The sequence below is a fragment of the Convolutriloba macropyga genome, chromosome 6 (assembly GCF_964194025.1).
Source record: "Convolutriloba macropyga chromosome 6, txConMacr16.3, whole genome shotgun sequence".
NCBI classification, from domain to species: domain Eukaryota; kingdom Metazoa; phylum Xenacoelomorpha; order Acoela; family Convolutidae; genus Convolutriloba; species Convolutriloba macropyga.
This window is the reverse complement of record NC_134473.1, coordinates 67,469,120-67,541,208: the sequence shown is the minus strand read 5'-3', so window position 1 is coordinate 67,541,208 and position 72,089 is coordinate 67,469,120. Positions and strand designations below refer to the sequence as shown.

Here is a 72,089-nt window from a genome sequence, read left to right as displayed (position 1 = left end):
TAAAGATGGTGCTAGTTAAAATTGCAGAATAAAAAAATAGACCATATTCACCAAATTGCTCTTGAAAAAAGCAGTCTGAAATGTGTGATATATTAAGGAAAAAAAGGGCAGCTGAGAACAAATCACTGGAGCATAATGTTTAACATCTGCGTTTCAGCGGAGACCACAATTATTATTATATATTTTTAAGTTCTTTCGATATTTATCCAGCGATGACATGAAACTGCCTTTACCACTGTTCCGAACTGCTGAGCAGCGAAAATTTATGCTTTACTAGTTTGAGTTATGATTGAGTTTTATCTTATTACCTTATCTTCTATGAGACAACGTTAAAAGCGAGGAGAATGTTTTGCTTCTGCATAAAATTGGTATTTGTCCAAAATTGGTAGTTGCCTTTTGTTTTTTATAGATGGACAGACCAAGCTGTTGAAACCGAATATACCCAAAATTTTTGTTAAGTTTGAAATCTGCGAACATACCGACAACACCGAAGAAAAAATTGAGGGCTTCCGTTGAGGGCAAGCCAAACATACTGACGATTTTACTAAGTTTAAAATACCCATTTTTGGGGTAAAAGATCACCCATAGCCAAGTGTTTGTTAAATTGGAATTTCCTGGGAAGCATGAAACTGCCAAGAAAACGCGTCTAAAAATGAAAAATCTTCATTGTTCCGACCCCCACTTTAGTGGGGAGGCAGGAACTATATACTCAAAATTTGGCCGATCGATATATTCATCGTAGAGAGTTGTGAGTGGTATCATTAGAAAGCCAGTCGAGCGTAAATTAAGGAATTAAAAAGATATTTTATTTTTTATTTTTTCGTTTTTTATAGGGAGTTATCGAGGTTTAAAGTTTTGTGAATAATTTCAGTATTCTTGACCAAATTTTTGTCAACTGTCAACTTGTTTTTGTTAACTGTACTGCTTTTTGTTAACTGTACTGCTTTTCTCTTCTATTTCCTCTCTAAAGATAAAAGAGGGTTGCTGATTTGTTTGATCTGAGTTTTTTGGCTAGAGTTTATGCTAAATTTTTCAAAAATCAGACTTTTTTGGAGAAAAATAGGACCACATTTGCTTTTTTTAGCCCACTTGCTTTAAATTTACTGGAAATAGACACCTTAAAACTGCGGTCGAAATCTTATTATGCTCAGAAACGAGCTAGTTCTAATCCCGTTTGCTTTATGAGTCTTCGTATTATAATTTTTCAAGTTTTTTTTGCAAATTTAAACTCGATAATTACAAAATAAAGCATTATTTATTTTTCGACAAACTGAAAATTTTGTTTAAAAATTGATCTATTTTGCAATCAGTTGAACAATTGAATGTTTTTTTAGACGCGCAGCAACATCTGGGTTGATCTTGATCGCACCGTGGATCCTCGCGATAAAAAAATTTTTAGATTTAAATGGGGCGCGATCTTTTTTCAAAGCATTTCCGCTATGTAATTGTTTTATGTAACTTACTGCCCAGAAACTCAAATCAGGGGTCAATTATTTGACAGATACTATTTGCAAAAAAGATGTCCAACGAAATTATAATATGGTTTAAGAGTTAAGCTCATGGTTTTTATGGCTTTGACCAATTGTTTTCGTAAAAATTTTATAGACTTTTTGAGTTTTGCTTGCACTTGTTATACTTTTTGTAGCCCAACGACTTAGTGTCCCCAATCAAAGACACAGTTAAATTTTTAGTAGGTATTGATGAATTTAGACAATTCATTCAGTTGTTACCTAATGTCTCTTGTGACTTTGAATATATTTGATTTAATAAAATATCGGTGAATTTTTGAACTTTTCCACTATTTTACCTTATTTCTCTCAACTTCGGGCGGAGCCTCATTAATAACAGTCAAAAACCAATTCCGTGGGAGTAAAACATTATTGTTGAAAACGGTCTTATATTCAACTTATGTTTTTCTTGTTTTGATACCACGCGTTTTCAAATAGCTTTTTTTTTCATTTTCATTTTTGAGCATAATTGCATTTTTTATGAATCTAATTCGTTTCCTTCTCGAATTATCACATTGTTGGCAAATCAAATTGAAAGAAAGCATAGTAGAAAAATTGAACAGCGTTGGAGAGATAAGTATCTGTATATATTAATTGTTTTTGTTGAATAGTTTATGCTTTCCGGGCTGAGACCGAGTTATCTCGCAAAATTCTGTGGATTTTTTGTTGTTTTTCCTATGTTTGTCTTTCTTTTTCTTGTTGTCCGCCATATACCTGATAATGACAAGTCTCAATTGTTTACCCAGGGCGTATAACCCCACCTAGAAAAAGATTTCAGTTCATAGCTGTTTGTTTTAATCACTTTCAAACTAAATTTTTTAAAACAGTTTTTTCAACTGTCTCATTTTGCTTTCATTTTAGTCATCATGTAACTCAAAATCACTGATTATAAGTCTCAATTCATGATTTATTCAATTTTATTGCGCTTTTTTATACGTTGTGACTGATTGCTTCGAACCACTTATTTTCAAAAAGAAGTTTTCGAGATTTACATACTGTTCAAATTTCGGGTTTCTTTTTGTTGTCGTGTCTACGTTGTATTTTTATAGGGAAGGCTCGTTGAGGTTAGGATGAGGAGAAAAAAAAATCAGAGTTCTCGAGGGTAACATCTCATAAGTATAGTGCTTTGAATAGTGTGGTGTCGTATAATTGTTTGACGGTTGGCTTCTTTGTGTAATTGTTATGTATTTGTTGTTTTGTGGGCTCTTGGCGTGATCTCATTTTTAATAGGCCCAGTTGGCTTCATGAGGTGTTGCAACTTAATTTATCGCTTTTTGTTGAAATCTTAAACCTGTTATGACTTTTGGAAATATTTGTTTCCAAAACAAATTTGGGTTTTTGAGCTTTGTGATTTTTTAAAATAGTTTTTTGGTCAAATTGTAGTTCAGTCTCTGTAAACACAGGTCACAACCCATTTGCAGTGAACTATAAATTAACCCCTGTAACAGTTTTAGCTTCAAACTTTCGTTCCTCGGCTTTCTTACTACTATTACTACGAGAATTCATAAAATGTTTGAGATTTTATATAATTGTAAATTTTAGAGGATTTTTGTATTTTTTTTTGGTTTATAACATTAATCGTAAGTCCCATTGGATTGGCTTTAAACTTTTGCGCAATTGAAGATTGGAATCTGGTAGGTCTCAATAGCTTCCTACGGAGATATAAATGAAAATTTTAGTGATTTCAGCTGATATCTAATGAGTAGTATATAGGTGAGCTACCCTCCCGGGGGGGGGGGGGGGGGAGGTGAGGTCCCCCATTTATTAAGATAGGGTATAGCGTAATTTCCGGGAGATAGGGGCCTCTCACATGTATTAAGATAGGGTATAGATGGCATGTATTAAGATAGGGTACATGTATTAAGATTAGGTATAGATCTCAATGTATTAAGATTAGGAATAGGATCTCCATGTATTAAGATTAGGAATAGGATCTCCATGTATTAAGATTAGGAATGGGATCTCCATGTATTGAGATTAGGAATAGGATCTCCATGTATTAAGATTAGGAATAGGATCTCCATGTATTAAGATTAGTTATAGCCGCCGACATTTATTAAGATTAGTTATAGCCGGCGACATGTATTAAGATTAGTTATAGCCGCGGACATGTATTAAGGTTAGTTATAGCCGCGGACATGTATTAAGATTAGTTATAGGTTCCGCCATGTATTAAGATAGGGTATAGTTTTTGTGCATGTATTTATGCATGCACATATGGCAGTAGTATAGTCTGTGCATATGTGGGGGGTAGGTTCGGAGACGTTCCTGATTGGCTGAAATTTTGAGGGGAAAATATCAATTTTTGTGTAGTTATTAAGTGTTTACTTGAGAACAATAGAATTGGTGTGGGTAATTAATTGCTGTAATTATCTGAGGGGTATTTTGGGACATGTTGAATTTTCGTTTTCAAATTTTAGGTCATATTAAATTGTGAAGTTAATTGGCGTGGGTTTTCAATTACCCTAATTATCTGGGGTTAATTATGTGACATGTTGAATTTTGGTTCTGTCAATTGCAAAGACTGTTCCCCTAATTGTTTGAATCAATTGTGTAAGTGTTGTCTTTTGCACGCTCATTAATTGGAAAAAGTCAAGATAGAAAGAGGTTGTTTCGATCTACCGTCCTCCGGGTTATGGGCCCAGCGCGCTCCCACCGCGCCATCTTGCTTAATACATGCACATATGCATTATTTTTTGTACATTATTTTAAAAAAGGTGTTAAATGAAAGAAAAAAAGAATTAAAATAGTATAAAATGACAGACACAGTATAAATTATGAGCATCAAAATACAAAATTACTCAATCATTTACAATAAATTGAATAAATTTCAAGGAACATTAAGGTACACTTAGCCGAGTGATTAATAAAGTTCGATTAAAAAAGTTTAGAAAACTCACGAGAAACAGTTACGAGAAACAAATACTATCGACTTTTTTAACTTCAGCTTATTAAATACCAAAATGAACACTACATCTAGTTACTTATAAAATTTAACACGTGCACATCATGAATATTGTTCAAGTTGGTTTGGAAAAACTTAAATAGTTGAAATACTGCAAAAATTGCGTAGAATCAACACAAATTTTGCATCACCTGAAGTGGTCGATGTATTATTTTTTTGGTACTTTTTACCTAAAAATTTGTAATTTGTTACTGATCGAGCCACAGAATCCGCATAATAGTAATTTCTGTTGAGTCAAGCAATCAATATCCAATGTTCACCGACTTTTTTACTCGAAGCGGTGTTAATGATTACAAAGCTGAATTTGGGTAAATTTGGAATGAAATCTGCCGGAAACGATCCATTGAATTTGAATTTTAGCTCAGGAATGCGTTCAATAATTTGTTGAAGAGATTTATTATCCATGACAATTATTTTTCTGTTTCAATCCGCAAGCTCCTTTGGAACAGGGATTTCTCACTTTACAATCAAGTTGAAATGATTCGTTCTTTTCAAAAACGCAACAATCCTTAGATTGAGGAATTGTACGTATCAGATCTTCCGTAGATTTACTTACTCTGTCTTCACTGTTACTGGTGACATCGGGATGAAAGATAATGATGATGATTAAAAGTCCCAGGAATACCGCACAAATAGGGTATATATATAAGTTTGGTGTAGGTCTACCCCAATTTTCATCCATTCCCTATCTTGATATTATAGTATGAGAAGGATTGCAACTGGATGATGAAAGTACATATCCAACAAATGTTCCAACGCAAAAGGCAATAATATAAAAACCGTAAAAGATTAAAAGAATATTAAAAAATCTTGATTAATGCAGAGTTCTTCAGACATTTTTAGCAACTGCTCCAAACTGATCAATTTTAACTGTTGAGATTTGTTCTCCTAGACGGTTACATTGGTTAGCGGACGTTCAAAGAACATTTCTAGACGAAGACTTTCCCCACTGAGTTCAGGATAATAAACATTTTCACCAGCATCTTGGAGTGAGGTGAGATCGAATACAAGCACATAATGATCTGTAAAGAAAACATTCGGTAACGCAAGAATTTCTTCGTTGAAGTTCATTGCCTTCATTGTTGTAGCATATAATTGTTGGTTGTATCAATTGAGACAACAACTTTCGCCCCTTGAACAATTCTCAGCTCCCGCTGTCCAAACTTTCGATATTGAAAAGGATTTTCTTGAAAATCTCCGGTGAATGCTGAATTAGTGTTCATTGCTATTGCAAATCGCCTGATTGGAGCATTATTGAAAACATTTTCCTGAATAAATTGATTTTGTCCAGAAGGAACAATAAATGTTCGCGCAATTGTCTCCATAAAATTATAGCAAGCTGGTTGATGTGTTAGTTGATACTTGATTGTCTGGTGATAGACCTCATTAACGACAACACGTCTCGTAAAAAGTGAACAGTCAAGAACTCTAAGGGAAACATGGGGATTGTAGGAAATCATGTAAAAATTTGGTCTCGCGCGAATCAATTTGAGTCTAATTTGTTTATTTGGAAGTAATAATTTTTCACATTGAAATAAGTTGATTGCAAGGTTACCATATAAGGTGACCCCATCTTTCAACAAAAGCTCTTCTTCCCTATCTATGAACGGGCTTTTTTCATAACCACTAAAATTTTTCTCAAATTCGTATCCATGACAAGCCAAAATTCCTTCATTATTCATTATAGAAGCATTGAATTCATTGGATATCAGAGCTTTGTGACCATAGAGTCCGTTAGAGTTGTACATTTGTTGATTGTTTAAATACCTTTCTCAGTCGGAGAAAAGAAAGTGTAACAAGTTGTTGACATGAATCAAATATTGTAAATCATCATCAGTGAAAGTCATACCCATATCTGGTTTTCCAAGCTCCTCTTTTTTCATGAAATCTTCAAATAGTGTTCCCATTTGCAATCCAACTTCAATTTGTAAATGAATATCTCTCATATCGATATAAATGCTTCTAATTGTTTCAAATTCAAAGTCAATGCTGCTTTCATCCAACGAAGTGCTGGGATAAACTTCTTGAATATGGGAAAATTTAATTGGTTCCAAAACCGGATTTTTGTCAAAAATCTCCAAACAAGAATTTGTAAAGTGTCCATAACGGAAATTACTATCATTTGTTGATCTGGTAGTCATTTTAGTTTCGAAAAAATATCCCTCCTAGTTCAACGACGTCGACTGATTTTTGGCGAGCTTTTTTGAATAATACGTCGTTTTCTAGGTTTCCCTCCTCCTAGCTGTTTTCGTAAAGTTTTCTTTCCAACATCTGTGGCAGCAGATTTGAACATTTTTCTTCCAGCTAATACAATTCCGATTTCTGGCGCAGCTAATTCAATCAAGTCAGCACCAACTCTTTTAGCTGCTGCTACAACATATCGTCTCTAAAATGGAACTGCAGTCCTCCCAATTGTTTGTGCTAAAGCACCAAATCCTCTTCCCCTTTGTCTTGAATAACCACGAAAATACGGTAAATCACTGTCTGCAACCAATTTTTGTAAACTTAATTTTAAAAACGATTGTCTGAAGCTCTTCTGAACATCAATTCAGCTCTAGTTACACCTACTGAATTGAAGGGATCTTTTTCACCGTATGAGTCGCGGAGCTCAAGTTTAATGCTGTGGAAAGAATTTTTCAGAATTCTTTTAAATTGTAGATTTGGAAAGGTTTGATAATTCATATATTGTCCAGTAGATATTATGTCTCCATTTTTAATTTTAGAAACAAACGGAATACATCTCAAAAGCGCGGCTTTTGTATCGCCTACAATATTGTATTCAACAATATCACTGTATATCATGAGAGTATGAATTCGAACAATATCGTAGGGAAATTTTGGAAAATGTGGTCCAGCACCACTCATAAAAACTCCCATTCCGTAAACAGCTTCCTCACACCCAAATACGTGACAGAGATCGGTACTGAAGATAACTAGTAACGAGTTTTCTTTAGGTAGACTTAGGGAGATTCTCTGTGTAATTCTGTTGACTTTTAATTTGATTGGAGTTTTAACATACTTTTCTCTTTCCTGAATTTTTTGTTCATTTCGTTCACAATATCAGAAATTGATGTCCTGTATCAATTGTATATTAATCGGAAGGTTTTGTATCTGGAGTTGCAGCATCTAGATAGAAAAAATTTTCATCAGTAATATTCTGGTACAAAGATGGATTTGATAGTTCGGTTATTGCCACCTCCCATTCTCCTTCAAGATTAATCTGTTCTGGAAGGAAATTGGTAAAAGAACTCAATGTATTATTTGGATAACAATCAAAAGATGCGTTTGAAACCAGCTCTACTGTAAAAGAGTTCATCACTAAATGATACACTTTGATAGTTCTTGTTCATAAAATTTCCCTAGTTTTTCATCACCCTGCTCTCCCTTGAGGTTGTATGTTGGAGGTTTGTAAGTAGCAATCTTAACAATTTCAAAGATTTCCCTCGTGAACTGTGACTTGTATCCTTTTGTAAAAGAATATCGTATTTCGAAATTCGTACTTTATCCCCTGCTTTAAAACGAGGTTTTTTGTATTGACTGATCGGATTGTTGTAAAAAATTGATAAAAAGTCTTTGTTTTTTACCTCCTTTGGAACTTTACCTGTAGATCTATTTACTCTACTATTCATTGTTTTTAGGAAAAAGCTCACTTTTAAAAGTTACTTATACCCGTTTTCTTCCATGAAGCGATAAATAACGTTTTTCAAAGATCTGATAGCTCTCTCAGCTACGGCAGCTTTTGTTTCACTTCTCATTGAATAAATTTTAGTTTTCTTTTGTCTCAAAGATTTCCTAATTTTGCCACCAAACTCTGTTCCTTGATCAACCCATACTTTTTGTGGGATGTTGTTTTTTCGTAGCATTTTTTTGAAAGCTACTACAGCATCCGTAGAATTCTTTGATTTCATTGGTTGAACACGGACAAAACAAGAAAATACATCAACGCAGATTAATAAATACTCTACTCCGTTATTAAACTCTGCCAATTTGTCCATAAAAGCTAAATCAAGGCACCAAGTTTCATTTATCCGCTTTGCAAATGCAGGTAATTGCCTAAAATGTCGAGTTGCTTGACGGTATTTTGTATAGGAATTTTTAGCGTGGAGAAATGAAATAACCATTCTTCTTGATAAACTGCTCGCTTTCTGAAGATTTCTAACCGATCCAAAAGCAGCTGTTTCCTTCTTTGTATAATCGTTGAAGTTTCGCTTTTTCAGATTTTGAAAGGGATCCAACTCCCTCTGTCTTTGCTTTTGGCATCCTTGTTTACAATTTGGTTCGGACTTAACCCTGTATCATCAAGTATTGTGTAATAGATATCAGGAAATTCAATATTTTTCTCTTCAATGCGTAAATAAAGTCGGTAAATGCTACATTTGTATCTCTTCCGTCCAGTAAAATGGAGTCACTGAGGGACAGCTTGATTTGAGGACATTTCAGTATTTGATCTACAACTGACTCGTTTTCGAATGATTTTGTGTTAGTGGTGATGTCGTTGTGAAGAGAATCTAAATTTTGTGGTACGAAGTTAACTTTTTCCTCACTCTTGTCCAATTTGTACACATTTAATTTGAATTTTGGTTCGTAAAGCTACTGAGGAATCAAAACAAACTGTCCCATTTCACGAAAGACGGTTAAGGATAGACGGAGTTAAAATTGATATAAGTTCTATTCCTTCCCTTGAAATTGAAATCGCTCTCCTTTTATTTATTCCAGTTCTTTTTAGAATAAGCTGATGAATTTCGTCTTGATACTTTATTACGTCTCGTTTTTGGATATCTTGCAGTTCTCCTCTGAGCAGGTTTACGATGCACTTGTTTAGAAACTGAATAAATTCTTTTGGACAATTTTTTAGGTAAGTTTTTTTGAAGTTCCGGGAATAACTTTGGAACGCTGTCAGAGTAGAGAGATGTTGTGTGCTCATTACTCAAAAATGTGGTCTGCTGTTTATGTTGTGGAAGGAAAAAAAGTGAAGGAATCGATCCACTATTTGTACAAAATCGAAGAGAGTCGACTGTTTTGGGAGGTAAAACAATAAGTAAATGACCATAAGGAATAGAAATTGGTTTGGTATACCAATCTTGTAATTGTTAACCAAATCCCAACTGTTGACTCAAAGTGTTTATTTGCAGTACATCTCTAGGAGATTTGAACAAGACAATATGAGTATTTTGGTAACTCTATATCTCTTCCTAATCAACTCTGATTAAATAAATTGTGTTTGATATATATTGTACTGAGTCCTTTATGTCTTCCAGCTGTTGCAATTTTAACAAAATCTTTAGAGCTGGAAATGTCCTCACAAGAGTCGTCAAAAATTAACAGATACTTTGTTCCATTATTCGCGAGGTTTTGAATAAACTCAAAGTCCACTCCTTCTTTAAACTCATTATTTTTAACATCTTTAGACATTAAACCATAAAGAGATTGATAATGTTGATAGAAGTAGTAAATTATGTCGAACTCTGGTTGAAGAGTTCCAACTGTTAACCATTCATGTATAAGATGGGATTTGTCAGACCCGCCTGGACCAACCAATGGAATAAAAATTCGTTCTTTTGTGGAAATTATCGTGTTCATATTTTAGGTGAAGTAAAATACAACCAACTGTACTAGAAAGGATTGCAATCCAAACTGTTGTTTCTTCACAAGTTTTAGCCAATGTTAATCGTACTATACAAAGGGCCAGAATTATGAGTATAACAAAAAAAATTGGGACAGAAAAACGACTAGAGACCTATTACAAGTGTGTCCAAAACATTTCCATGATTGTCGTTCTTGATTATTATCATCAAAGACAAAATTACCCAAATTTAATCCTTTATCTGTATGCAGTCATTTAAACGTTATGATTGAGACGATAGAAAAAATGTTCCAACTGATTTGCGATGTAAATAAATAAAAAAATGAGAAACTTCTAAAAATAAAAAGAAACGAACAACAGCGAGAGCAAAAACACTGTCTCTTCACAAGAATTAGTAACAGAAAGCATAAAAAAAGAAAATAAATTCAAAATTAAGAAAAACGACATAATTGAAGTGAAGAATGACTGTGTAACGCTAGGACAAAGTTTATTCAGTTTTTTCATTTTTGAAGCAACTTTTCTATGTTTTGTAAAAGAACAAAATGATTTTAAAAATTAATTAAGAGATAATATGATACATTACAATCAAAGTATATTAAAATTTTTACAAATATTAAATTCTGTCAAAAAAAAATTAAGAACCCAAGTTCCATAAGCATAAGCTTTCTTCTCTGCACAATGTAATGTTTTCTTGTGTCGGAAGGGGTAGTTACTACATTCCCAGATAGTATCTTCGTTGGAAATCAACTTAGAGGCTTTTGGACATCCAAAATTGTCCAAATTTTCCACATCCTTGCACAAGTAATTGGATAGGATTTTACATTTTTCCAATCCTTTGGCAAAATATTCGGTTGTAGGAGAACAAGGTTGATAAACTATAGTTGGAAGATCTGCGTAATCAACTTTTCCATTATTCCAGTTGACTCCATGTACATTCTTTGTGTTGCATTTTGCTTGAATTGTTGGCTTGTAGTCATGGGAGGAACGTATATCCCAACACAATTCCGTCCTTGAAAATTCCCAGCTCCTTGACAACTGTTCCCTCCAAGCACTCAATATCAAACACAACGAGAGTCATCCTCTTTTTAGCTGAGATAATTGACAAATGATTAAGAATCTAGTATTTTAAAAATATGAGGATGACGAACTTTGATGTAGAGACAAAAGAATAATCCAGTTATATGACCTAGAAGACAGGAGCTGGGTAATTTTGGCAGCATGTAACAATAACCGGGTCCTTCGTCTGTTGTTGTTTTTACAGCTCCAGTAGAATCATGTAAAATTTCATGTAGACGAAAAATTTTTGATCTAGCTAAGAAAAATTCTAAAACAGAGTTTCCATATCCAATTCTTTCTCCATGAGGAAACATTTGATCAATTTCGTCCAAATCGATATTTCGGTCCCATATTTTACAAGCTGCGAGAAAACAGTTTTTACGTTTTTCGTTCGTTGGAAACATTGAAAGTATGCTTCCGTAACATTTGAAAATGTTTACCAGAGTGACAATATTCATTAACTCTGAGTTGTTTCGTCCAAAATAATGCAAGACTTTTTGTAATTTTCTATGTAGGAAAGAAGGGTTGGTCGATGATCTACTAGATTTTTAAACTCCTCTTTTTTCAAATCAATCTTTGTAAGAAAACTCCACTGATATCCGTTCCAGCGATGTTGAGAAATGGAAATTTCTTGTTTGTCAGAACGATATGTTAGAGTTGTTCTGCGTAGTTCATTATAAATAACCCACTTGAATTCAAATATTTGGGACTCTACGTCTAAATTATCCATATTGGGAAAATTTTGCGCTTCAAGAACTGTATATGAACACTTTTTAAGCTCGTGATGTAACCTGACGTGAAAAACTTTTGATTTGTCTCTGAGACTTAAAAAAATGTTTTTAGAGCATCCAATATCCCAACTCATTCTAAGAAGAAGAAAGTTTCAAATGAAAAATTGTTTACTGAAAGACAAACACATATAATCACCAAATATTCATCATTGAATATAAAAAATCATTATAATATTGCGCAGCAATAGTTATTGAAATGTACATTGTTCAATATTAGAGAAATCGTTCAGATTTTCAATCAGTTCCTTGAATTCTTCCATTTTATAGCTGATGTAAGTCACTTGCTTGAACTCATTGCTCTCTTTGCGACAAAACAGTCTGATCTGGACATAAACTGAAGCTCGATTGTCCTGAACGTACTGTATAAAGTAACGTAGAGTCTTCAATTTTTCCCAAATCTCCCAGTCTCCATGCAGCAGATCGTTCTTCAGGAGACAAAAATTTCTTGAATTCGTAATCTCCAATTCTCAATTGTTGGTACTTTTCAAATGTTCCACATTTATCTTTTTTGAAGACTTGAAAAGTTGGTTCAGAGTAATTTTGTCCATTTCTAAATATTTGGGACACAGTAAATCTCCCAAATCTGTTTGGATGAGAGCCATAGTCAAAATAAAATGGGACACAATCAGTACTCAATTTAGGTTGTGAATCTGTAAACATTGATGGAGCGCTCGAGTAAAAAGGAGATACTTTGGAGAGAGACATTTACGTAAAATGAGTAAGCTGCGAGAAGTTGATTAAATGATTTGCTTAAAATTTTAAGGCCCTCTACAAAACACAATTTCCTTTTATGCTTATGACAACTTTGTTTTCACACAATTTCCTAAAAAGGAAGAGAAAAATGTGTCTATTTATACTTTTTCCTTAAAAGGATTTCTAATCATCAATTTTCAATAAAGAAAAATTGAATCATTATAGAAAAAGCGTCTTTGTGTTTAGCACGTCTGTGTTGCATTAAAGAGAAGTAGTGACGAAAATATTTTGAACAAGTAAAACATCAAAATTTCTTATTGCACTGTTTATTGAATTGATTCATAGTTCAAATGAGATTTTAAAATGCACTTGACAATTTCATTTGTTTCCTTATTTGGAAATTGAATTCGTTTATAATAAATAAGTTGTTTTCCTTATTTGGAATTGGGCTTTATTCATAATAAATAAGTTAATTTCCTTATTTGAAATATAACTTCTAAAGAAATTGATTTCCTTATTTGAACGTAGTAAATAATTTTACAGAATGGCAGCAGTTATGTGTCAGGTTTTACCACACTTTTACAAAACATTTTGTGAAAAGGCGTTGTTTATATCTGTATCTGTCAAAGATTATAGATCATATATTCTTACAAATGAATATGTTGTTGCTTCACACAACAGTTTCTGTCCCCAGAAAACCTGTCGATATCACATTGTTCTCATTTCTTCCTCCACCGAAGACTTGCTTCAAAAACTGGAAGATCTTTCCTATTTATATCAGACATTCAATTGTTTATATACATTATATAAACATCATTTTTTTGGCAGTGTTTTGGAAGAATCTGGACTTGTCTTTACTCAGTTAGACAGAACAGTACAACACAATTATGAAAACAAATTTGTTGAGATGTTACCTAGTATGTCCAAAAAAAGATTGAGTAGAAAGAAGTTCAAAAGACATCTACTGCGAGCTGAACAAAGAAGTGTAAGCACACAAACGATGGGATCTTCATTTCTCGACAGAATTCAATCTATTAAAAACTCAAAATATGAGAGTAAATTGATAAAAATTGTTGACTGTTTGTTAGATGGTCATGGCTTAATTGATAACTCTCTGTTATATCCTGAAATTAGAAAGTAACAAATTTGTAATTGCATGACAACGATTTACATAGTATCAGGTTTATAATTGGGTTTAAAAATCAAAAAAATTCAATTTCTCTTTTTATACAATCTTTTTCTTGAATGTTTAAATTGATACCTCTAATCTGTTAAATGTCGAGTTTTGTAACAAATTATTCTTTTAAATGTCGAGTTTTCTCACGAAAATTTTTGTTAAATGTTGGGTTTTGGAACAATTAATTTTAATAAATTCGAGTTTTCTCAACAAAATTTTTGTTAAAAGTCGAGTTTTCATTCAATTTTTTTGTTTAAATATCAAAAAACCGATTCCAATTGGATACAAGAAAGCGCAAATTTTTTCCTGATTTTCACCAGTTTACGGTATAATTTAACGCAGAAATTGAAGAGATTTTTAATTTTTAAAATGACAAATTTTCATTTACTATAACAACTTAAAAATCAAGTTTTCATACAGGTTTTTATCTTAGAAATCAAATTTCTGCTCAGTTTTTTTCTTAATTATCAAATTTTTGATCAAGTGTTTTTGTTAAATGTCGAGTTTTGATAACGCTCTTTCCTTTAAATATCAAGTTTGGTAACAAAGTTTTAAAAATCAAAATTTTATTTGATGATATCCTTATGAACTGGTTTAGAAAAGAAAGCTCACATAAGAAAGATTTTATTATACAGAATGTTTAAATTCATCGCCAGGAAAATGTATAAATCAACATACAACTTTTCCGTTAAGATCGATTACAATTGAAGCTGAAAAATTGTACCAACTCAATTCTATTCAAATAGATTTCTCAAAACATACTCTGGCAAGTTTTGAATCTCATTCCCAAAAGGTCTAGAAGGTTCAAATACTACTGGAGGATCAGTTGGTTGAACGCTGATTGAAGTTGTTGAATTTTCATCAATCAGCAAAATTAGATTTTGGGCTGTTCCATCCTCTATGGAAGGTGTTGTCTTTGATGGAGTAGTCGACATATCAGTAGAACCATAGTACTGTGCCGGATCAAAGTTCTGCTGATCATTCGCTGACCAAGTGCTAGTGTCAACACCTAGCTCGCTCACATCAAAGCCTGACACAGTTTGAAGCAAATTCCCTGACTCTTCCACTGAACTCAAAACTTGATTTTCATCCAGGCTAGAGAACCAAGAGTTGGGAATTTGCCCTTCTTCCCAAGGGAAAGCATATTGAATGTTGCCAGCGACGTAGTTCGGCGAAAATTCTGTCCCAGCAACGTGAGGATAGTGGTGTCCACTAATAACAGCAACTTCGTGTCCCATCACTTGAGTTCCAAGCTGATTCTCCGTAATTGGAACCTAACCCTGATGATGGGTGTCGAACTGTTGTCGCTGGTGTTCAATAATATGCCACACAGTGATGGGTAAAGTGATTACAGACTCATATAATCCGTTTGATAAGTCTTTAACACTTATCTGAGCAGTCTCCTCAGTGAAGGAAAATGAGTACAGAAGACTATTGTTTTGCACAGTAAACTCCATTTTGTTCAGATTAATTGATAGAAGTTAGAAGCAGACAAACGTTAAAACAGAAGTAAGCTCTGTAGATAAGCAAAATGTGAATGTAGGATAAAGTGTTGATGACTAGTTAGCAGGACGATGAGGAACAGAGGTGAAATTAATTTTGAGGAAATGAAAGAGAATGATAATGTCTAACTATATCGCTCCTATTTATTGTGAATTCCATCCAATAAGAACAAAGTAGCCAAAGAAGGAAATATTTTGTAGAAAAAGTGACGTTAGTAATCAAAACAGGAAATGGAAAGTTTTTAATGTAACCAAATATGGAAGAATTTGTTATAAAATGACGCTCGTATACGAAACAGGAACATCAATTCGTGAATAGAAACCAAATATTGTTTTTTGAAAAATACCTGTAACACATGATATGACTACTTGTTTACCAAATAAGGATAGCTGAGTGGGAACGAACTGACATAATTTACCAAAAAGTTCAAGCTCTGATAAATTTGTTCAACTTCGTTAAACTTGAAATCAATCTCGGAAAGTGTTCCATATTTGGAACAGAACTTTGTATATATATATATATATATATATATATATATATATATATATATATATATATATATATAATTGGGAGCCGAATTCCAAATCGAATTTTTACCCCTTCAGAACTGTAATCTGTATAATAATGAAAAAACAACGCGCTTTGCACAGATGAAATGATTGCTATGGGGTTAGGAATTGGAATACAGTTATCTTGTGCTAGATATCTGTACTGCTCTAAAATTTCGGAACAGAATTCAAAATAAAAAAAAATTTTGTACTTGTTAATGTGTAGTTCTGACGATAAATCAAATGATTGTTTCGTTATATAATCATCAAATTTGCTATATATTTACTTTACTAAATCAGATTATTCTGTTATTCTGTACGCAAATGTCCAAGAAATTTTAGAAAAAGTAGGAATCAACATCAATCCCGTCAACTTTGTAAGCATCGGCAATTCCTTCTTTCCTCTTATATATTTTTTCCAACAATTGTAAATGATTTTTGATTAACATTTTTCGCAAATGAGCAAAATTTCACGCAATACGCTGTTTATGTAAAAAAAGTTAAAATTAAGAAACAATTAAATAAAATAAAATTGTTAATCTTCAGAATAGTTTTTTTAACAAGGGGTTTTGATTGGTTGAGAGGTTCCAAGACAATAACGTTAAGTTGTACAGTAAATATTTGTTCTTGAAGTATGGATGATTATTTATTTTCGACATCTTTAACATTGTTGTAAAAGCACATTCATGTGCTAATTTCAATTTTCAATACGACTAGATTTGTTTGCAAGCACCAAATTCTGTCAATTGCGGATAGACACAAATTTGAATCACAGAGTTTGTAAAGATTGGAACAATTTGTTTGAATTTGTTGTGAGTCTGTTTTTGGATTATGGCTGGATGAAATAGGAAAACTTATATAAAATGTAACAGAAATGATTATGAAGATATATAAGAATGATTTGGTATTTTTGAGTTTACGCCAAGGAATGTAAGGTATTTCGAAATGGAAGAATCTGATTGCTTTATTCATTATGTTCTAGAATGTTCGGTTATGACAACAAGCTTCCTAAAATGGAAAAGATAAATTTCCATATATGGAGTGATGCGTCATAGCTGTGTTCCCTAATTGTACAAAAATAATTTCTTTCATTCTCACTTTGTTATTTTCACAATTAGTTGCTCGTCACAATACCCGAATTGGTTTCATCTTGTACCAAAACAATGCCTTCTCTCGATAGTATCTCCCAGTGAATTGCATTAAGTGAAACAAAATGGTGGTGAAGAAGAATATGGCAAGACAAGCAGTCTGGTGATACTGGGAACTTTTGTCCCAAATGTCCACAATTCAGTACAAAGAAGAAAGAAGACATGAATTACCACATTGCTAAGCATCACGCTCCTAAGGATACAAAGCTACGTACTGTGTGTACTGTATGCTTGGAGGAGTTTCCGAGTTTCTCTTCGCTTCAATAACACCGGAGGAGAAAGCATGGAACTTCAACAAAAGTTGGGACAAAATCGAGTGAAAAGCTTAAAGAAGTTCTAGAATCAGAGGAACTGGAAAAAGACAACGAGCAGCTGCAACAAGAACTTAGTGCTTGTCAGCACTTTTTTGATGATACTGATATGGAAAATGGGAGACATCAAGTGTTTAACTTCAAGCTGTCCACGCTCGATCCTCATGAAATAAATAAAAAGTTGAAAGAAGTATTCGAAAAACTCAACTGTGCTGCCAAAGTCAACTTGGCTCTAGGATATATATTAAGAAATTGAAATGTGGATACGGACGAGTATCGATACTTCTACGCTCACGAGAACAACACCTTCTTCGAGAAATCTCATCTACTCTGTTCCAAAGGAGACTTAGTCTCTCTTCAGGACAGGATTGAAAAGATGGATTTAGCGGAGACGTGTGCTCAGGAGCGGGAGAATAAAAAATGGCGATTTGCTCTCACTACAAATGTAACAATATTCTGCGCTCTCCTAAAAAGCATTCCAATGAGATGTATCGATGCTGTTCTTCCTGAACAGTTACTTAGACGATCAGATGTGAATTGTCTTTTATCGAATGGCTACGGCGATACTTACAAAGACTATCTTTGCTTATTCCGAGCTATAGCTATTCACTTATATGGATCATCTGAGCTTAAGACCAATGGAAAATATTTGTTTAGTGCTTTCCTCCTTGAATCTGGACATGACGCAATCAATTTCAGAGAGGTATCGATCGATCATCTTGTATTTGTTGAAAATGCGATAAAGCACAATATATTTAGTTACGATATTGACATTGTAGATGGAGATTTTGTTGGAAAATTTGCGAGAAGTGTTGAAATGTATGCAAAAAACATTAATTTTTTACGTTACAACAACCAAATATGCTATGTGGATGATATTAACACATTCTTTAAACGATTCCGTTGTCCCAGTTGCAATACGTTCATTCAGAAAGCGGGAAATTTCAACCGCCATGTTAAAACGTGTAATTATAGAGTACAGCATATTTACGCAATGAATGTGTATACATTGCGCGAGACCTTAATTGATAAACTTGACGGATTTGGAATTTCTTACAACGATGATCAAAAATTGATCAAAAACTTGGCTATTTTTGACTTTAAATCGATATGTGTACCCTCCGAGCAATTAAAAGATACAAACACAACCATTTGGATTGGAAAGCATGAACCAATCTCTGTCTCGATTTCCTCCAATTTAATTGATGAATCTGTCTTCCTATGCGATAAAGATCCGAAAGCTCTCATTACATATTTTGTTGAAACTATTGAAGACTTAGCAAACAAAAGTAAAACTGAAATGCGCACAAAGTTTTCCTCTATTGAAGCAATAATCAGAGCACGAGTTAACGCAATTTGGGAAAATTTAAATAAAAGAAAGGATCAAAACGCTTTTGAGTGTGATGAACGTGTTGAAGAAGATGATGAAGCTGATATGTCTACGCAATTTCTCCAAATGCAGAAAAACCAGCTTTTGGACTTACAGCAACACTTTGAGCGTTATGTGAATCATTACTGTGTTCGGGTTCAATAGTGGAAAAAATGATTTAAATCTCATTAAGTCCTATCTCCTGCCCTATCTTATTCTTGAGCGCGACATTCAACCTACTGTTATTAAAAAGTCAAATCATTTTGTTTCTCTTAAATTTGGTAATGTACAATTTCTCGATATCCTCAATTTTCTCGGTGGAGCTACCTCACTTGATTCTTTTGCTTAAAGCATACAAGACAAGTGAGACTAAAGGATTCTTCCCCTATGAGTGGTTTGACTCTCCCGAAAAGCTCGATGCAACTTTTCTCCCTCCTTACGACTGTTTCTTTAGTAAACTCAGAAATTATAATCCACTGGAGAAGGAAATTAATGATTTCACTAATTTGCTTAACAGTGGATTTTCTCAACAAGAGTCATTAAAAATTTGAGGTTGAAAAATGTTCCTCCATCTGGAATTGACAATTACAATTACCTCAAAGTGGTCTGGGAGCAAGAACAAATGACTACATTCAGAGATTTTGTCAAGTGGTACAACAACAAAGATGTTGTTCCAACACTGGAGGCAATGCAAAAAATGATGGAGTTTTATCACAACAAGGGTATCGATACGTTAAAACTCGGATGCACTCTTCCGAACTTGGCTTCACAAGTCAACTAACAACAAATTTTTCCATTTGTTGAAGCTGACAAGGATTAACATGACAAAATACGTGAGGATATAACTGGTGGTCCATCTATTGTTTTTACCAGAAAAGCAGTAGTTGATCAGACCTTCATACGAAACTCTGAAAACCTTTGCAAATCTATCGTAGGTATTGACGCTAGCCAACTCTATCCCTTTTCTATGTGTCAAGAAATGCCCATTGGACTTTACACTCGATGGGAACTTGATACAGATTCTCAACATGGTTATGTCATATCTTCAATCACAACGTCCCGAATGTAAAATTGAGAGCTACTACACAACTGGAAAACAGAAGATTGATTGTTTTAGCGTAGACGGATTTTGCGCACATTGTAATACGGTGTTTGAAGCCATGGGTTGTTACTTTCAATTCTGTCCTTGTCAGGAAGCTAAAGAAAGTCTCTCGGAAGAGAAAACGCAGAGAGGGATTAGAAAAAGAGAACATGATGAATTGAGAAGAGATTACTTAAAAAGTAAAGGATATAAGATTGTTGAAATCTGGGAGTGTAAATGGTGGGAAAGTGTTAAAGAAGATGAAAATGCTAGAAATCAAGTGAGAAATAACTTGCCTTACAAACTTCCTTTGAAGCAACAGTCTTTACTAGCTAAAGTAAGAGATGGAGAGATGTTTGGATACGTACAATGTGATTTGGAAGTTCCCGCAGGCTTGAAGTACAAGTTTTCAAATTTCCCGCCTATTTTTAAAAATTTCTACGTTAGTCGAGCTGATATTGGGGATTTTATGAGAGATTACGCTGTTGAAAACAACTTACTGAAGCAACCTCAGCGAATGTTAATTTGAGGTTTCAATCTGGAAACTGGAACAATTATCACTCCCTTACTAAATTTTTACATCAGTCTCGGTCTGAAATGTACAAGAATTTATAGATTTGTACAGTACACGCCGAGAAAATGTTTCAACACCTTTGTACAGTCAGTGGTAGACGCTAGAAGGGGTGGAGATGAAAATCCTGATTCCAGCGTTGTTGCTGAGACTATGAAATTTTTGGGTAATAGCTCTTACGGTTATCAGATTTTGGACAGAAGCAAACATACAGAGACCAAATATTTGAACGATGAGAAGACGCACAAAGCAATCAATGGGAAAATGTTTAAGCGTTTGAACAATGTCTCAAAAAAGCTTTACGAAGTTGAACTAGCAAAATCAAAAATTGAACACCGTTAACCTATAATAGTTGAATTCTTCATACTTCAGTACGCTAAACTACGAATGTTGGAGCTCTACTATATCCTCTTTGACAGATTTTGCGATGTCAATAAATTCGAGGAGTTAGAGATGGATACAGATTCTCTCTATTTAGCCCTCGCTCATGAGAATTTGCATGATTGTATTCGACCTGCCAAAAAACAAGAATGGGAAGCATTGAGACAACAGGACTGTAATGACTCTTTTCAAGCAGATGCTATTCAAAATTTCTTCCCCAGAACGCGTTGCTCTAAGCATAAGAAGCATGATAAACGAGAACCAGGGCTCTTCAAGGAAGAATTCAGATGTATGGAAATGATTTGTCTTGGTAGCAAAACTTATTGTTGCTACGATGCACAGTTTGACAAATACAATTTCAGTAGTAAAGGTCTCAACAAAAGAACACTAGAAGAGAACGGAGATGGACCAATGGAGAAATATCGACGTGTGATGGATGAAATTATCAATCTTACTTCAACAAACAGAGGGTTCAGAACAATAAACCATTGTGTTGCTACGTATGAGCAGACAAAGAAGGGACTGTCCTATTTCTACCCTAAGCGCATTGTTCAGACTGACGGTATTCATACAGCACCACTCATTATATAACTGAAATAGATTTGCTATATCACAATTCTTTAATATTCACAATTGCATTTATACTGTGTCTGTAATTACATACTATTTTAATTCATGTTTTTTTTCTATCATTGAACTTTTTCCAATTAATGAGCGCGCAAAAGACAACTGTTACACAATTGATTCAAACAATTAGGGGAACAATCTTTGCAATTGACAGAAAGCTTAACAACCAAAATTCAACATAATTACCCTCAGATATTTAGGGTAATTGAAAACCCCTGCCAATTAACTTCACACTTGAATATGACCTAAAATTTGTAAACAAAAATTCAACATGTCACATATTTACCCCTCAGGTAATTACAGCAATTAATTACCCACGCCAATTCTATTGTTCTCAAGTAAACACTTAATAACTACACAAAAATTGATATTTTCCCCTCAAAATTTCAGCCAATCAGGAACGTCTCCGAACCTACCCCCACATATGCACAGACTATACTACTGCCATATGTGCATGCATAAATACATGCACAAAAACTATACCCTATCTTAATACATGGCGGAACCTATAACTAATCTTAATACATGTCCGCGGCTATAACTAACCTTAATACATGTCCGCGGCTATAACTAATCTTAATACATGTCGCCGGCTAGAACTAATCTTAATACATGTCGGCGGCTATAACTAATCCTAATAAATAACGGCTACAACTAATCTTAATACATGGAGATCCTATCCTAATCTTAATACATGGAAATCCTATTCCTAATCTTAATACATGGAGATCCTATTCCTAATCTTAAAACATTGAGATCTACTCCTAATCTTAATACAGGTACCCTATCTTAATACATGCTATCTATACCCTATTTTAATACATGTGAGAGGCCCCTATCTCATGGAAATTACGCTATACCCTATCTTATTACGTGGGGACCTCACCTCCCCCCCCCCCTGGGGAGGGTAGCTCACATATATACTACTCTAATGACATTATTAACTGTGAAGTTATCTGTTTTCAAAAATCGAAATTTTGAGTGAAACGTATTATTTAACTTTGCACTTGTTCGCTTTTTTTCACATTTTCGTCGACCTGTTAACCAGTCGCATTGAGAACCGGTCCCATATTTTTTCTAATGAAGTATAGGTTAAACTGTTTTGTTTAGATTTTATCTGACGCGAGTTTGATTTTGCCATGATTTTTATTATTGTAGACATCGAGTTGTGGTCGTAAATAATGTTTGTTTTTTGATTTTCTTAATGGTCCTTTTTAGTAGTTCCATTATCAAAAACTGTCATCGGCCCTCTGGCGTGGCATTATTATATTCCATTGGTTGTTTAATGAACGATATCTATGTTTTTGATCTCTTCATCATTTGGTAGCCAATTAAGTCTGAATGTGGATGAGCGGGGTCGGAACATTATGTGCGTACGCACATTACCGAGCCTCCTTGTTTGATTACATAACTGCCTCCTTTTGGTTATTACTGCGTTGCACGTCAGAAATTGGCGTCAAAAGGCAAATATATACACATTACTTGCCACAAGGTGTCTTATCTTGCCCTTAATTTTCCGTATAATACTCACTCCGCTCAATTACAATGTTGCAATCAAATAACGGATTGTTTAATTGCCCAAAACAACCTTAATTTCTATTCCAGAAATTTTATGGTAAATTGATTTTCATCTAGCACTTTTAAGTATAATTAAGTATAAATTAGTTATAATTAAGTATAAATTAAGTATAATTAAATCACAATGGCTGGGCTCAGCATAAACTTATTTTTTTGAAATTCCTGTCCCGTCCCATGGTGACGTTTTCTCTGTTGATGATGCATCAATTCAAGATGGCCAAAGCCATTATTAGAAAAGTTGAAACTATTCCCGCCGAAAAAGTGGGAATTTGACTTCGTCCAAATAACACGTGTAAAACAGTAACTCTCCGATAAAAGAGACTGAACTTAGCCTTATCTTACTGAATTTACATTACTAGAAACGTGTTCTCTACACATAGAGTACATAGTTTTTTGGTGATTTTCTGTGCGAATTGTTTTTGCAATCCTTCTAATAAACATTTTTTTCTTGCTCAGAAGCACCCCCTCTATTTCCGCCCGCTCTATTGAAAGTAATTTGAGTTTATTGATGACAGTTTCGTGGTGGAATTCTAATTTATACAGTTACTGGAATTCTAAAAGATTTACTTGTTGGCGGAATTCTGTCTTGTTGGTTTTCTACGACAATGGGTATTCTATGACAATGGATGTTCTTTGACGACATTTTTTTTACAAACCGAAAAAAATCAAACTCTGAACTGTGACATTTTTTGGAAAATATAGGTTTCAGTAGTCACTTAGAGAAGGCCATGACATTTGTTTTTGGTTTCAGACGTTACCGCAGATGATCGCCCTAGGTCTCAGACGTTACCTAAGAAGTCCCGTTCCCCCTTTAAAAAAACATTGATTCAAAAACTGGTATTTTTCTTACCATAGCTTGAGCAAAGAAGCAACTTTTGGTTTTCTGAAAGTTCTGGCAATATTTCAAACTTTTGGACAAAAAAATTACTGATTCTGTCGCATCTTTTCGATAAAAAAGAGTTGATGATAGTTAAAACTCAGGCGCATCAAAACAAAAATAGAGTGTCGTTTTATCCTGTTAGAAAAGGACACGCTTGCTAATAAAAAAAAGCTGCGAAATTGTTTTGATAGAAAAGTTTTACCTATTCAGAATCAGATCTTAAAATTTGTTGGAATCTTTTTCAACTTTTCGCTTTTTCTTTCTAGATGAATGGCTGCACTTTTTTTGGAAAGAAAAGCCCTTTGCTAGTTCAAAACAGCAGCAATAAATTCTTTAAGCAAACCAAAAAAGTTTTTTTGCTGCTTTTGCTGAGTCATTGAAAAGTGAAAGCTACATGAGCCAGAATATTTAAAAACATTTGATCAAAAAGCTAGCTGGTAAGCAAGATCATTTTGTACGCTTCATGCAATTTTCCAACTCATATAGCAAAAAGCTTGATGAAAACATATGGCAACATAGCTTCTACAAAGCTCAGATTTTTCTTTTAATTTGTCCTCTGTCTCAGCAGTTACAGTTGAAGTCCCTTTTTCCCTGGTTACAGACGTTACCAATTAGATGAAGGAAGTTTTTTTTCCAAAGGTCACAGTAGTCACCAACTGTCACAGTACAAAAACTGGTTTCAGACGTCACCTTAAAAAATGATGAAGATTGATGATTAAAGACTAGTTTCATATGTTGCCTTCACATAAAAGATCCTTCAGTTTGGTGTTCAAAACAACAAAAATAAAAGAAATTGTTCTACAGAAAAGATCTCACTACATTAAAGTTTATTTGCAAGCTACCTAATTTGTGTTCAGTAGCCCGTGTTGCCTGAACGCATCGCCTTTTTCCTAATTTCGAATTAAGTGAAGCTTTTTTTCTATTCATTGCCTCAGATACAATTGCTTAGTGTATCGTTCAATTGAAAAAAACATCTGGAATGTAATTGTGAGCAACTAACGAAAGCAAAATCCTTGGTCTAATGTAACAATTATTTAGTCATCCTAAATTTATCGGTCAAAAGTTCATAAACAAAACTAGCAATTATTTGAGTCTGTTGAAAAAAAAAACGGTCTACGTTTACACGTTCGAGAGTTTACCGTTTTTCTCAAACAAAAAATCATAAAGCTAGATTTAGCTTCAATTATAGTGTAACTGTTTTTGGAGGGATTTCTTTTGGGTAAAATTATCAAACAAAAAACACATCATTAGGTCTATTTGTTGAATTGGTGTTGGGCATCTCAACCGCATTCCGTCAAAAAAATTGCGCCGCGAAGAAATTGTCAAGCCGTTTTACCTATCTCTAATTAAGAAAGAACTCCAAAAAGAGAAAGAGATCAAAACAACAAGATGACAAAGAAAAACACTCAGAGCTGCCAAATCGCACTGAACATTTTCAAGATGTCAAAATTGAATTTAAAGAATCAGCTCGATCTTCTGCAAACCGAAATTTCACAGAGAAAAAGTTTTAGAACGCTGACTCTTCTAATCAACAACATCAAAAAAACAAAGAAAGAACTGAGAAAAGCCGCTGAAATAGCTTTCCTTGAAAACCCTCATCCAAGCACAGTTTCATCAATAACAGAAAGACAGTCAAACCTTCTCTCGAAATTGCAGATCTTCGAACATGAAGTCAATAGCCTGGATGACGACGGACAACTTAGCCAGTCGTCCACACGATTACGAGATGACATTAGCGTCAGCTAGAAGTGCAGCTCACGCCTTATTGAGTTTAACAGATCATCGCCAACAAGAACCGAGAAGTCAACAAAGGCGGTTCAGAACAACAAAAATGAAGTTAAAGCTCTACTTCAACCTCCACCAATACCTCCCAGGACAAAAACTTCCCTCTTTTTGCCAACAAACAACAATACACAACCACTGTTATCAAAATTTCTGAGAACTAGTCAAAATTTCTCAGCAAAAAGCCAAAGCGAACCAACAACTGGATACATCCACAAATCCATTTGCCTTTGACACAATTCAAACTGACGAACTGAAGCCCAACGCATCAGGAGACATCAAATTACTTCCAACAAAGCAACCAATAGACGTTTTGTTCGAGGTTGATGTAACCTCCAGAAAAAAAAGTTTGTTGATTTGCCAAAAATTCAACTGTCAACAGCCACAAGCACGACCTTTGACACCAAACAACATAACACCAACATTCAAAATACTATACAAAATGCCGAAATTATTTCAGGATATAGTAAAAACAACGTTGAGCCCGACTTAACTAAACATCAGAAAATTCCCGCTGAGGATAATTATCTGGAGACGTATCAATTTGGTAATAAAATTAGTATTCAGAACAAACCTTACAATCAATTTCCCATACCTAACAATATTGACAACATTATAACTTTTACAACTATCTCCCCTAGTGCCATTCAACAGGTAAAACGGCCATATGAACAACCCCAGAAACGTTTTTAGAAACTCAAGCTCAACAAACTGATCAAGTACTTTTCAAAAACCGCAAAACACAGATCGGTTTGGAAAGTTCCACTACACAGAACCAATTGGAATCGCAAGTTCTTTCCGCTACAAGAGATAATATAAGTGGCACACAAACGATGCCAGCAGTTGTCAAACCAAAAAAGAAAATTCATGAACCACCAGTTGGTTGAATCTGGAGAATTTGACATTAATGTAAAAAGTCTCAAGGAGCAAGTGTTTCAAATTCAAAATCAGAATGTACAGCAAACCGCAAAGAGTACAGAAACGATTCACAATTATCAGTTTCCTGCTGGTACTATGGCAGAAACTACGATTTCTTCACAAGTAAGGAACAGTTATCCCACAGTACCGCTGTCTAAATTTCGAATGAATGCTCAAATAAACTCTGGTACTTCGCAAAACACAATGGCGTCAAAGGAAAAGGGGAATAATATATATGAGGCAAATGGAGAGGCAATAAACCATCCTTTTGACATGGTGAACTCAGTCGCAACGAGCAATATTGCGCACAATACAGAAGATCAGATAGCTGGAAGTTCACAGTCATGGCAGAATTTACACCAACAACAGCTTCTCCGCAACAACTTAGTTCGGAATGAGATTGAGAATAACATCGAGCCAAACCATTTTGTACAACAATACAGGACAAATACAATTAATGATTGTAATTCTGCATTGGTGAACCAGTTGCTAGGTCTACCAAAATCAGACAAAAAGTACTCAGATCATTTACAGTTGAACCACAGACCTCCTGCCAAAACAATTAATAACAACAGCAATAACTGCCAAAATGAAATTTCCCAGTTGCCTGGTCCAACATTTGCAATGCTTAATGATAACAAAAACCCAAATCATTCTCATTTTGCCCAATTACCGCAATGTCTGCCACCACCAGTTCCAGAAAACCTAGGCAAAAACTTCATTGCCAAAAAAGTGGTAAGTAACAAGCAAGCCATCAAACTACCACCACTGTCACTGCCGCACTTCAATGGCAACCATCTGCGATACCATGAATGGATTAACAATTTCTTTTCTATGGTTCATAATAATACTGGTATGACTGATACACATCGGATCACGTATCTTCAAAACTCAGTCTCTGGAAAAGCAAAACCAATCATTGAGTCGTACTCCTGTAACCCAGCGTACTATGAAAGAGCTCTAAATGAACTGATGAACCAATTTGGAGACCCAAGTGTTGTAGTGAGTGCCTTTATAAATCAACTCGAGTCATGGCACACCTCTGATTCAAATAATAAAAAATCATTTGTCGCATTCTCAAATTTTCTAAAGCGCTTAGTTCAAACATTTGAATACCTTGGCTTCCAGCCAGACCTTCAGTGTTCCACATTGCTCAAAAAGCGAAAGAAAAGGTGCCTTACAATATTTTGTTGAAATGGACTGAACATAGGCTCACAACAACAGCTGAACCAGCGTCACTTCGTTCCTTTCAACAATTTTTAGAACTTCATGCTCAAATTTACGATACCATCAATCTTGAGCAAACCTTTACGTCATTTAGACAACACCAAAAAAACATAGATTACGTCAAGGACTTTTGTGTTCCAATGGCTCACTGAAAACCGTCATCACAAATAAATAACCAAAACCTATTTGGCAAACACAATTCTAACGCTGTTTCGCAGCCTGCAATTAAACCACAAATAACCACTTCTAATGGGGAGTTGTCATCCTCCGTAACTATCTCAAACAACACAAAAACTAACGGAAAACAGTAAAACAACCGACATTGCCCCCATTGCAATAATAACAATTTTTTGGCAACTTGTCGTGAGTACCAAAAGCAACCACCACAAGATCGTTATAAAATTGTTATCAAAAACAAATTGTGCACGAATTGTTTGAGCAATAATCACCTCAGACAAAATTGTTCTTCACAAAAGAACTGCCAGTCCTGCAACGGCCGACATCATTCTACTCTACACGACCCTTCAAAACAAGTGAAACGACCGCCAGCAGCATTCTCCACAGGATCTGCTTTATTTGGTCCTACACAGCATTCATCAAATGAAATGTCACCAAGCCAAAACAAACAACAACACTGTCGCTATGGACAATCTTTTGGTAAAATGAAAAAGTCAAATACTCAGAGAAGTACCCTCGATTCTCCCTCAAATAATCAAAGCTTCTGCGTAAATAAAAAGCCGTCTCCTCCGAGAGACTGGCTTAAACAACTACAGCTGATGCCGGTGTCTTTTGTCAATGGCAACAAGGCCTTTGATACGTATGCACTCATAGATCATGGCAGCCAGTTCACTTTCTTGCTTGACACCATAACAAACTTTCTAGCACTTCATTGCGAAGCGCAAGCATCAACTACACTCCAGTACGTGAATACCCAGAACGAAATGCCACTCAAAGATAACAGCGCCAGTCATTATCACTCCATATAAATCATTGCGACAAAGTTTTGAGATATCATGTGCACACAGCAATGAACGTCACACCAGCCAACATATTTGAGTTGAATCAAATATGTGACACGTTTAATCATCTCCGGCACATCCATTTCCCTCAGGTTGCTGGTGGCAAAATTGGAGCCCTCTTAGGTGTAAACACTTTCGCTTACACTCATCCAATCGAAGTAATACCCGGAAACATAAATCAACCGTTTGGTGTGAAAACAAAACTCGGATGGACATTAGCTGGGGAGTATGAAAATTCTCTCAATCCTTCCTAATCTACATTTAGACATCATTCAACAACAACCAAACCATTAATTTATCATTTTTCAAGACAGCAGACGGAAGAATCACATTTAAGCGAATTAGTTGAGCCAATTCTGGAAAATTGAAAGTGACGGAAACCAAGAACACAGTTTTGTTCTTTCAGATGAAGACATTGATGCCTCAAAGGTTTTTCGGAAAACTATCCGACACAATTCTGAGAGATATGAAATTGGTCTTCCCTGGAAAAAGCGTTGCCTTTTGGAGAACAATTTTTACTGTGCGTCTAATCACCTACGGTGCTTGGAGAAAAGACTAGGTAATAATCCAACGCTGAAAGAAAAATACGATCAAACACTTTCAACAGACTTAATCAAAAAATACATAAAGCCAGTCGAAATGACAGAACCTGAACCTGCAAACCTATGGTACTCGCCTCATCATCCTGTTCAAAATCCAAACAAACCGCGAACAGTTCGACGGGTGGCAAATGCCGCTTCAACGTATCGAGGGCAGCACCTCCTAACAGGACCAGATCTCTTGAACAGCTTACTTGGCATACTGCTACGTTTCCGTGAGCATCCAGTTGAAATCCTTGCAGATATTGAAAGTATGTTCATGCAAATTCTGTCAAACGAGAAGATCAATCAGCACTTCGCTTTCTCTGGTCGAAAAACAACGTTTTAATGCAATATCAGTTCACTCGCTTGATTTTTGGGGCAACTTGTTCGCCTTCAATGGCCATCTTTGTCCTAAATCAATGTGCTAAAAACAATGCAGAAAGTTTTCCCAAAGCTTTTGCAGCAGTAACGAAACAATTTTACATGGACGACTACGTTCATTCGCTGACCACTATCACTGAAGCGAAAGACACTGTAATGCAAGTCAAAGAGTGCCTCCAACGAGGGGTTTCAAATTGACCAAGTTCTTATCTAATTGTCTTGAAGTGCTGGAACGAATTCCATGTGAAGACTTAGACGAGTCAAAAGATTTCACTCGCGTATTAGGACAAAAATGGAATTTCGTTCATGATAAATTTTTCATAAAAACTTTGGAAGAATCTCCAAAGAATGCAGCAATGTATACCCAAAGAAAACTGTTCAGTTTTGTTGCGTCGATTTTTGACCCCATCGGTATTGCGTCACCGTTGACTATACGCTTCAAGGTTGTTATGCAACAAATTTGGCAACTGGGTTTGAAATGGGACACACCGCTACCTGAGAAATTACGTAAACCACTGCAAAAAATACTAGACAGCTATTTCGGATCACCCGCCATTGAACACTCGGGAGCACTCAATTTTACTGCAAGTTCACCGGAAATTGAAGATCAATTGCACGTCTTTGTTGATGCGTCTACTTGTGCTATTGCATCAATAATTTATCTACGGAGTTATGACAATAACACCAAACAAACAGAAACCAGCTTCATAATCAGTAAATGCAAAGTAACCCCTTTAAAATTGTTGAGCGTTCCAAAACTTGAGCTTGAGGCTGCAATAATCGGGATACGACTACTCAAAACAATTCAAAAAGAGACAACACTCAAGATACACGATGCAGATTTTTGGACAGACAGTCGAGTTGTTCTTGATTGGATTGTTTCTAAGAAGAAACAGAAACTGTTTGTCGCCAATAGAATCCGAGACAAACACGAATCTTCAAAATCCAGTCAATGAAATTATATACCAACAAATCAAAATCCTGCAGACCATGGAACACGTGGCGTAGAAACAGAAGAATTGTGTTCTAAATGGTTACAGGCTCCTGATTTCCTAAAGAAACATTACTCCGACTGGAACTCCGCACACAAAATAGTTTCTGTTCACACACCGAGTACGTCAAAACCAAACGAACCTGTCATTGACCCAACCTGTTTTCAATATTGGAAAAACTGCTGTTAACACTCGCAACTATTTACAACCTTCTCTTCAGAATTAAAAAAGAACGAAATAACAAAGAGCAGTACGATGCAGACGACATCAACAAAGCACACAGTCACTTAATTCAAATTTCACAGGAAAAATTGTTTCATTCAGCTATTCACTCGCTAAGAAGAGGACGTAAACTAGACTCAAAATGCAAGATTCGATCCCTAAATCCATACTTAGACAAAAACGGAATACTTAGATCACAAGGCCGACTACAATTTGCTCCTGAAGAGTTACAATTAGCTAAATTACCAATAATTCTTTTGCCAAAGACTCAAAAACACGCCTGTATCTTGAGCATGCGCATCGAATTTGTATACACCAAGGTACCGAAGCCGTCAAAGCTTTTGTTCAACAGCGATACGTCGTTATCGGCCTAAGGAAAACATTGTTAAGCATCCCATTTTGATGTTTTTTGTGTCAATGTTTTGATGCCCAAAAAATCCAGCAGTTAATGGCTCCACTACCAGTGTGCAGGTTTCCTGATACTCTCTCGCACTTCCCTTTCAATACAGGAATTGATTTTTTCGGACCTTTCCATATTTAAGACACCAAAGACAAGCTCACCAAGTTCTACGGCCTCATTTTCACATGCATGATCACACGTGCCGCTCATCTTGAGTCATGTCCTGATTTAAACACGGACACTTTTCTCAACGCCCTCCGACGTTTTGCATCACGAAGGTGTCAACCAAAACTTATTCTAAATGACTACGCAAAACATTTGTCGGGGCAAACGAAGAATTGAAGCGATGCGTCCGTAGTCTCGACAATCAAGCATTGCCTCTGAACTTCTTATAAAGAACACAGTTTGGAAATTTAACCCACCATACGGACCACATTTTGGTGGTGCGTGGGAACGGTTGATCCAAAATGCTAAACGGATCATTTTGATCATTCTAGGGAGCAAGAGGCTTACATCAGATGTCTTCCACACCATCATGGTTGAGACCGAAAGCATGCTGAACTCTCGACCAATCAAACATGTGGCTGACGTACCAGACAATGAAGAACCCATCACCCCAAATCATTTTCTGGTGCAGAGACCTTACAATTCACTGTCACCACAAGACTTTTCATCAACCATGCCAGCATCCTTCAAGTCGTAGAAAAACGTGCAGTTTCTTATGAACCACGTCTGGAGACGCCTAGTTAAAGAGTACCTTTCCACTTTAACGAAGCGAAGCAAATGGTCCAAACAGGGTGAATCGTTGAAAGTCAATGACCTGGTGTGGATCCTCAAAGACCTCACTCCGCGTGGGATATGGCCTCTGGGACGAATTGTAGAAACGTCGCCTGCAAAAGATGGATCTGTACGCGTTGTCAAGGTAAAAACGGCTTACGGTACGTACGTCCGCCCGGTTGCCGGTCTCGCACGTGTTTTTGCTGATTAGCCGTTTTTTTGCTCACTTTTTTTCTCGGAACGGAATTCTAGGCAACGCGAGCTACCCTCTGGTCTCCTGGTTACGTTATTAATCCCTTCTTTGGTTTAATTTAGAGGTTTCCTCTCCCCGGAGTCTGTTGATGATGCATCAATTCATGATGGCCAAAGCAAATATTAGAAAAGTTGAAACTCTTCCCGCCAAAAAAAGTGGGAACTTGACTTCGTCCAAATAACACGTGTAAAACAGTAACTCTCCGATAAAAGAGACTGAACTTAACATTATCTTACTGAATTTACATTACTAGAAACGTGTTCTCTACACATAGAGTACATTCTCAATTCAGAGCTCGACATGACTTGCTAGATTTAAAGTTCATATTTATTCGTTAGTGTTCGAACAACTACAACTTAAAAGTTTCTGCAAAATCATAGTTTCGCGCATTCATCTTCCCTTTTTCCCGTCTACGTAAAATGTAATATCTAACGTACGGTGTCACTCCACCCCTCTACTCTACGACTTTCTGTGTGGGGCTCAACCTTAATTTTAATGCGCGATGCGGGATAGAGTAAATGATTTTAAAAAGTTAAAAAGCATTTATCTACTGATGGAATTTTATTTTTTCAACATAAATTTTTCTTTCTTGTTTTCTGAAGAGGTTTGTGAACTTTAAAAATGTCAAGTTTGGAAATTAAAAAACTCCTTTTCCTTTTTCTTTGTTTTTCCTTTTTCCAAATCATTTATTGTCATTTTCTACACAACGAGTTTCCCGTAACCTGAGACTTGAAACATGCGGGCTAATTCAGTCAATATCTAATTTCCATTTTTTTGTTGAGTAAAATTTGGGGCTGCCCATCAATATCTACAGGAAACAGGATACGACAGAAAGAACTGCGTGAAGGATTTGGGGAAAAGCTACATGAAAATGTCCTTTTCTTATATACAGTTCGCTATTAAATGACATCAAATTACTCGATCTAACTCAAAAATTGTTTGCATTTTGTTTATTAAATGACAAACTATACCCTCATAATTATTTCCCTTAAAGTCGTGTCCGATATCGAATAAAACGCATTCTCTATTTTCAAATTCCTATTTTGGGTTATTTTAACGTTGTCATTATTTAAACGTTCAACTTTCTTACCCTTTTTTACATGCATTAAATGCCATTTTTTCATTGATTTCTTTAAAAGATTAAAAGAAATTTCAATCCATAATTTCTAATTCGCTTCCTGTTTTTACTTTTACCTTTCAAACTACCTTAACCTATTAAAACCTACTGATTTACCCAAAACTGTCTACTTAAACTGAAACAATAGCGCACAAAATTCGATACTAAATAGTTTGAGTGTCTCAGAAAATTGATTTCCTATGCTTGCTTTTTAAACAATAATTAGATGGCATAAGTCTACGTTTTTTAAGTAGAGCTTCCTGTTTAGAGAGAGGTTTTGTAGCGAAGCTTTACTTTTTAATTATTAGATATATTGATGTTTATGTTGATTTTTTTTATCTCTTTACTGTTTAATTTGAACTTGAGAATCTTCAATTGAACTCTCTCTCGAAAATCAAAATTATGATAATTAAGTGCCAATTAAAACCACCGCCAAATTTTGTTAATAAAACTGTACTTTTCTTAGTTGAAAAGTCACCTATTTTATGTTTCAGCTATTTTATCTCATCCAAAAAGTGCGCTTTGAATAATAATGTAGTTCAGTATTTTAGTTATGTGACTTTTTTCAATTGGTAAAAATTAGAATTGACAAATTATTTGGTTATAAAACTCATGGTTAATGTTTATAACTAAACCAGAAATACAGCTCGCAATACGATTCATTAATTGAGACGGAAACATCTGCATTTACACCCACGCAGTTTCTTTTTATTTATCCGCTTTTGACAGTCGGCTTTCCGAGGGAAAATTACAGCATGGATGCTTCATTAATAGCCAGAGTTGTAACGGGAAGCGCAGCGGCAATCCGGAGCTTGATTTTCCTGACGCGCTTAGAACGACATCGTCATTTCAAAACTGGCAAAGATTTCCACATCTTTTATTATCCAATACTGCTTTCAGGCTAATAATCAAGTGTTTCTCGCGCTCTTTAATATTTTTCCACGCGAGTGGGGGGGCTGTTTTACTTTAGAAAAATATTTTGTAGAAGTTGGTCGGTGTTGCTTTAGCAAGCAATATCAAATGAAAGAACGCCAAACAAAAGATGAAATGATTTTCATAACGTCTCAAATTTGAGAAGCCTATCCCAAACTTACCTTGAGGCCTAGCCTTCGAATCATACACAATTCTCAATGTTTTAATAAAACAAATTCAATACAAAAATCGTTGATTTAAAAATCCAATACAAAAGTATCAATGAATAATACATTGATAAAAACTTCAAAAAAATTTTAATTTCGACCTCAGGACCCGTTTTCAAAAAAATATTAAAAAATATCAAAAAAAGCAAATGAACAGTATCAAAAATATCAAAAACACACCAAAAATATCAAGAAAAGCAAATGAACAGACCAATAAAAAAAAGCAAATGAAAAGCTAGCAAACGGTCGCTTTTTTTTCACTGCATTACGTAATAAAATTTCAATTGCATTCTTAACTATGGCGCTGTACGAGAAAATAAACTCAACTGATCTTAGCGGTACAAATTCAATGCGTTCTTTATTTCATGATTTCATTTAAGAAATTAATTACCAAAAGGAAAAAATCATTCAACTGCGTAGAGGATGTGATCAACTAAGGACCGAAAAGAAGGAGCTTGCAAGGAGAGTTACTAAATTGGAACGTTATTCATCTTTGGTGTGTTTGACTTTTCATGGGGTAAAGAACGGTGTTGAGTAACCGGTACACCAAATTGTGGAATTAATCAGGTTAGTACAAGTTCCAAATGAAACTCATGATATTGCGGCCTGTCATTACCTACCTGGGAAAGGTAAAAGAAAATCCATAATTGTTAAATTTCTTTATAATCATCAGCGTGATTCGGTATGGTTCAATCGCAATTCGTTTTTTTGATCCGGTTTTTGGAGCAAAAATTCGCATAAATGAGCGTCTAGCTGAAAGTGATAGAGTCTTGTACAACTACTGCAGAAAAGAAAAAATGTTCTTACAACCACAAACAAAAACCAAGTACGAGTTAAGTTCTCAGAAAACGATACAACTTGGTATCCAGTTGTCAGTCGGCATCAAATTGATTTTCTTGTGGGAACTAATGGCAACACTGAAACAGAATGGGGTCTGGAGACAGTAGAGACGTTGGAGATGGAACATAATGTAAATAAAAAAACACCATCGAAAAGAAGTCGACAGGTGGCTTTCTAATCACCCTAAGGCATTTTTCAAAAGCAGTGTGATACAAAACAGTTTGACAAGCTGGACAAGTTATGCTGTTTGACTGAAAAAGTATTCAATTTATTGGTTGAAAAAGAGTCTCCGCCGTCAAAAAAAAGTACAAACTTGAACGATAAATGCACCAACTTCTCGAGTAATCTGAGCAGTGAAGAGAACACTTTATAATCTTCATACATCATTGTTTGTCATACTAAAAACAAAAGCCGTACTTCTTTGGGTTTAACCATTCAGTCTTTGAGATTCCATCATGCTGACTTAGTTGTTTTCCTTGATACATTAGAACAACAGCTTGATGTTGTTGCTTTAATTGAGACATGGCTAAAAGATAGTGATGAACCTGACGACTATGATCTACTAGTTCATCAGACATCAGACAATAGCGTCAAAACCCAGAAAAAACGCTAAGCGACGATCTGGTGGAGTAGCCTTTTACATAAAGATAATCTTCAATAAACCATACTGGACACTAACACAGAATTTGAAAGCCTAATTTTACAAGTGAAATACGGTGAAAAATGTTTGCACAATTTTTGTGTCATTTATAGACTTCAGTCTTTGAAATTAACTGATTTTAAACCAAAGCTGGAAAACATTTTACACTTTTTGAAATTTTCAAAAGAGAAAAGTTTAATCTTTGGTGATTTCAACGTAATTATTTTAATGAGAGAAAAGAGTACAAAAAAGTATGAGAACCTCTTAAGATCATTTGATTAACAAGTACAAAACTCAATGCCTACAAGGGATACCAAAAATTCAAAGAGCTGTATTGATCACATAATCACAGAAACAAACATATAGACTGAAACGCTATTGACGTCATTAAGCGATCATTTTTTATTAACTGCTGAATTTTTTGTATCAAGCGTAAACATTAAAAGCGTTCAGTCATTGGTACTCGTGCGAAAATTAAAAACAACCAAAAAAGACAAAGCGCTGAACTTTCTTTCTTTATCTTATTAACTGACTCTCCTAAATCTGCAAGTTTGTTACAAATGATATCAAAAATGCCATTGTAAAACGGGACAAAATCTTTCAAAAATGAATAGCAGAGCCTACAATGTAGAACAAAACTATATATAAACAAATACGGAATAAGGTAACTAACTTGATAAGAAACGGAAAAAGAGACAATAATTTCAAAAAATTAGGCAGAAATCCGAACCCAAAAATGATTTATAGGACACTTAAAACTCGCAAAAGAAAGGAAAATGCCATCGATTTACCAAATCGTGATGACTTGAACGATTATTTTGTTTCAATAGGTCCAAATTTATCTGCAAAATTTAATAACAAGAAAAGCAGCTTTAATATCCGCAAAAATGACACAACGATGGTACTTCATCAAACAAATGAATCAGGGGTAGCAAAAAATCTTGAAGAATCTGAAAAACAAGAAAAGCACAGGTCACGATGGAATCTCAAACGAATTTTTGAAGTGTTGTTTTTCGTTATTGAATGTCATCTTGCAAGAGCCATTAATTTTTGTCTGCTAGAACGTATTTTCCCAGAATCATAAAAAATAGCTAAAGTAATACCCTTATATAAAAAAGGAGATAAGACTGACCCTGGTAATTACAGACCTATCAGTTTACTGAGTACAATAAGTAAAATTCTGGAGAAGATCTTACTGGAGAGGATGATGAAATTTTGTGTAAAATTTATTTTGCTAGCGAACAATCAGTTTGCCTTTAGATCTAAAATGTCATGTGTGCATGCAGTTGCTACCATAAAGGAGTATATTAGAACAATAATTGCAAGCAAATCAACGGGGCAAGCTAGTTTTATTGACTTAAGCAAAGCTTTCGATACAATAGATCATGAAATGTTATCACTAAAATTGGAAAGAAATGGATTCAGAGGTCCAATTATAGAGCTTTTAAAGAGTTATCTAACTGGGCGCACCCAGTTTGTAAGTTCAGGATGCAAAAAACGACAGAAAACCAAATAATTTGCGGCGTAGTCGAGGGCTCAGTTCTGGGCCCTCTTCTGTTCATTTTTGTATTGTATATCAATGATCTCCCCGCAGTTTGTAAAGAAAGCAATATAGTAATGTTAGCAGATGATACTACTGTTGTTATTACCGGTAATGACAATAATTCGGCTCTACAAAAGAATGTTGGAATGTTTCCAACTGGTTTAAAACTAACAATTTAACAATTAATTATGACATATATGAAGCTATAAATTTCGGGAAACCCACAAAAGAAAAGGTAAAACTCAGGGATAATGCTCTAGATTACAAAACATCTTGTAAATTTTTAGGAATCTACATTGATAACAACTTAACTCTACGTGATCACGTTGATTTTTTGTTTTAAAACTTAACAAATTTTGCGGTCTAATGTATCGGGTAAGACATTTTTATCCAAAAAATTGTCTTCTAATGTTTTATAACTCTTTTGCCAAATCGGTCATAACTTATGGTCTATTAGTCTATGGAAACACAAGCAAAAAGAATTTAAAAACAACTGATAGGGTAAAACGTAAAATCATTCGAGCAATTTTTTTCAGGAAAAAATACGAATACTTAGGTCTTACACTAATTGATAACAAGATACATACTGTATATGAACTTTACGTGATTGAACTTGTTAAAGAACTTTTCAAACAAATAAGGTCGGAATCTCCGCTACAATTCGTAGTTCCGCAAAGTCTAACAGTCACTAAAAAACAAACAATTTGGAGTTTAAGAGGCTTATTTCCCCCACCAATTTCAAAAACTACAAAAAACAAAAAGTCATTAGCTAACTTGTTGAAGAAAACATATAATTGGCTAAAACAACTGAAACAATTACCCGAAAAATTCAAAACTTTAGTTTTCAGCAAGCGAAAGCACATATATGAAAAATAAGTGAGCTTTACTTTAAAGATAATAGGAATATTTTCACCCTGTATAACTAACTGTTAATACGCTTCAGCAAGATGACATCAATTATTGTGGGTTTCTTACTTTTTTGTGTATAGGGGCACAGACTTGAAGAGCAATGATGCTCATTTTGTGTCATAATTGGAGTCTGATTGGATAAAATTGTTTTAAATGTTGTCCAACACTCTCCAATTGAATTAACTATTCTATTCTATTCTATTCTAAATGAAAGAACGCCGAACAAAAGATGAAATGATTTTCATATCGTCTCAAATTTGAGAAGCCTGTCCCAAACTTACCTTGACGCCTAGCTTTCAAATCATACAAAATTCTCAAAGTTTTAATGCAACAAATTCAATACAAAAATCGTTGATTTAAAAATCCAATACAAAAGTATCAATGACTACTACCTTGTTAAAAAATTCAAAAAAATTTTCTTTCGACCTCAGGACCCGTTAAAAAAACCCTTTACAATAAAAGGAAGCTGACTTTAAGACCAGCCGGCTCGGTAGTGTTCGTTTGCAAATAATCTCACCCTAATTTTTGTCCTAATTGACATTCAAATGAGAAAGAAAAAGGAAACTTTCAAACATTGACCTAGTCTTCAATAACAATTAATGTGCAAAAAATGTTTTAGACTCAAATTACAAAAAGATTTTGAAGACGCCACATTAGGGGGCCGATGAGGCCTCTCATTAATGAGGATACGAAATCAGACAGATAACGAAATAAAACAACAATCTCTATTGTTTTTTTTTTAAAAAGCACTTAGTAACAAACTAAAAACAGCGGCAGAAAAAAATTAAGAAAATAATTAACTTGTTTTTTACTAAAAAAACAGATTTGGCATGTCCTCAATAGGACTAAGTAACAAGCTGACAAAACAGTGTAAATTACGAATTTACACATACCTAACAACGTATAATTACGTATAATATTCAAAAATAAAAACAACCGGTAGTTTTTTAAGGTCATTTTATTTTCTTGAGCCTCAATCGAACATCAACAGGACCTGTTTTCATAGATGCTCAGGGACAAAAGCAACAAAAACGCAAATAGTGACCAGTATCAAAACTCTCAAATTTTTCTCTGAAAATATATAGTGTCAAAGCCATGAAACCGGCAACTGAATCAAAATCGATTACAGAGAAAAAATATTGTGAACAAGAACTTTTTTTATTGAGGTTGAATTATATGTTTAGAACGAGAGAAAAGAATAACAAAGTTCAAACGTACACTAATATTTTTGAAAACAAAGTTTTTTTGAACATCATTAAAATCATTAGCTTTAGAGTGAAAACTTTCAATTGGTTAATTTACACATACATTTGATGCTATTGAGATCTGCCATTGTTCAGAATATGTCATACGACTACCACACGATCAACAAAGTGGGTTAAACTCAAGAATTCATTTTTATTTCAATCAAAAACTCGGTTGAATCTGCGGAAAAACAATTGTGCTATCAAAACGTAAACTAATTTTTAAAAAATTTGTATATGATTCATACGGTTTACTATCTAAGCCACCATTAGGACCTGTCAGGAATGTGATAATGTAACAACAGCCCACACATAGGACCTCAAATATGGTCAAATCTCCAAAAATCACAAAGGTTTTATTTCAATGCGATAAGGCCATTAGATAACTGATTAATTTTATTTTTACTTCGTCAGAAAGTAGATGGGTCCTGTGAATTATGAAATTAAACTGCAACTTGATAGCAAAAATCTGATAGCAAAGAAAACAATTGGATCTTTGAATAATGAGACCAAATCAAAAGACTACCAGACAACAACGAATGCAGTCTAAACTCACGAAATCATTAAAATCATACGAAAACACTTTGTCGAAGCCGTAAACAGCATGATTCGTTTTCGGAAAATTTTATACATTTTCATTGGGCTTCATTTGAATTTGGGTGTGATCAGTCAAAAATTGAACTTTGGTATGATCTCTTATTTTTCTGTAATTGACATAGTAAAAAACAAGAAATTGCAAAAAAATAAAACACCCCAGAACAATCAGAGCTCTTTCTTACTCTAAAAACCTACCATGAGATGGGCACCGCACCTGTTTTTACGAGCGTTTATAAAAATTTAAAATGGTTCCAAATTGTAGCTCAATACAAAATTTTCCAAAAATCTCAAAATTTCGAAAACAAATGATGTATTTTAGAAAGATATGAAATTTAATTAGCAAAAAATTAGTAAAATTTTAATTCCGGAACATTTTCATAGGAATCTCGAGTGAAATTACCCCGCATCTGAGCTTACAGTTTTTTTAATTTTGTCAAATTAGGACTATATTGGCTAATGAAGCATGTATGAGGCGACTTTTATTAGGCTTAATTTGCTAAATTTTAGCCGTAATTGTGGTACAAAATTAAGATCAAACAGTTCAGTAACCTCTTTCAACTTTAGAAACAAAACCAACAACACTATAATTCACAACAACTCAGCAAAAACGGAGAAAAAAATGTGAAAAAAGACGATAAAAATGAGCAAATTTCAGCTAAATTTTGAATGTTTACAAAAACTTTAAATCACTATAACTATTCAAAAAAATCTAAATTCATCATGACGGACTCACTAGTGATACCACTTTTTACGATAAATTTAGCGATCAGCTAACGTTGGCTGAACAAAAAAAAACAGAATTGGGCATATAGTTCCTCGTCCCACTAAGGCACTAAGGTGGAAGCCGACCAAAAACCAGAAGATGACCAATTTTTGCATTGTTTAATGGAGAAAAAAGGTAGGCAAAAACTAAAAATTAACAAATCGAATACTTATTGAGGAAAAGCTTGCTATTGAGAACGTATGAGTTTAAAACGAAAATACAATGAGAAAACTCTTCAACTTAGAAACAGTATCTGGTACAAGATATAACGAGACAATGGAGCATCAAGAATAAATGGACAAGAACAAAAAAATGTCAAGTAATTTTTAATGTTTCTTATCTCACGACGGATTTTGGTAGAACGCGGTTCGGTGGATTAAGAGAAACATTAAAACTTGAATAGCTGTGATGCCACTCGTATGAAATTCTATGCAAACTCAAAGTCAAATTTTGTTGTGTAGTGAAACATTTTGTTTTGGAACGAAATTGAAAAAAAAATTAATTTTTTTTGTTGTGGGAACAAAAATGACTATGACTAATATTAAAGAAATTACGCGCATGTGCTTGTTGAATTGCGCCCCTTTAGCTATCAATGGTAGCCTAATTACATATTAAACCTAAAAACAGAAGGCAGAGGGAAAGCAATTTTTCCCCTAAAACTAAATCAAACATAAGAAAATGTGAAAAATTCGAAAAAATGGGAAATATGAGTTCCGAAAAAACTCATGTTTGGGTGTCGGTAATGAATTCAAGTTTGAGTTAACGTCGGATGCGAATGAGGCATTCATTCGGATTCGCCTCGGATTCGAATGGGGCATTTATACCACAGTTACCATTGTTTTAGGTCTTAACTCTTAAAAATTGGTGAAGAGCCACACTATTTTTCCCAATATTTCTTCGCAATTTTATGGACTGAAACAGCCCTAGTAATGAGCCGATTCAAATCGTGCAAGAATCTTGCAAGATGATTCAAAACCTGCAAAATTCTTGCAAGAATCTTGCAAGTTATAAATCCCTGCGAAAAAGTGAAACAGGGTTCTAAGGTTTTAGAAAACACCTTTGAAGCAGGTTATTGTTTATAAAACAAGTTACAAAACCAAAATCAATGAAATTTTTTTAGCCCGGATTCAAATTGCAGGAGTCTTAAGATTTTAAATTCTAGAAAAAATATTTGAGTGTTTTTGGAAGTTACAACTAACTGAAAACCAAATGAAGTGACTGTAGCAAGAGTTTTGATCTGCAAACTGATTAAAATTGACTTTTTTACCCTAAATGCCTTTTGAATGTGAAATCTTGCAAGAATTTTGCCAGTTTCTTGCAAATAGCTAAAAACATCTCAAGGCATTCAAATCTTTCCTTTTGAACTTCAATTTACTCGAAACACGACGAAATAACTTTTTTTCCGTCTCTTAAGTTTTCACGCAAAAACCCTGACGAGATAAATGGAAGAACTATGCCTTATCTTGCAAGATTTCTTGCAAAATTCTTGCAAGATTTTGAATTCTTTGATCACTAGGGAGTTAACTAACGGTGAAGAAATTACAAAATAACGGTGGAATAGTCAAAATAAAGGTGGAGAATTTACAAAATAAAGGTGGAATAGTCAAAATAAAGGTGGAGAATTTACAAAATAAAGGTGGAATTGTTAAAATAAAGGTGGAGAATTTACAAAATAAATGTGGAACCGTCAAAATAAAGGTGAAGAATTTACAAAATAAAGGTGGAATTGTTAAAATAAAAGTGGATAATTTACAAAATAAAGGTGGAATTGTCAAAATAAAGGTGGAGAATTTACAAAATAAAGGTGGAATTGTTAAAATAAAGGTGGAGAATTTACAAAATAAATTTGGAACCGTCAAAATAAAGGTGAAGGATTTACAAAATAAAGGTGGAATTGTTAAAATAAAAGTGGATAATTTACAAAATAAAGGTGGAATTGTCAAAATAAAGGTGGAGAATTTACAAAATAAATGTGGAACCGTCAAAATAAAGGTGAAGAATTTACAAAATAAATTTGGAACCGTCAAAATAAAGGTGAAGAATTTACAAAATAAAGGTGGAATTGTTAAAATAAAAGTGGATAATTTACAAAATAAAGGGGGAATTGTTAAAATAAAAGCGGAAAATTTACAAAATAAAGGTGGAATTTTCAAAATAAAGGTGGAGAATTTACAAACTAAAACTTTAACTGAATGGTTGAAATTCAATTGTGGAACATTTTTTATTCTGACACAAAAAGGGATCTCTCCGAAAGATTCAACGCATGTCATATTAGCCAAAATTATTTTAATGGCAAGATGTAACCTTTGTGCAACGGATAATAAATTGCTTTGTCATTTATATTAAGAGAAAAATTAAGGAGAAAAATTAAAGTGGAATTGCGTGACGCCAACTCTTGCGCTCTGATACCAAATTTCTCACTGCGGAAAATCGCGTCCACTCTTATCCACAATTTTTTGCGACCCCATAGTGTCAATACCTCGAGCCGGGAAGCAAAACTGTGCTTCTAGAAGAAATGTCCAGCAACAAATGTACCAAGAATTTGTAAAAAGAAAATTGTGCTTAGAATTGTTTTGAGTACCTTGAGCCCAAAAGAGAAACATTTGATTTTGATATTGTTCGTGTCAACAGTAATCTCCTCGTTTTTCGCCCCAATGGTTCCAATGGTCTACACTGCATGGACATCACCAGATAGAGAGACAGCGGCCAATAGTGGAAATTGTATGCCCACTGCTATGATATTCACATACACTGTCGTGTCTGCATCCTACGCACAAATAGCCATTAATTGGGCTGAGATTGCAAGTAAGTTGAAAGTTGACGCTCCGTCTTTTCTATTTTTGTGTCGTTTTGTGAATTATCGTCCAAGGTTTAGACCTCGTCTCATAAAAAAACAATGCCTGGCCAAAAAGTGGCATGAAAATACAGTGCTCGACTCAACTAGCATATGGAGATTTTTAGAAATTTTAAGTCTTTTTATAAGTCGGGGCTTAAACCTGGGGTTACGCGTTCTGTAATCATTTTAGAGTAGAAACAGCTCGATTGTGCTTTAAAAAGCTATGCTTAAACTTCATAACTTTGACTCATCATATGACATAAAATTGCCATGGAACAACAATTACCAAATAGCAATAGATTATTTATTTAAAACAGAAGATTCTACATATCTGTTTAAATTTTTTTTTTCAACAGAATTTTGGCTTTCCAAACATTAAGTTTAATGCAGCCAAGCCCAACGCTCACGAGGAAAACATTTGGGAATCTAATGGCAAATTGCCGAGCCTGAGTGAATCTGAAAAATCGTGATTCACCCAGTTGATGAACAACTTTATCGCTTGCAATGAACTTAATTGATTGTGAAAAGTTACCAGGTGTTAAAAAATTATCTAAATCTAGCAAAAAAATAAGTTGAGCATCTCAATATAAAACATGGACGCTTACCATTGAGAAGCTATAGATTGACTTAAAACACAATAGGTTGGAGACAATTAGCATTCTGTTGTTATATTTTGTTCGGTTGTGATAGATTCATATCAAGTCCCACGGGCCACTAAGGCATGGCCATAATGTGGTAACTATATTGCAGCTCGCAATCAATGCTTAATTTCAACCAATAAGAAAAGAGATCAATTTTCAATTTATTGTCCCAATTCTTCTGTTTTCGATCTGTTGTCCTTTCGATCTATTGTTCGGTCACCCTAGTTTATTTCTTCCAGTACAGGGTGAGCCTCTAAGTTTCAGGTACTTTCCAGAATCCATGAAAATCTTTTTAAAAAACGATCTGCTAAAAACGTCATCCATATATATATATATATATATATATATATATATATATATATATATATTTGTTAAAAACTATCAATACTGTCAGCTCTTTAAAACGCCGGACAGATAAGAATTAAACTGAAGCAGTGTAAAATGTCAGAAGCTATCCAGAACCTCAATGTTTTTTAGCCAATACACCCATTTTGTGCAAAGATCGAAGTCCTTGTGTGGGTGTTTGTGTTTCATAATTGGGAGCCTTGGACAACTTTAACCCAAAATTTGCTGATAAAACAAAATATTGGATTGCTCTTAACAATACTTGGTAACTTGGACGCCATTGAAATTCATTGATATCGCATTTCACATTAGATAGTTCTTATGATTATTTTTCCATTGCAAAGTGAAACAAAAATTACGTAAATTAAGTAAAAATAATTTGTACAATCATCAGCTCATCTCCAAGTTAAGAAAAAGAGGAAACCAACCAACTATGAAAACTGTTTGTTTCATTTAGTGATGACAAGTAACATCTGTCAATCTAAGCATTGCAACTTCTTCATTTCAGCAAGATTTTATTATTAGACTTCAGAAAAATGGTTTTGATCACAAAATTTGAAGACTGCTCATTTTAAAAAACATTCTTAAAAAAATTGGTTTCCAACCTTTTCCACTTGTAATGTTTTGAAGTAAAATTTCTTGCAATATTCCTTGAAATGTTATTCACTTAATTGTTTTTTTAAAATTGGTTTTGCATTCTAGGTCTGAGTTGACTTTGATTGTTCGATTATCTTCGCTTGCGTTCTGTTGTTCATTCGTTCTATTTAAGTTTGCTGCTGATATTGGCATTCTGTTCATCATATCGGATATTAGTTTGTCTGCACTATCCGGGTCACGGCATCAATTGTAATGACGGCTCTTTTGAATGATTTGTACACTACTTGATAGTCAAATGTTTCCAAAAACTAACTGTTAAGTTTTACTGATCAACATCATATTCGGCTGAAATTATCAAAAAAATCCAAATTGAAACGATCCAAATATTGCATCAAAATATAGTAGTTATTTCAACCATAAAGGAGTTGAGGAGTTGATGAGAGTTTGAAGATGGTTATAGTCATGCCTAGTTTCAAGTTGCTGCTGTAAGACGTTAAACAGGTCAACTTATAAGGAGTCATTTTGATTATTTATATTAATGGCGAATTTGTTATTGTCAATTGGCTCCATTGCAAAGTAAACTTAAGGAATCTTATGCAAAATTAATGTTGATTCCAAATTATTTACATACAATTCCATACTGTTTTGTTGATCTTGCTGAAGTTCAAATTTTTGTTTGTAATTTGAGTTTATTTTCACGTATAATACTCTTATTAATAATAGCCACTAAATTAAGTTGTGGAAAAATCATGCAAACAGTTGATGGAAGTTTTATTAGAAGCAGTGTAATGATTTGCTGTCTTTATTAACATCTGAACTCAAACTGAAGCTCGATGACTTGGAGAACGGCTTGTCTCCCTGTATATATCTGCAGTCTTTTTCAGTTCCCTCCCTTTGAAGGCTTGAAAACCTTCACACGAATTACTAAATTGATAGTCAATTTGTTAACACAATCTCATTTAGTGAGATGCGTTTTTATCAGCAACATAGATTCAGCATTGAAGCGATAAGAAAAACCTGCTTCATAGCATTATTTTGATCACGCAATGGCTTTTTTGCTATTAAAATAGTTTTGTATTGGTCTTTGCAAATTTGTGCCTAGCTGACTGGTCCACAGACCCTGGAAGCTAGAACAGGAAAAAATTGTATCTCGTTTTTGCTTCTTTCTGTTTTGATAGGTACTTTTTAAGTTTTTCTTAATTTAAATTTCAAGTTCTCTGTTGAATGAGTATTTGGAAAGTTGCAAAACTTATAATACACACTAATTAAATTTAAGGTATTTTTATCAAAAAAACCTTAATCTACTTTTTGTTCACATGTGCTTCAGCTGAAGGAAAACAATTGGCACTGGATGTGAACCACGGCATTGTGATACGGTTCGTTGTGAGTGTCTCTTTTCTGGAAATGATAGTGAGCGCTTTTATTCAACTTTTCTTTGTGACACCCAACTTCGAATGCAGCATCATTAAAATGATCGTCACTGGTGATATTTTACACATTATACCTCACGTACTCTTTGGAGTCGCCAGTTTCTTCTTCGTAACGTGTCTTTATAATGCCCCCTTTTGTGTGCAATACCCAACGCACAATGAGCGAGATTTGGATTGGGAGGACAAACAGCAGTCGGGGTACAGGATCTGGACTCTAAGGGACACCTACCCAGATCTGATTAGAGAAGCCCTCATAGGTCTCATCGTCTGCATGACTTTCTTGTCCAAAATTGTCATCGAACTTATTACGGACGACTGGGAAACTGTTTATGTTTTCAGAAACGTTGCTACCAGTTTAGCGTACACAGCTTTTGTTTTCTACAATTTTCATATTTAATTTTTTTTTTTTTGGGGGGGGGGGGGGGTGGTGATGGAGGGGTAAAAGACACTACAAAGAGTATAAGGTCTATTTTAATTAGGGATATCAACTTTAAAAATGTGGAATTTTTTAAAAATATTATGTAGGTTCATATTAGGCAAAACAGGACTTGACTCACATTTATCAGCAGATTCTACTGGGAAAATTATGCAATCAGTATGTATGATTCATATAAGTGAAGTCCACTCGCTCATAAAACCAAAAACAAATATAGCAAAATTTCGGCTCAAGATGTCCGAAATGGTATCAACTAAAGGGTCATCAAGTTGTGGCGGAAATTTTTAATTATAGCAAATATACCCGGTGCGCCTACAAGTGCTTGAAACAATTAAAATCTAATTGAAATCAAATTGACAATCTTTGTTTAGTTAATTGTCTTTCATCCTATTAGGAAATGCAAGTTTTGCACTAGTGGGTTTTTCATTTTGTAATTATCCTAGTCGAGAAAACGTTCAACTTGAAAGATCGTGCAAGATTCTGCCAGAATATTTCAAAACGATTGGACGTCTTGCAAAAGTTTCAACCAAAATCTTGCAAGATATAGCGAGATAAACTGTTTTTCCTGCATGATAGATTTTTCTTTCCAAATAGTCAAAAGATGGTACAAAACTGAAAGCGTTTGAACACGATCAATCTATATTGGACACCAATCACTTTTTAATTGAAAAAAAAAGAATTTGGCTAAGAGCTGGATAATAAAAAAATAATTCTACTAAATAAAAATGAAATAGCACAAACAATTTTCAAACCAAAAATCAGTTTAATTCAGATTCTAATATTTAAATTGAGTAAAAAAAGCTTGTAAAATACTTTTTAAGGTTTTTTCTTATGAAAATTATAGCGAAAACAATTTAAATTGGACTCCAGACAGTTTGTGATAAGGATTATTTTTTGCACTGAATCAAACATAATGCAGCTGAATAGATTCTTGAATTTACTAAACAATTTGTACAAGCTTGTTGAATCGAAACACTTCGTTGTTTTGTAAATTTCGATCAAGTAACGTGTTATTCAATCTGCTCAATTCGCTCCTGAATGGTTTCCAAAAACTGAAGGAATAAATGCAAAAAATTTTAACCAATCAGAATACAGTTTGACCCAAACTTGCAAAAATCTTGTAAGATAACGTTCGGTTTAGCATGATAATCTTTCTTCTCAGAAAATCTAATCTTCTATTCTTACAAGATTACCTTTCGTTTTGAATGATCTTATAAAATCGGCTTTTTGTAAGAATATTTGGAAGATCTTACAATAAAACCTTTTGGTCTCAAATAGGGTACCTAATTGGGGGCAAACTAAACCCGTATGGGAATTTTCCATGCAATTTTCTGTGGTGGCGGTCAAGCAAGCCAATAGGCCCGGTGAGCTGAAAAATTTTGAGATAGCCCTATTTTAAATATTCCTTGGCCGGCCGGTGGGTGCGCTTTGCGCGCGTCGCGGCTTCGCGGACCAGTGGTTTCTGGATCCCATCCAACAGTGTATGAGAGGCATGGCCATGGACAGTGTTTTTTGGGGTTGGCAATCTATAGATCTCTTAAAAAAATGCCGTATATTGTTTCTTTGGATCCAAGAAATACATAATAAGTTGCATATACTATGCACCGTTTCAATTGTAACACATAAAATGTATTATATGTAGGAGATTATAGAATTATTACCTAACGTTCGGCTTGCTTTCACGTCGGCTTTCTTGTTTTATTTCGGCTTACTTTGCGTTCAGTCTATTTTGCAATTAAAATAAGCTGACTTAATAACGGGGGCGGTTCGGGGGGTGGGGGTGTAAACTTCTTATTATTTCATAAAAGTCATTAAAGAAAATCGGTGCTTGTCTAGCTAGACATGGTTGATCATATGCGGCTGTTTGTTTTAAGTGTAAAAAATAACTGATCATATATGCGATCATAATTCATTTGTTTGAGTCACAATTCAAACTTGAAAAAATAAGTTGTACTATAATTTTTTTTCAGAATTATTGTTTCTCAAGTTAATAAATAAAAGACAACAAATTTGTATTATATTGGAAGAAACAAAAACAATTATAAACTGCTGACTTCAAACATTTAGAATCTGTTGACTTCAATTGCAAACTGATGGACGTCCAATTGTACCTCAACAAAGTGCTTCAAAAGTTTTTGTTTGACGTTTTAACTGTAAGGGAAAATTTCAATTTTGAATGGCACTGAATAAAATGTTACTTAAAAATGCACGTGCACTTTATAAAATGCCTAAAGTTTTTAGTACCTGAAAAAAAGGCAGATGTTGTTATAGACATGCCAGAAGTGACTTTCATTACTTTCGCTATTATAAAAAGTGCAAATTGTGAACTTTAAGCAAGGTTACGTGACTCTACAGAAGTCACTTCGAACTTCTAGCTTAACCTCTCCAATCACTTTGCAGTTCTCTATAAACGCCAGAAGTTGTCAATTACTTCTGTAACGTAATCTATACAAAGTTTGTTGCCATAACAGAACTAGACGTTATTTGCACTGTTTAGATTGTCTATGATTTCCAAGAGGTCTGAAGCTTCAAAAAATTCGGCTAAATTGCCGACCACAGCCTTTCAAATGCTGTGAGCTGTACATTTATTTTCTACAGGCAGTGATATGACTCAATTTGAACAGTTTTGGATTCTTGACTGGTGGTTTCCTGTGGCCCATAATCTGTTAGCATTCTTCAATTTGTAATTTTACAAAACTTTTTTTTTCAAAAATCGAAAGTTGTATGAGTCTTCAAAAGGAAAGCGGCCAAGTATTGGAAAACCGAACCAATTTCAAAAATTTTTGCTAATCTTCATAGTTTGAAAAGTATGCAAATTTGGAGATTTTAGGTGACATCTTGTAAATTACACAGTTCAATTTTGTTGGCGCCCGGTTTAGCGATATTATTGAATTGAATTTTGAATTGATTTGAAACAATTAATATTAGACTACCAGACTACACAAGGAACATTTAGCCAAAGATAGTTTGTTACTTCTACATTCTTTTCATTTTATCTGCAAAGTTGCTGAAAATACCAACCTAGATAATAATTGAAAAAATTCGTATTTCTTTCCAAATATAATGCTTCCTCAGAAACCTTTTTGCTATTAAGTTACCATCTCCAACCATTTTGAATGTCATTTGAAAACGTTTACAGCATCCGTACAAATTTTTCAATTTTTAAATTGCTAGTCAAAAGAATTTTTTGAAATTCCTTTCATGCAATGATTTTTGCCCTCAACACCGTCATTACCTAATGCATACGATGCTAAACATTTTAGAGTTGTAGAAAACTTAAAAAATTTATTCATTCAAAGTTTCATTTTTTATCTTGATTAAATCATTTAAATTTTTGATCTGATCTGTGTAACATGTTTGCATTTTTTTTACAAATATCTAATTTGGTTTTTTATCCTAAGGATTGAAAAAGACTTAATCAAACACCGTAGATACGTTTTTTGCTATCGTTTGTCAAATTTTATTTAATTTAGTTATCGATTTTTTAGTATCACATCATTTTAAGAATTGAACTGTGGTTAATCCTAGTTACCCACTTGCGTTCGCAATTGTGAGCGGATTCACATTTTTTTGTTTATAAAATTGATTTCACGGTTCAAATATAAAATTCCATTACATAGATAGGACAGTGACAGAAGAATATCTGAAAAATGTGTAAGAAATAGTTACAAGTGTTATTCACCAACCCCCCCCCCTTATGCTCCATTTCTTAATTTTTAATGTTAATTTTCAGGCTAAATTTCATATTAAATAGTTTTCCATGTTTAGTGCAATTTTATCATTAAACGTCTGTGTTAAAAATAAATTTAGTTAAATTATTTGAAAAGTATTCTTTTTTAAGTCCGACATAAATCTCAGGCTAAGAAGTTATAACAAGGGCGCAACCTTCTTGAGAACACCTAACCGTTTTTAGGACACAATAAGCACATTGAGTTTCTGTTAAAGTAAATGCGCCCATCTCAAAATTATCTCAAATATCGTGCCGACCAGTATTGAAATTAAAAAGAAATTGCATCGGCCGGAACTAGTGCGGCTGACCATCTAGTGGGAGGTGATATGTTTCTAATAACTTCTAAGAGTAAATCTGTGACAGTGTGATGAATGTTTTTCTTTGGATTTGCTTTTCGGTTGCAAGCCTTTTCGTTTTGGTGGCTTTTAAGTATGTTCCCAGTAGTTCTGAATGTTCTTAGTAGTTCTGAGAAACATTATAATGTCAGATATGACTTTGATTTGTTCCTGTCGTGGTCGATAACACCGGTCAAAGAATTCAATAAAAAGAATTTTAAATTAAATTTTGAACTGAAAATATACAAAAATTAACTTGTATTTATAGTATTTATCTATGCGAAAATATACGGAGAAAATTTAGATTAGCTAAAAATATTTTACATGATTGGCATGCGAATAGATCTTAACTCCGAATCCCGGAGGTGATTTTCTATTTTCATCAACATTTCATGAGAATCATATATGGCTTGGGTACAATCGAGTTCACTAGTTGGAGGTTGGTGGATGTTAGAATCAAGTTTCTGTTGGTGGGAGAATTTACTTCTGACATATGATTGATAGGTCAATAAGATAATGATAGCGCCAAAACAAAATTAGAATTGAGTTTAGTTTTGTGGCCATTACCTATCGACACAGCAATAAAGTTCGTCAGGTAAATTCTTCTTTCGTTCTTTGAAAGATTAGTAAAGAAAACTTCTCGATGTTTCTTGATATTTCTTTGAAACCATCACATCCTCCCTCCTTTTTAAGCAAGTTTGTGGGTATAGGTTCTCCAAATCTGTCGGGTCGTTTTCCGTTTGTTATTAATGTTTGTGAATGCTCTGAGGTTTCGGGTTGTTGGTGCTCTGCAGATGATGTGGCGGCAGAAAATTCATCTTGAAGTGAAGGTCCCACATCTGTGTTCTGAAGTTGTTGTTCTGATTCAGATATGGTCTCCTCCACTGCTGGTTCAGTTTTCACATTGTCCTCGTCAAGTCTCACAATTTGTTTGTCGCTCACTAGAATAGTCCGAGCTGAGTTTTCGGGCTGTATGAAAGATGTGGTCAAGCGCTTCCTGATGATGAAGGTAGCAGGAACTGTCTTGTCTTTTCGTTGTCTTTGAATAGAATGGGTTCGCTCAAGTCGAAATCTGCTATTGCTGGTACTCTCACTCTTCGTCCCAATAAGAGTTCAACTGGAGTTTTGCCTCTCGTCTTTGAAGTGTTGCGATGTGTCGTCAGTGCCCTTTGCAGGAATGCTCCAAATGACACATTAAGGTTGGGACTCCACGCTTGAAGTGCCCGCTTCACAGTCTGAACTGCTCTTTCAGCTAGTCCATTAGCTCTTGGATGATTGACGTGATTGACGGTAGATTCCATTTTCTTAATTCCCAGCGATTCACATCATTGTTTAAGGTCACCACTCACAAATTCAAAATCAGGACCATTATCAGATACTAAAGTTTTTGGGTTGGAATTAAGCTTTAGCTAGACTCAAAAAGGTTTTTTCATGGTCCAGCTAAAGTCTTTTCAAGCATAATTACAGTCGAGCATGGTATTTTCATGAGATCACCATCTGTCTTTTCAAAACCAACAAAATTGAATGAAGGTCTTTTCATGGGTTCACCATTAGTCTTTTCATAAGTCTGCTTTTTGCCAATTTGGAGTTTTCAAATTTTTTTCTGCTTTTGTACATACAGAACCAGCATCGGAGCAAGACTGCACAGCTTTGCACCAGAGCATTCCAACTCTAGAAACAGTTGGAAAACTGCCAGAGGACTCAAGAATTTTTGTCAACTCTTAAGATAAAGCATTAAAAAAAGTATTATGAAAAAAGATAGATCATACTTTTGGAAGGGAAAACAAAGTTAATAACGTCACATTTTTGTCATGGCTAATGAGAACAAGACAGTTACACTAAGGCTACCTGGTTTCATTCAACCAAGTAATGGTAATACTCCAGTTGCCATAATTCTTTATCCTAAGAGTTGACAAAATTCTTAAGTCTTTAGGTAGTTTTCCAACTGCTTCCTAAGTTGGACTGCTCTGGTGCAAAGCTGTTCAGTCTAGCTTCGGTGTTGCTTCTGTGTGTACAAAAGCAGAAAAAATTTCCGAATTGGCAAAAAAGCAGACCCATGAAAAGACTAATGGTTGGCCCAAGAAAAGACAATAACTCAACTTTGTTGGTTATAAAAAGACTACTGGTGTACCGATGAAAAGACATTAACTCGACTTTGTTGGTTACGAAAAGACTAATGGTGGACCCATGAAAAGACCTTGCTTGACTCTAATTGGTAATAAAACGACTCTAGCTGGACCCAAGAAAAGACCTTAGCTGGACTTTTGCCAGTTGCTGGACCGTTTAATTATAGTCAAAATTTCCCCCCCCCCCCACTACTAGACTTTTAAAGTCTTTTCATTAGTCGAGGTCTAAACCTTGGAGAAGGCGTCTTGAGCCTACATCCTAAGTGTAATTTTTCTATCGGCTTTAGTCCTTAAATTGGTTGTGTCACTGTTACGACGGATATCCAGGGTTTTTATATCACCGAGGTTGTGAGGGACGTTTTCATGACCACACATTTTGGAGCCAGAACCTCATGCAGCCCTTTTCAGTCTGCTTTGAAGAACGACTGTATCTTGCGCTGCAAGTTTAGTTTCCAGTGAATCCTCAATGCTGGATGTCGGATTCAATACCCAGGTTGAGGTGCCATCCGGAAGTGACCCCTGATCAGACCGTGCCAGACGAAAGTTACCTCTGATCAGACCCTCCCAGACCAAAGTATCCTCTGATCAGACTAAAGTGCGCTCGAAACACCGTGTGCGCTCTAAGTGCGCTCGAAACTGTCTCTGATCAGACCTTCCCAGACGGAAAGGACCTCTGATCAGACCATAATCAGACCATTGTCCAGACGATTGTGCGCTCAAAATCACTTCTGATCAGCCTATTGTGCGCTCAAAAGTTACTCCTGATCAGACTATTGTGCGCTCGAAATCACCTCACAGCACGAATTTTGTTATAATATATTCATTTCATACAAAATGATGTTTGCATTATTATATTCATCTAAAAAAAGACCATTCTAAAAGTATTATTGCTAAAGAAAAGATAACCCAACTGCTGAGTAAAAAATTATTTAGTATACATTAGTGCATATTTTCAACTCAATGGATAAATTTAGACAGTTTTCCATTTAAAACGTCGTATTCTACAGTTAAACAAAGTTTCCTTGTAAGGGGACTGACATGTTCAATCAGTTGGACCCCTTTGGTTCTGATCAAAGACATCAGACTCTAGATGTGTCTATGATCAGAATGCTGCTTTTTGTCACCTCTTGCAGAGCCGAAATCTCACTGTAAAAAAAACAAAAAATCAAAAAAAAATTCCGCTCGAAATGGTCTCTGATCAGACTAATGTGCGCTTGAATCCGCCTCTGATCAGACCATTCCCATCCTGAAGTGACTTCTTGAATCCGCCTCATACCATCCTCAGACCAAAATGACCTCTGATCATACCATCCCCAGACCGAAGTGACCTCTGATCATACCATCCCAGACCGAAGTGACCTCTGATCATACTATTGTGCGCTGGAACCAAATCCCAGACCCTGTAATTTTGGCCTGGGAACACACCGTGTGCGTTGGACTTGGTCTGATCAGAGGTCACTTCCGGATGGCACCTCAACCGGATGGCACCTCAACTCTAATCTTTCTGTTCCCCTTTTTCATATTGAACCCATTGTTATAACAATGGGTTCAATATGAAAAAGGGGAACAGAAAGATTAGAGTCGATATTTAATTATTTTTTCTTCAAGGAAGATATTGCTTAGACCTGCGGTAGTCCAGTCATTGTTGTCAAAAAATTCTTCTTCTGAAAATGTGAAATGTGTTGTTATCTGAATATCGTGTCAAAAATTTGTTGTGTGACTGACTTATTATCGCTATAAGTCATAGTTTTCACATTTTTTAGCGGTGCAATTTTCCAAAATGCGCTTGGAAAGTCGCTACGTTTGTAGTTCGTGCTTTGGCGTGCTATTAGTTCAATACAAACAACTCGAACGTCTTTTAAATGTCCGTACTAACCACTCAACTAATCCATTTAATCTGTGATCATTAAAGGAAGCGTCAATATTATTGATATTGTTGGTTTAACAACAATCATTGTTTTTGTGATCAATTAGACGTCAAACTTGTTCCAAACTAACAATATGTCAAAACAAGGAGGCTCGGTAATGTGTGTTCGCACATTAAGTTCCGACCCCGCTCATCTTCATTTTTCACTTAATTGTCTACCAAATGAGGAAGAGATAAAAAAATTAACATATCAAAATATCGTTCTACAAACTAATAAAAGAATAAAACAATCTACTCTAGAGGGCCTATGAGACCTGTGGCTACCATAATATGACTACCACAAAAGACGGAAATAAAAATCAAATAGTTACAAATATTAATTACGACCAAAACTCCTTGTCCATTTTTTGAAAACCACTAATAACCAAATCAAAATGGCATCAGATAATATTTATACTCAGAAGGTTCACCGGCACTTTTTTGGAACAAAAAATGGGACTTGTCCTCAATGCGACTTGACAACAAGTCGACCAGAAATGAGCAAAAGAGGCAAAGTTCATTAAAAACATTGCTTTTTTTTAAAAAAAAAAGAAATAAATCCGAACTGATTAGTAACATTACGCATCAAATGAAATCATTGAGAGAGTCTTTTATACCTAAATCGAGAGCGACTGAGACCGTCCTTTATCAAGGATATGTTATACGACTACAAAAAAAACGACAAGTACAGGCCAAAACTGAAAATTTGCACGATAAATTATGCACAAAAACGATGTCCCCAATCAATTAATTATTAAGCTGATCTCTAAAAACCAAAAATCTTCGTTTGCATTTTTTGGAGGTAACAAAATTTGTAAGTTCTTAGATTGTGAAAAGAGAACAATAACCTACTAAAAAGGAGCAAATATGCAAAAATCACGAAAATTGGTTTTATGAAAACTGGTTGTTCCAAGAAGAACGACCATTTGTGGAAAATAAATTCATTCTGAAGAACAAATTGTATTTCAATAGACAAATGATGTGAATTGTATATAGCGATGCTTGGCTACAATTTAACAGAAATAAAGATGGCAGATCTCAAAAATCTATTTCTTTTTTTAAATTAAAAGCAAATATTTTCTAAATTCATAGCCAACAAAAGCTTTCGAATAAAAGAGAAGGCAGTGTGCCTTGCAACTGATCGGACAATTAATTGCGACTGTCATTAATGCGACTTAATCATAAGACTATTAAAAAACATTCAATATAAGCTGAACTAATAAGTTTCAGAAACAAATTTACGAAACCACAGTTTTGAAGGCATTAAATTTATAAGATACTAACCGCGAAGAAATAATATCTTCATTTGCGTCTCCTCTGACCATCATAATGTTTTTTTGTAAAACGACTATCACAAAACGACAGCAAAAAGAACCACAAAAACTGAAAAGTATCTAAACTACACAAAATTCTTCTGAAATAAATGGTCTAAGCCATGAAGACATCATTTAAAACGTTTAAACAGCAGAAAAATTATTGTTTGATACAAAAAAACACTAAAAAGAGCTATAAATAATGAGGCTAATTTACGAAAGTGATACAACATTGTATAATACGAACAAAATGCAAACCAGAACAAAAAGGGGATAAGTTGAAGAATACTGTTACTCTTTTTTTTTTTGGAAATTTAATTTGAAAGTCGAAACAACCATTAGCTATTTACCGACATCAGTTATTAATTTCATCTTGGTATCTATAGTTGGCCACTGAGAACTTTAATTGAACAACATTTGGCATAAGACAACAAAAATTAACAACAAATAAAGGGCAAAATTAAAAAACTACCAATTTCTGCAAGAGAACGGTGTCGCAGCCCTTCAAACCATTTGTTATGAAAACAAAAAATATGTTCAGTTTCAAATGTTGCAAAAATTTGTTTCAGTTAGATTATTAAATAACGTTACAGTTTACAAAAGAAACAAAAACAAGAGCAAAATTGGTAAATTAAGCACAAAAATCAGAAAATTTTGTATGAAAACTCGTAGTACCAAAAGCAAGAAAACCTTCTGTTAAAACAATCGGGCAGAAATCTAGTTTGTATTCTATATGGAGGAAAGATTGACCTTTACTTACTGAGAATAAACAAAATGTTGACTAGAATAATATAAAAAATTGACAAGTTCGAAAAATTACAGAAATTTACTTAAAACAAATACATTCAATAACATATGAGACATTAGGAAACAACCGACTGAATAGAAAAGGTTCACTTGCTCCACTTGAGAAAAAAAAAGATCTTTGAGTGGTTAAACCTAAAAATTAGACTGCCAAAAGAAAAACAATTGAAGGCAAAAGACAAAAATTCATTTAAATTTTACTAAAACTCTTCATCAAAGCCATAAAAACCCTTTGGCTCTCTAAACAAACTGTATCTACATTCGGCTTCAAGTTTACGTAAATTCCAGCTGGCATTAACGTTGCCGTGAAAAAAAAATATTGTCAGTAAGTAACATTAAAAAAACAAAAGCAAATTATTTTGAAAAAAGGCAGCATCAAAATAAAAACACAAAAGTCTCTGATTCTAAGAATCCATGATATTGTCGAAAATCTCCCTGATTTTGTCGCGCGCCCAGCAAACCGACCAAGTGTTCCAAGTGTTTGCGAATTTGACCAATTGCTGCGTGGAATTCTTCAAATATTAAAGAAAAAAGAACTATGCATTTTGTATAATTATCGAGATAAATCTGCAAAAAACGACAAAGTATTAATTCCAGAAGACTTTCATACGTCACCTAATTGCAAGTAGCGCTTTTTTTGAGATTAGGGAGTCTGTTGCAAGGTTTCTAGGTCACTAAGTCTGGTAAACTTTAACAAAGTGGACCAAAAAACATATTTTGTACGATTTTTGATGAAAAAAGTTTGAATTCTGAAAATTTTATCAAAAATTTTAGGCAAAAAAACTTCAATGAAACAATTCAGCAACGCTCCTCTATCTCTAACGGTAACAACAACACTCTGCCGTTAAACAATTTCAACTTATTTTGAACTATATTAGCGAAATTGTGCGAAATTTTAGCAAAATTTACTGAAAATGAACAAAAACAGACGAATGTTCATAAAATTTTAAACCTCGATAACTCCCTGTAAAAAACGAATATCGAAAACATCTTTTTTATTCCGTATTCAACGCTGGACGTGTTTTTTAATGATACCACTCACAACTCTCTACGATGATTATATCGATCGGCCAAAATTGACTGAACAAAAAAAAACCCAGTTGAGTATATAGTTCCTCCTCCCCACTAAAATGTTACTCTTTGTTGAATCCCTTGTTTTGTCCATTACTATATATTAGCTCTAAATTCATTAAAAAATCAATTAAAATCAAAAATAAAACAAAAAAATCAAAAAATCAAAGCAAAATTTACTTTTGACTCTTTAAGAGTGATTCACTCTTATTCGGAGTGATCCCCAGTAGAAAAGATCGCTCTTTTTCGCTCTTAAAGAGTGAATCCCTCTTTTTTGATACTTTTTTGTTTTGTTATACTTTTTTTTCAAAATATCTATACTTTTCAATAAATTTATATTTCCTCTTATTTTTTCTATATTTATTCCATTATTAATAAGAAATGATACAAAATTATAGTATTTACATGAACAACTATCAGTGAAACTGCTTCGCAGATCCTCTGTTTGGTTAATCACTAAAGGACTTACAGCTCTAGGACTTTGCCAACTAGGATTAATTGTTTTATCCGCGAAGCGGTTACACCGATCAGTTATATCAGGGAACCTGCTTTGCAGATTTTTACTAAATCCTCTAGTCAATTCTATATCTGGATGTTGTTTCTTTACATGAGCCCATATCCCATCATATCTCACAACAGAAGTACAATATGGACAATTAATTTTAGCTGAAGTACAACTTCTACATGTATACTTACCCTCATCAAAATTATGTAGTGGTTTTATATAATTACACTTATTACAACATCTAGTTAAAACTTCTGAGCCCGGTTTATGGTTAGGGTTAGGGATAAGTTTAAGGTTGGGGTTAGGATCTGAGTTAGGGTTAGGGTTAGGATCTGAATTAGAGTTATAGTCATAGATAGAACCAGAACCAGAACTAGAGCTAGAACTGGGGTTAGAACCAGAACTAGAACTAGAACTAGAACTAGAGTTAGAACTAAAGTTAGAATTAGGGTTAGAACTAGAACTAGGATTAGAACTAGAACTAGGGTTAGAACTAGAACTAGAATTAGAATTAGAATTAGAATTAGAACTAGAATTGAATTCATTTTTTAAAGAACAACCCCATGGGGAAAAATCATTAGCACAAATACCACTTAGTATTATATTACCACACAAACATTTATCAGTTTTATCTTGATGACATGATTCATAATGATGTTTTAAAACAGCAATGTTTCCACATTTATAGTTACACTCTAAACATTGTAAAAGCATTTATAATAGGGTAAACTATCAGTGAAACTGCTTAGCAGATAATATTTACCTAATCCTTCACAGGGTAATATTTAGCCATGATTTCAATTAAATCTTTAGTATTATCTTTAGATGTGATACACTCTGTTAATTATTTTTTCCTAAAATATTGAGTGTATTAGTTTTACATCTCTTATCTAAGATCAAATAAAGGTCCAATTCTTATTTATCTTTAAAAAAATTTATAATCTCTTCTCTAAATTCTTCATTATTTATATATAGTTTGTTTAAAAACTTTCCTCCATTTCTATTCAAAATTCCCGTCTCTTCATTGACGAAGTCACAGTTACATTGATCAGTATAACTGCTTCGTGTTTCACCTTCCAACTCTTCTCCATATCCAACGTTAACTAATGTATTTACTCTACGCAACATTGTGCTTGCTCCCATTGCTACAGTTCCAGCATTTCTTGATATTGAATTAGGATAAAAATAATTAAATATAAATAAACCTGTGCCTATAATTCCACCAATATTTGATATTATTTTCAGACCCTTTCCCTTAAACATCTCTTTTGTTAAAACATCGTTCTGAAATTTAATATTATTCAAAGTAAGAAGTTTATTAAAATAAAACTGATAATTATCATGATTAATAACATTTCTATCTGTTGCATTAATCATTAGTGGTTTCATATATGCTATAAGTTTATTTATATTTTCTCTTTCTAAATCATCTTTTAAACTAAGAGCTTTTAAATCAAGGAAACCAACTCTTGAATCATATATCATTGTTCTATTACTACTAATAATAATAAAAGTATTTTCCTTTTCTTTATATTTAATTATACCATAACGAAGTTCATCTGACATTCCATCTGTAAAATTATAATAGTTACTATTTAATTCACTAATTATTTTACTAAGGTCATGTTCATATTTATATATCTCATTTAAGTTTTTAAATAGGTCAGGTCCACTATAAGTTGTTAAATAAATAGTATCACAACTCATTCTTGCTGTATTAATTATTTGAGCTGGTTTATGACACATTACAATCATTTGAATATTATAATGTCTAACTTCAGTAAAATAATAACCTATATCCTTATTTAACCTAGCACCCATATCATCAAGTACTATTACACAATTTTGAAATTTATGCATATTATTTTTTGTGATCAAATTTATATCACATTTATTAAACCCAGTATAAAACTTATTAGACTCAGGATCTATCCAGTCTCCGTCATCTTTACAAACTATAACTATTAACATTTCGTCTTGATCTTGAACTTGATCTTGATCTTGAACTTGATCTTGAACTTGATCTTGATCTTGAACTTGATGTTGAACTTGATCTTGAATTTGATCTTGAACTTGATCTTGAACTTGATCTTGAACTTGATCTTGAACTTGATCATGGTCTAAGTATAACTTTAAGTATTGTCTAATAAAATATGTTTTACCCGTTTCAGTTCCACCATAAACAATAGTATGTAGTGGTGACTTTTCATATTCAAATCTAACTAGACTCCTATTTATAATCCCACCAAAGCTCTCTTCTAGTTTCGTATATTTACTTGGTCTTAAATCATATATTATATAACAAATTCCAATTATATTAACAAAAATAAAAACTGCACTACCTGTTTCCATTTTTAAATAATAAACATAGATTTGATTTAGATTTAGATTTAGACTTAGACTTAGACATGTAAAAATGCTCATCCTAACTTTTGAGGAATTAAATAATAAATTTAATATTGATAATAATGCTATGAGTGATATCAGAATAAAAGATATACGTAAAGATATAAGTCTAACACCAATTGAGATTGTAATGAGAGGTGATAAACCAGAAATGGTAAGTGAACCTAACTCTAACATTATTGTAAATCTACATTCAACTGAAGGTACACATTGGGTTTTAGTTATAAGAAGAGAAGATGGCCCAACATATTACTTTGATAGTTTTGGTGTAGAAACTCCATCATTATTCGTAGAAGAATATGTTGATCTAGGCTCTAATGAGAGAATACAACAATATGATGAACCTTATTGTGGGGCTTATTGTTTATATATGATCTATCTTATTGATAGAGGATTTAGAATTAAAAGTGCTTTGAATATTCTAGTTAATCAATGTAAATATCCAGGAATATATAAAGAGTGTTTTTGTTTAAGTTGTAGTAAAGATAATGATGAGGTTAATGATAATGATAAAGATAATGATAATGATTATGATCTACGAAGTAGCTTTGCTAATAATGATAATGATAATGATGATGATAATGATAATGATCTACAAAGTAGCTTTACTAATAATGATAATGTCAATCTCAATGACAATGATAATGTTAATGATAATGATAATGTTAATGATAATGTTATTGATAATGTTAATGATAATGATTATGTTAATGATAATGATAATTTTAATGTTAAGGATAATGTTAATGATAATGCTAATGATAATGATAATGTTAAGGATAATGATATTGTTAATGATAATGACAATGATGAGATTGTCTATCGGAGAAGTAGTTATAATCAGAGAAGTAGTCCTAATCTACGAATTAGTTATAATTCGAGAAGCGGTTTCTCCAATCAGGGGAATATATCACCCCCAAGAAATAATGTAATCCAAACAAATCCTATTGTTATTAATATAAATAATGATCTATATTCATGGTTAAATGATGTTGATATAATTTCTGAAGCTGCATTCCCAGATAACTTTAGATGTATAATATCTGGTCCTAGTGAATGTGGTAAGACATTCTTATTGAAAAAACTAATTCTAGCTAGTATATACTTTGATAAGCTATACATCATTGGACGTACTGGTGATCAGTACCATGGTATAGAAAGAATAAACCCAAAAGCAGATGTTGAATTTATTAAAGATATAAAAGATTTACCATCTCCCGATAAACTACCAAAGACTTAAGGAAACTAATGATATTCGATGATGTTAGAGCCAGAAAACCAGTTATTAATGAATACTTTTGTAGAGGTAGACATAATAACTGTAATATGATATATCTTAATCCAAACCTGTTCTCTCTGGATAGGCAGAGTGTTAGAGAGAACTGTAATCTATTTATTTTATTTGAACAGAGAGGTAAAGTCCTCATATCTATATATCAAGATTTCTTTAATAATGTTGAACTTAGTTATAATGATTTTGCTAATATATGTAATAAGGTATGGAAAGATCCTTATAATTATATTGTCATTGATATAACTAAAATAAAAATATTAATGGTAAACTAAGAATTAATTGGGATCGGAGAGTTTTGTAGTTTAGTTTAAGTGTAAGTCTAAGTCTAAGTACAAGTATCGGGGAACCTGCTTCGTAGATAAGTGTAAGTACAAGTATCGGGGAAACCTGCTTCGCAGATAAGTGTAAGTGTAAATCAGATCAACGAAGTTGTTAACACAGATGTAAAGTAAAACTTAATACATCACCATTGAAGTCTATAGGTCTTCCATGCTCATCTTTAATATGAAATTCTATATACTCTATTCTATCTTTAGTTACATTTTGATACAAGATATTAGTTGGTATAATTTTTATCAAGTAACCTGGTGGTTCAGTTAGATTAAAAGTATATAGTATGTCTTTATCTTTACCATTATCTTTAGCTCCGGATATCACATTACAATTAATATTAATAGTACTAAAACCCATAATATCAATAATTTTCTGAGATTTATATCTACCTTTTTTATAAATTATTTTTCAAAATCCTAGTAATGAAGCTAGTGAGTTTTCTATATCAAAGCTGAGTGCTCCTTGTTTTATTTCCATTAAACATTTCATCGTATTCTTATCAGGTTCTATTATAACATTACCATCAGTTTCTTCTTTTATTAATTCTTCTATGTCAGTTAACTCATATGCTCCCGGTGTAATAGTTGAATATAGCAATGGGATTCCTTTATAATTATAATTAAGTATAGATGTAATGTTTGGGCTTGAGGTAGAGATAGGGTTAAGGTTAGGGTCAGTGCTAAGAGTCCGAGGTAAAGCTTCATCATCTTCTATGACAGTACTAGCATATAAGAATTGATTATTTCTCCTATTCACATTAAACACTGAATTATAAACAGATAATCTAATTAAACCTAATTTTGTTGTATTAAGTATAGGTTCACTAAAATTAAACTTTTCTGTTGGTTTCATCGTTCTAAAGTTAAGTGTATGCTCTTCTTTAGTATTAGTTAAAGCTTCGTGTATATTTTGTTGTTCATATAGAATCAAGTTGTCTGTCATTTTTTATCTAATAAAAATGGATTTTAATTTGAATACAACTTATGGTTATAATAATGATATACATAAAAGTAAGATTATAAAATATAAACCTAATAATCTAGCAACAATGAATAAGGTTAATACTAATATTAATATCATTCTCAATAGAGAAGAGAATCACTTAAATTTGCGTGATTCATATCTAGAGATAGAGTTTGTTGTATCAGATGATGCTGGTGGTGTATTTGCTAATGATGCTAATATCAGATTAGTTAATTATGGCATTGTTTAGCTCAATTAAGCTTGAAACTAGTGTTGGTAGGACTATTGAATATATAGATCATTGTCATCCTAATCTATTGATGTATAAGTTATTAACTAGTACTGGTGATGAATATGAGAGTGGTTTTGTTAGAAATCAGGGCAATAGAGATAGTCAACTTAAAGGTGACCATATTGCTGCACAACGAGGTCATATGTATATGATGGTTAAGATGAGTGATCTATTTGGTTTCGTAAATGATTTAGAAAAGATTATATATGGTTTAAAATTTAAACTATTATTAAAAAGGAATAACAATGATAGAGCTCTATATAGAGTTAATGCTAATCCTGGTGCAGTTGCCAATAGAATAATTATAGAATATATGTATTCGATACTAGATATCAAAGGGATCATATAGGTCCACAACCAATACAACTTAATTTTAAATTTAGTGCTGTAGTTGCAGATGTTATATGTCATGCATTAGTATTAACTAGAAAGGTTATTAGTGTTAATAGTGTTGGCAATAAGATGGTTGATATAATATCATAGATATAATTTAAGTCATAGATATAATTTAAGTCATAGATATAATTTAAGTCATAGATATAACTCTAGCGATAATTATTATTTTAGATATAACTCAAGCGATAATTATAACTTTAGATATAACTCTAGCGATAATTTATAATTACAGTATAATAGAGTTATTGTTATAATTATATACATAACCATATACTTATACTTATAGCTAGTCAGCTCTAATAGTTACTCTTGTTAATACCTAACTATTTCTGATTAGTATTAACAAAACCTTTAGCATAAATAATGTTCAATTTCTTTTTATTCTTTAGAGCCAAGCCTCTAGCTTCAAGCTTAATCTTAGCCTTGGGCCTAACCTTAGGATTGGGTTTAATAACAACAAAAAAATTATACTTTTTAACTTCCATTATTTTTTATATATAGAAATGAGTCTTTTAAATAAGTTCAAAACTAATTCATATTGTGTTGGAGGTAGACATTATAGTGGTACTGTTAATATAAGAGGAGCTATTACTTCAAAAGGAACTAAGATGTTAAAAGGTAATTGTGTTTTATGTAGAAGGAATAAATCAATGACAGTATCTGATGCAACAATAGAAGCAGAAGGACTTAAAAATTTCTTTAAAAGTGTTGGTAAAGCTACGGTTAATTTTGGAAAGAAAGTTGCTAATAATCCAGTAAGAGCATTAGAAATAGCAAGTAAAATAGGAAGTGCAGCTGCATCTAGAAACCCTAAAGCAGATCTAGCGGCTATACCTGATTTAATTAAATTTGCAACTACTGGTGAAAGCAGTACAAAAAAGAAGAGGGTTATACTTAGGTACAAAGAAAAGATAATTATTTGATTATAATTATGATTATGGTTATGATTATGTTTATATCCATGATTATATCCATGATTATATTATGTTTATAATTTTGGTTATAGCTATGATTATGATTATATATATATCGATAAATTTTAATACTAATAATATTAATACTAAAAACATTGTTATTACTAAGCACTAATATCTTTAATCTAAAAAAATACTCAGCTTGTTTTTCTTGTTCTTCTTATAATCCTCAAATAACTTAAGAAATTCATTATACTCATCATTATCTATTTTATTATCATTCATTGATTCAGTATATAGTTTATTAAACTTATCACTAAACTGTTTACTTAAAATATACATTTGTGAATTTTTAATAATTTTATTTCTAATTTTAGTATTAATTGTTTTTGATAATGAATCACAAACAGTTGCTGTAGCAAAAGCTGTTGGTATAGAATAAGCTAATCCTATACCTGTTAATGAAACTGATGTTGTTGTTGCAGTTATTGCTATTGATGATAATACTATTTCTGTTATCTCAGCTATGTTAATATAATGCTCATATCTACTTAACTTCTTATTGTAGTTATTAGTTTCAGTTTCATAATAATTTCTAATTTATTTTATAATGTTAATATTGTTGTTAAATTTATTATTAGCTTGAATCTTTTCGTTTATCAATCTTTCTGATACTGATGACAAATTTGGATATAGTAATCTCTCACTCGGTGCTGTTGGATTGGTCATTGCTTTGCTTATTTTCATCAGTAAAAATTCTTTCTATTTCTTTCATTATATTCTTGATTAAAACTATAATGCATCTCAAGTCTGTCTTTCTCTTTATTATCAAGTGAATTACTTTGTAAAAGTATAGCAATTAAATATTGTACTATAACACCTCTAAGAGATTTATTGTATTCTTTCATTTCTCTCAGACCGTTAGTAAACATTTCATCTAAGTGTTTGTTAGTTATATTCTGATTAAACTTATTATTATCAAATTCTTGCTTTAATTGATTATATTTAGAGACAGTATCTGCAGCAACTTATTACAAAATTTAACAGTATTTCTGACTTCATTTGTTGATTCAATAAACTCATTAATTAGTTCTTCATTATCTTGTGTTTCACTTAGTTGTAATGTTTTCGTTGTAACTTTATCAAAAACACCCTTTAAAATGTCTACTTTATTAGAAGAGGATAATAAGTTATTGTCACAATACTCTTTATTAACAACGTCTTCTTCATCTCTAGGAGGATGAACATTTGTAATTTTTAGGTATCCTTCATATCAATATCATCAATATCTTCTAGGAATAACCCACGAGCCTTACTTAGTGTTAAGTTGTTTCCATTCCCTATATGACGTTTCGCTGGGTTAAATCTATTTCTTGTCAATATTTATATTAAGAAATATATTTAATGATTCCAAAACCTTATTATTAGATTCAAAATCAAACTCGGATTTCAATAGTTCCTGTTCATAATATTTACCTTCTATTATCTCTCCATTAATATCTTCTATTTTATATGTTGGTGGATGTGTTTTTAGAATTTCATTCACTTTAAACAATTCTTTATTCCAATTAGAAGTGTAACCTTTAGAGAAGATATTACGTTTATCTGCATTTCTAACATAATCACCCACTTTAAGTTTAAGTTGGGCGTAGCCAGGTTTACCTTAATATTCTTAAAACTAAAAGTGTATTTAACTTGATCAGGATTATTAGAAGCGTCAACTGGTGTCATATTAATTGTTGAGTGAATGTTATTGTTATATGTTATGACTGCATCATTTAATGTATTTACCCAATTAGCATCACCATTGATGAACATTGGTTTATTTATTATGTGTAATAATGTTCTATTAAGTCTCTCTATAAACACAGCCTTTAAATCACTATAAGTAGAATATAGCTCTATTCCTGAAGCGGCTTTGCCGGTTCCATATTCTTTAAGTAAAGATTTAAATCTTTTATTGTAAAACTCACTGCCTCTATCTACCCATAACTTTTCTAGTTTTCTAGGTTCAGAGCCACCTTGTGGATGTTCACTTAATACTATTTTAAAACCATTAGTTATAGATAAACCAGATTTATTCTTTAAAGGAATAGCCCATGCATATTTTGTGAATATATCTATAACTGTTAATATAAACTTATAATTATTGTTGTATTTACTTAGAGATGACTTATCAATTAAATCAGCTGACCATGTTTCATCTTTATATAGTGGTATTATTCTTTGTCTTTTAAACTTTGTTATTTGAGGACTGAATACTTCTTTAGCTAAATGTTGTTGTTGTTTTTCCACATTTTTTATGAACGTAGTCATGGTTTCACCTATTTACCATAGTTAAAAACAAAATTATCTAGTTGGTTTTGATTAATAAAATTCATAGATAATAGTTGCTTAGATATATCTAGCATTTCTACATATAACCCATCATGATCAGCTTTTGTTTCTAGTATTAATAATTCTAGTCTTTCTACTAAGTTATTTGGGTTGCCATTTAATCCCCTGCCAAATATATCATCTCTTACCTCCATTATACGTTTTATTGTTCTATATCTAGCGCTTTTCCTATCCCCTTTTCCTAAATCATATCTAATATCCTTTAAAAACATTTTTATTTTGTTTTCATCTTCCTCAACCTTATCATCATATGTTACATTTGATTTAGTAAGAAAATCAGTAAATCCTTTTGAAAACTCATATACATTATCCCTAACTAAAATGCACCATGCTCTAGAGTTATATCAACACCATTCATTTTATATCTCCTACTAGGTAAATCTACGAGTTCTAGTTTTAATTGAGGATTAGTTTGAGCCCCCATGTCATGAAGAAGTTTGGCTGTTTTTGTATCAACATAAACTGGTGCTATATCTTGAGTTTGCTTAATGGTCCCCTTTAACGTTTCACTAATCTGCGAAGCAGTTTCACCCATCTTGGAAGCAGTTTCATTAAACTGGTAACCAGCTTGCTCGATCATCTTAGTTTGTTTATCTAACTCTTGATTTTGCCAATCTATTGGTCTAAATGTTTGTTCACTTAATGCTAGATTCTGTTCATTGTTTGCGTTTATCTGCGAAGCAGTTTCACTGATAGTTTTGGTTAGAGGATCAAATAACTCTTCTATTTCACCATAATATTCTTGTTGTTTTAATTTTTCTTCTAATCTATTTCTTCTGTTTTGTTTTTCTAGATTGTTTAATTCTATAAGTTTATCTAGTTTAGTCATTTTATATGTATTGAAAAATTATAATAAGAGTAAAAAAAATGGATAATGAAAACAGCTTCTCTCTTAATCTAAAAAGATGTTTAGCTTGAAAAAGACGTTGTAATACTATAGATGAGTTTATTGATCTTATTGTGGCTGGGAAGATAATAAAAGTTCCAGAAAATAATTAAAATATAATAGCTGGAGCTACACTACATAAGAATACAATCATGGGAGACACTATGGAAAAATATATGGCTCAGATAATGATTTATAATATACTAACTACCAACCATATGGATGTAATGAATGAATTAGGTCTATAATTATTTGTTATAAAAATTAGCAAAGCTCGTTATATAATATAATAGCAACTTCAATTAACTTTCTATCATCATTAATGGTTAGTTCTAGAATATTATTAACCAGTAGGTCTTTGTCTCCATCTAATGATCTGCGAAGCAGTTTCACTGATGCTTGGCGGATCATTTTTATTAAATCTCTTTTGAATAGATATAGATTCTCATCATGAGGATAGCTTTTAAAATTATTTACATAAAATCTTTTATCATCAAATGTGTTTAGACTTATCTTACTTGTTTTTGTTGTTGTCATGTTATCACCAACTTTTTGTATTCTACATTCATCTACTGTTATCTGTGTATTATTCGATAATGAATCATAATAATCTATGTGCCTAGCATTGTTATGCTTCTTTATTCCTATTTCTTTAGTGTTTTTAGGATAATTTTTGAAGCTATATGTTTTGGGGGACAATGCTAAAAATTCCTCAATAATCCTACTTCCCAACTCGTGCTTAAACTTGCCGGGGAGTTTATTATTAGTTTTTATAGGTATGTCTAGATTACTTAAGTCCATATGCTCATCACCAACTTTACCTTCACTATAACTTAATACGAAACTGTCCGTATCCATATAGTGAAGTGTTAGATCTTTGAGGAATGGTTTTAGAAAATTACAGAATACATCATAAATGTGTAAATTACTTAATTCTAAGATAGTAACACCTACATATACTGGAGAATCATATTCTATTTTTTTCTTTATATATTCTATTTGGCTATAATCTCTATATCTAGTTATATTCTTAAAAGTTGGTTTACTTACACTTTTCATTATCTTTTCTTAATCATGCAAGAACTTGCTTTGAAAGAAGTGTAGAGGATTCATGCACATTCTTCCATATTATGAGTTATTCATTAGTTTACTTACATCCTTCTGTGCTTCAGTTTTAGCTGTTGCTCTTTTGTTTGTATTGTTTTGGATATAATCTCTACAAATATAATCTTGTTTAAATTTAATTACTCTATGTATTTTTGTTAATTTTACTCCCATCTTAACATAGAACTTTAACATCCTATAATGAACCATATATTCTGTTTTGTTGTTTTGGTCTAAGGTTAAATTTTCTGATCTGTGAAGCAGTTTCCCTGATCTTTCTTTGCTTTTCTCTTTTTCTCTGCATCCCAATTCATTATCATTTATCTTTCTTTTATTGGGCATTAGTGCTAACTGTTCTGTTCTCTCTTTTTATTCATTAGTATAATCAATATCACAAACTATATAGTAACCATGATCACTATCATCTGGAATATTCAATATTGTATCGAGGAACCCGCTTCGCGGATCTAGAGTAGTAGTGGTAAACTGGAAGTCCTTATAAGGTAACTTTTGCATCATTGCATAACCATATAAGTTGTTTGCGTCTATGTACCATATGGTCTTACCATCAATGTTTTCTATATATCTATCACCCATTATTCCACATATAACACCTCTCTTTGCTCCAACAAAATCATCTAGCATTTGTTTATCTTGTAATGTATCTAATGTTACACCACTTGACATTAACCAACAATCAAAAGTATAACCCGGGAGACTAACGTAATGTAGTGATTCAGCTTGAATTCTTTCATACTTAGTTTAACATATTCATTCATGCAATAGTCTAATATTTCCACATCATTCTGTAACTACTCTATAGTTAGATATTTTCCAGTTTTATGACTGTTTTCATTTTTAAAGTTATCTAATTCTTCTTGTGTTGGTAATTTATTATGTAGTGAGGATTTGAAGTCTTCTATTTTTAGATTACCTATGAGATTATTATAGGTAGCTTTGCTACTATACGACTCTAAACCAAAGTATGCATATGGATATAATGTTTTAGTTTTACATCCGTATATCTTTGCCAATTGATCTAGAGGCATAGCTAAGAAGTTATAACTGTCTAAGAATTTGAGACAACCAATGCTAAGCATCTTAGATTTGCCAGCAGCTAGTGGTATGTTATCTACTTTTTTATCTTTATTCTGTTTAAAAAGTTGACTGTATAGTAGGTTGAAGTCATAGCCAGAGCGATTATGGAATATTACTGGAATGAAGTTTTGTTGTTTGTATCTTAGATTACATATTTTACATGCTGGTCCTCTATGTTTACCAGTTTCATGACAATGATCTCTTACTTTATTAATACATGTTTTGCTGCAGATATGACAAGTGTTATTAGTTTCATGATATAATTTAACTTCTTCTGTGAATATCATCTTTTCATTATGTTTGAAATTATTCTCAGTTTAAATTTCTAACAGATCTCTAGCAAATCGTTTGATGCAGCCTAGACCGAAGTAGTGTTTGAAGTTACCTTGATTGGAATATGTTCAATTATTACATATTTTAAATCATTAGTTGAGACATCGGTGAAACCGCTTCGCGGATCAACAATGCAATATTCTATATCGGCAGTTTTAATATTTTTTATATTCTGACGTTTGTGTTCATTTACAAAAGTAATATGTTTTTTCTTAGGACAAACAATCTCTGTTTTGAATGAGGTGCTGCATTCGTGTTTATCATATTTAATTTGTGAGTTAAACCAATAGGTACACCTATCACAATAATAATATTTAAAGTCGTTTTTATTTGGTCGTTCTAACAAGGTTTCTATATTTTTTATTAGGGCACAGTGTTCTATTTGACCATTACTCCAAACTAGTATTCTTACATCTTTTCTATCTTTATTAAAATCATCCACTTGTTTAAACAATTCTATTTTACCATTACCAGAAGGTGTGT

The 72,089-nt window shown here is 33.3% G+C and overlaps 1 protein-coding gene across 1 annotated transcript; it reads left to right on the top strand.

Moving 5' to 3' along the window:
• Positions 1–33,277: 33,277 nt before the first annotated feature.
• On the top strand, positions 33,278–47,361 carry LOC142341386 (uncharacterized). Its single transcript, XM_075392314.1, has 3 exons — positions 33,278–34,340; positions 43,747–43,920; positions 46,862–47,361. The coding sequence occupies exons 1-3, from the start codon at positions 34,196–34,198 to the stop codon at positions 47,359–47,361; spliced, it is 819 nt and encodes a 272-aa protein (XP_075248429.1). The 5' UTR covers positions 33,278–34,195.
• The last annotated feature ends 24,728 nt before the right edge of the window (positions 47,362–72,089 follow it).

Excerpts from the sequence above, each read along its gene's own strand:
- LOC142341386 (XM_075392314.1), top strand. The coding sequence starts at position 34,196 with ATGGATGCTTCATTAATAGCCAGAGTTGTAACGGGAAGCGCAGCGGCA. Across the intron at positions 34,341-43,746 it reads TTATCCAATACTGCTTTCAG|TAATCTCCTCGTTTTTCGCC; the intron begins GCTAATAATCAA and ends TCGTGTCAACAG. Across the intron at positions 43,921-46,861 it reads TAATTGGGCTGAGATTGCAA|CTGAAGGAAAACAATTGGCA; the intron begins GTAAGTTGAAAG and ends CATGTGCTTCAG.